Source organism: Eretmochelys imbricata, chromosome 17 (genome assembly GCF_965152235.1).
Source record: "Eretmochelys imbricata isolate rEreImb1 chromosome 17, rEreImb1.hap1, whole genome shotgun sequence".
In the NCBI taxonomy this organism is placed as follows: Eukaryota; Metazoa; Chordata; order Testudines; family Cheloniidae; genus Eretmochelys; species Eretmochelys imbricata.
Window position 1 is genome coordinate 8149427 of NC_135588.1, and position 72089 is coordinate 8221515.

Sequence of the window (72089 nt, forward strand, 5' to 3'; positions counted from 1 at the left end):
TAAACATTCTCACTCAAAATGCCTACATGTCAGGGAATATCAGAAATTTTTGAGCTCTTGCATATTGGCAGTAGCCACCAGATGAATGGTGCATTTCATGGTTGCTGGGTAGCCAGAGGTTGGGTTATGTATTTCATTCCTGGTCCTTCACTAAATTTGGGTTCATATTTGCCTGGACTATTGACCAAACCACGATTTGTCAGCCTTTAGTAACAGCTGTACAAAGGATGAGCTTATGTCTGTCCTCACAATTTACTAGGCCCAGGTGTTTCCTCACGATTTTGTTCATTTAAAGAAAGAAAAATAAAGAAAAACCTTCAGTTCTGACCTTTACAAAAAGAGAAATAAGAAAAATGTTGGCAATATATACAGGTGGGGAAATTGCACTTAATTACAGTAGTTTACATCCATTGGACAAAATTTACTTCTTTAATATAACTCTCTATGTATAGATGGAGATGGAAGGATCGGAGAGAAGTTTATCTATATTTACAGTTTAATTGGCTCAGTTCAACAGCACATGCGATTCCTTCTTCCAAACTCCACGTAACTGCTCCAAGTCTCATCAGTCCATTTGGTGAAGGAATATAACTTAAATAGTTTTGATCTTCGTCTTCCTCTTCTGTCAGTCATCAGTACATTTTGTTCTTATTTTCTCATGAGAGCCAATGCCCTCTCAAAGGCAAATACTTAAATCCTCAAGACATCTCTTGGAAATACTGCATGAAGGAAATGGAAAAGCACAGTCTCTGGGCGTAGGCACTTCGGTCCTGTCAAGTCACAGAAGGGTGGCAATTAGTCTTGAAGCGCCAGTCTTTTTCAGGTTAATGGGCTTCTCGCTATGGCACTAGACAAGCTGGCTGAGCTTCGCTATGGCAACACGCCTCGGACTTCGTTGGTTACCGGCGTGATGTTGTGGAAAATAAGTTCCTGTTGCTAGGTGCAGAATAAGTGAGGTGTGGAACATCACCAGGCTTGCAGGGGACACTGGGAGGGAACAAGCAGGATGCATGAGTTAGAGAGCGTACAGAAAAAAATGTTGCAATGTGCAGAGGTGGAGTCATGGGACCTGGATGATTTTATGACACTCGGGATTGAGCTTCCAGGACCATTCAGGTGTTCATAAACGTTCAGAGTGATACAGACAGTAATTCGTATGCTGCCTTTCCTTCCATAATATTACAGGAGCAGAACATTCTGTCCTGAACCAGGGCTCCAATGTGCCAAGCAGCCTCAGCGCCACGGATTTCTGCTAGTATTCTACACATCCCAGTAGGTCCGTTTATTGTGCTAAGATCCTCAAAAGTATTCAGGGACCTAACTCCCCTTGGAATGAATGAGAGTTAGTCCCCTAAAGGCTCTGGATCATCGAGATCAGTCCTGTTTATACTAATTCCCATTAGCCCCAATGAATTCAAAGGGAAATACTCCAAGGTTGCAGATTGGGCCAATAGCTCTTAAAAGATTTTTATGCAACCAGTACACTGGGTCCAATCCTGTCAGCTGACTTGGTAGTTAAGGACACTCATCGGGGCCTAATCCAACTCCCACTGAAGTCAATGGGTGTTGGATCATGCCCAAGGTCTCAAGAGTTGCAATGGGGAACACAGTGGGAAAACAGTGTTCACGCCAGATGTTGCAAAAAAAGGGCCTGTGTGTGCCCAGCCTATGGGAGAAATTGTTCCAAGATCAGTTCATTCGCCTTTTCAATGCTGCCAAGATCAGCCAAGCGTATGGAGATCTGCTGAGTAAATGCAGTCACACGAGTTAAAAGTTGCTGGGGGGGGGGGGGGAGCTCATGTTACATACAGGCCAGGAGTTATGACCCTCTGATGGCTTTTTCGTGACCTATGTAAAATGAGTTGAGGATCTCAATCCCAGATCCACACAAGTATTTAGGCTCCTAGCTTGCTGGGCCTCCGTGCCTACTAGGTAGGTGTCCACTTCACATCATCCACGCAACTGGTGCTGCCTTGCTAGCACTCAGCAGAAAATGGGTAGTGGGACTCACTTCTTGCACCTAGAGGTGGCCCCTCCAGATGAGAGTTGAGGCATATTGACTACTGGGGAGCATAGGAGATGCTTGCCTTGCAGCTGCTTCTGCTGTGTGATGGCTACACAGAGGACTCCAGTCTCACCAGCACTGACTAGAGAGAAGACACAGTGTACAACATGCCCCTCTGCATTTCTTTTCTCGTCTGCTCGGTTCATCCTCTCTCTTCCTGCCTCACCTCCCCAGCCCCACTCCTGACAAGGTGCATGTGGCATTTCAACAGAGGCTCCAAAGGAGGGAGAGAGGTGAGAGCATACACTGAGAACCACTTGAACAAGGGCAGGAGGGACAGAGATGAGCCCTTGGTGTCCCTCATTGGTCAATTATTTTCCACCTGAAGGTTCCATGATCCTTCACTCTCCACCCCCTCCCATCTCGCCTACTCAGTTCAATTTTCAGATTTTAGGTGGAGAATGAGAAAGCCTGGGGTGACCTTGGAGAGTGGTCAGTTTGGATGAGCTATTACCAGCAGGAGAGTGAGTTTGTGTGTGTATGGGGGTGGGTTTTTGGAGGGGGGTGAGGGAGTGAGAGAACCTGGATTTGTGCAGGAAATGGCCTAACTTGATTATCATGCACATTGTGTAAAGAGTTGTCACTTTGGATGGGCTATCACCAGCAGGAGAGTGAATTTGTGTGGGGGGGTGGAGGGTGAGAAAACCTGGATTTGTGCTGGAAATGGCCTAACCTGAAGATTACTTTAGATAAGCTATTACCAGCAGGACAGTGGGGTGGGAGGAGGTATTGTTTCATATTCTCTGTGTATATATAAAGTCTGCTGCAGTTTCCACGGTATGCATCTGATGAAGTGAGCTGTAGCTCACGAAAGCTCATGCTCAAATAAATTGGTTAGTCTCTAAGGTGCCACAAGTACTCCTTTTCTTCTTGTAGATTCAGTGAACAACAATAAACATCATAACTGGGAGATAAGGAGCCACCAGGAGGCCTCTATGACATGTCATTAGGGATGGGCCTCACAACTATCTGATGTTTGCTAATGCAATAAAATGGTGGCTCAGCCTTAAGTGTTGTCAAAGGAACTGGGAGTTATTTACCCCTTCCAAGTCTAAACAACCATCTGATAAGAGATCAGCAATGTGGTGATCAGCCGTGTGGTGCTGGTGAGCCCAGCCCAAAGGGGCGGCTTAACCACTTAAGGCAGCATTCTTCACTGTTGAGCCAGAGACACCGGCTGTGCTCCTCTTCCTGCTTCCCAGCAGGATGGGGATAGAGCACTGCGACTGGTCCATAGGGCAGGAGCGGGAGAGCAACCGTATAGGTCAGAGAGCAAAGCCTACCACCAAGCTACATAGATAAGCCCCATCCACTTTTGGTCTGCCGGAAGGATCCTGTGAAAGGCTAGGAGAGGGAAGATGAATCACGGATAGGCTTCGCATGAAATCTCTCCTTCGAAATGTCTCAAAATCTTATACATACAGGAATTTGCATTGGGCATTTCAGACTTTCCTGAGGAAGGAGCACCCTGGCCCCCCATTTTTATTGGTCTGTCAATCAATACAGATTTCCCATCCTGACCAAGTCTAAACAGTGGCATTTACCTATTTAGGAATGGGAGTGGAGACCATCTGAGGCACACCCTCTTCTCGCCCTCCTCCACACACACACTGAACTCCTTCCAGATACATTTCTTCTTTTGTACCCATTCTCTTCCTCCTGCAGCAGCCCATCCTCATAAGATATTATAATGCCCTTCTTCACCACACACCACCACCACAACAGTAGTTTCCAAGAAAATGGTAGGGTCCTCCTCCTACTTTGACCTATTTAAGCCACCGCTTGTATGTGCCACTCTCCACTATTAGCTGGGATGGTCAATCTGCTCAAGTGCATAAGGTTCCTCCGACTGACTGTTCTAGCAACAGGCCTCAACCCAAGGAGATGTACGTCTTGGAGATGAAGGGTCTGATTTTAATGCTCATCGCTGTATATGTGCAATGAGTAAGTGGCCGTGCTGTCTTATGCATTCAGCTGTGGCTGGATACAAAGCTATTTTAGCCCTGGGCCTTGTGCATTTAAGGTGAGTGTGTCTACCTGCACATGGCTTGGCACAGAACTTTACCATTGGAACCACGAGCATTATGCTTTCAACATCAGCACTCATGTCCTTCTGAACACTCAGAGCAAAACTCTAGTTAGCAACCAGTTTGAGGATGGGGGTCAAAGGATCCCTGTGAAATGACACGTATGAGATCAGGAAACAAAAACCTTTTTATTAAACAAAGCCTTCTGACTCTTTTTTTGTCCTCTCAAAATAGAGCATATATCAGTTAAATGATCAGCTGATGCCCTAGGGGCTGATCCAAAGCCCCCATCTAGGGAAAGGCTCCCACTGACTTCCCTGGGTTTTAAATAGTCCCTTAATGTCTTCTCTTCAGAATTCTACTCACCTCTTGCTAAAAGCAGTAGGTTGCAATGAAAAAAAAAATCAATGATATTTAAGATGAAAATTATTTCTTGCCTTTGCCCCTAAAGGTCAAATGGTGCTTGCAGAATGGATTATAGAAAAGCAGGCCCATCTATGCATACTTGGACCCGGACACTTAATAATGAGCTTTGGGACTGCTGAGGGTGAAATTTATTCCAATGCACAGACCCTTGCATCACTCAACTCCCACTCTAGCCCTACTCTTGTGGACTTAAAATGGGTCTTAAGTGGTTCACTTGCCTGGTGCCAGGCCTGTGCCCATGGAGAAATTTCATTCTATGCTCAGTACAATTTGCATGATCAGGTGCTATGGTTGAGTAACATGGTATTTGCTTATTATGCTCAGCGCTTGTTTGCATGGGATAAAACAAGAGTACATTAAAAAAATTCAAGTAAAATAGTGGGAGGGAGGGAGGGAAAAGAGTGGCTTGATTATCTTGGCCAGCCATGCTTCAAGGTAGCTGATCATTCTCTCCAACGAAGGGCATAAGCCGTCATTAGGCTCCATGACAGGCCTAGCGGGTAGCATCGTGCGCTATTTTGATTAAAAGAACATTTCCTGTATTCAGAGGGCTTGTTTCAACAGGCAAGCATCAAAGTCAACTAGGGGTAAGCCAGGATAATTAATCAAGAGAGAAGTTAGGGCTGAGCGCACACCAGATGGATTGATAAAGCCTTTCAAAGGAAATGGTATTCCCTAGGAGTGCTGATGCGCCTGATTGCCCGACTGATTGAGATTTGTGGGCACAGATAAATGTTTTCCCTGCACACTACAAAGAGTGGGAAACCTGACAGGAGTCGCAGGGGCAGTGGGATTTGGAATTACACTTTCACCTTCCATTTTGTGAGAGAAAGGTTCTGTGGCGGGTCCCACACCCGGGGCCAGATTGTCAGCTGGCATAAGTGTATCTCCCTTGACTTCAAAGGAATGCCGCCAAATCACACCCACTGGGGATCTGGCCCACTGACTCCAATGGAGTTGCATCAGTTTACACCAGCTGTGCGTCTGGGTCATTGTCTTGGGTCGGTCTTACACAACCCTGTTTCTTCTCATTTTTAATAGTGGCAGATCCTTCCCTCTGCCATCCTTGCAGGGAAACTTTAAGGGCATCAATGAAGATGAACCTGGGCAGCAATTCCAAACATTATTTGCTGTGCATTTGTTGCAAAGATTTTTCTCTTCCCACCGTCAGAGCTTAGCAAAAAGAAGTTTATCTGAATACAAGTTCAAGGTTGTCTCCTATTTATCTAGTAATCAATAAGGGCCACATATTTCCCACAGTCCCCAGAGCACTTTTTTTTTTTTTTTTTTTGAAAGGGGCTATTGTCTGATCTGGACACTAAAAAGGTAGGGCCTGATTCACCTTCACTGGTGTAAATCTGGTGTGATTCCAATAAAAGTTTGGGGACTAGGGACCAGATTCACAGCTGGTATAAATCAGCATAGCTCTATTGACTTCAATGGAGCTGTGACAGTTTTTACCAGCTGGGGATTTGGCCCAATAATTTCAATGCTGATACACACAAGATGAGGATCTGGCCCCAGATTCTGATCTCATTTCCACTCATGTACATTTAGTGTAACTCCAATGACTCTGACAGTTACACTACCTTGTCTCGCTTACAGTTTAGAGCCGGTCTCTCAATATGATCATTCATTGTCATTTTCAGTAAGCCTTGAATGACGACAAAACAGCAAAAAATCATTTTGATTCAAGGAAGTTAAATTGACTTTGATGGAGTTATGCCAGAGATGAACTTGTCCATTGACTTTGCTGCACTTATCAAAGGCTCTGCATACCACCTTCAAAAGACAAGCCTGGGAGCTTGAATTCATAACTTTGCTAGACACTAAAAATCATGGTCTTCATAAAGACACAGGATTTATGATTTATTACAACAATATGTAACCCACTAATCTCCCTCTTTATCCTATGACTACAGGGGTGTTAATGGGCCACTTCATCTTACATGGTCTTAGAATCTGTGTGTTAACTACTTATGCTAAACAATCTGTTCCATCTTATATTTAGCTGTGACACTCTGAGTATCTTTCCCAGACCTGAAGAAGAACTCTGTGTAGCTCTTTCACCACCAGAAGTTGGTCCAATAAAAAGGTATTACCCTCACCTACTGTCATAAATATAAAGGGAAGGGTAACCACCTTTCTGTCCACAGTGCTATAAAATCCGTCCTGGCCAGAGGCAAAACCCTTTCACCTGTAAAGGGTTAAGAAGATAGGATAACCTTGCTGGCACCTGACCAAAATGACCAATGAGGAGACAAGATACTTTCAAAGCTGGGGGGGGAGCGGGAACAAAGGGTCTGTCCGTCTGTGTGATGCTTTTGCTGGGAACAGATCAGGAATGCTCTTCAGAACTGCTGTAAAAAGTTAGTAAGCAATCTAACTAGAAATGCATTAGATTTCCTTTTGTTTAATGGCTGGTAAAATAGCTGTGCTGAATGGAATGTATATTCCTGTTTTGGGGTCTTTTTGTAACTTAAGGTTTTGCCTAGAGGGATTCTCTATGTTTTGAATCTGATTACCCTGTAAGGTATTTACCATTCTGATTTTACAGAGGTGATTCTTTTACTTTTTCTTTAATTAAAATTCTTCTTTTAAGATCCTGATTGCTTTTTCATTGTTCTTAAGATCCAAGGGTTTGGGTCTGTGTTCACCTATGCAAATTGGTGAGGATTTTTATCAAGCCTTCCCCAGGAAAGGGGGTGTAGGACTTGAGGGGATATTCTGGGGGGAAGACGTCTCCAAGTGGGCTCTTTCCCTGTTCTTTGTTTAACACGCTTGGTGGTGGCAGCATAGGATTCAAGGACAAGGCAAAGTCTGTACCTTGAGGAAGTTTTTAACCTAAGCTGGTAAGAATAAGCTTAGGGGGTCTTTCATGCAGATCCCCACATCTGTACCCTAGAGTTCAGAGTGGAGAAGGAACCTTGACACCTACCTTATGCTTTTTAAAACGAGTCATAATAAATCAACACAGCTTGGTGTTACATCTTCATGCTAGTCATTTTTGGGGCCAGGTTTTAAGAAGAAAATGAACTTGATTCACAATGGGTGACAGGTATTGGGCTGAGAGCTCTGGAGACTGGAGTGAAGTCCTCCATATATACACTGAATAGGCACAGCCCAAGCCATGCGAGGACAAGCTTTCCCCTAAACAGATCTGCCAACATGCCTTAACTCTGCTCTGGGATCACATATAGAGGTAGGTGAATAGCTCACTCTCCACAGCCCATTCACACTGGGCCCTCTCCTTTGAGTCTGCCATTAAGAATGCCAGTTACCAACATGGACACTTGTGCACTATGAACAATCCTGAGACCACCCATTAATTTCCACGCAAAACATTCAGCTGCTGTGGTTTATATTATGCACCGGTCATCCTGGTATTTAGGGCTGAATATCCAACACTATCCACAAACAGCAACACACAGGCCTTTGGATCAGCTTTTGTGAATTCTGATGTGGTCCCTGAATATCACTCTTAGAACAGTGGAACTGAGAAGCAGACACTGGGGTTTATTCACCACCAGATGTATTGGTTTAAACTCCCATTAGCAGTAGCAGGCGTACCAGGGAAGTACACCCTGAACCGTTCACACTGAAAGAATCCTATCCCACTTTCCCAGTATGCGCCATTACCTGTTTATTGGAAGACATATTGGTTAATGTACTGATGCTGCTGGTATCTGTGACCACCATGGCTGATGGAAACCGGGAAGTGTGGGAATACTGGGGAGGCTCCTGCTTGTGTGCATACACTATGAAAATGAAGAGGACAGACAGCAATCATATAAATGTCTACAGTCTTCATGCAGATGCAAAGCAGTCAAGCCAAAAGGTTTTCAACACATTTGTGGGGGCTTTTTTTGGAAAAACAAATAAGAAGGAGTGCTCTGCATCCTCCTTAGAGGTATGGAGAATCCACCTGATTTCTCTGCAGCAGCATGCGGAGAGATTAAAGATTAAAATGGCCTGGTTTGATCCAACAGCTGTAGACCCTCAAGCCACTTTCTCGGAGGCCATTCTGCTGGAGAACCAAATGTACAAGCCAGACAATGAGAAGGAGTGCTGGACAAGAGCATTGGAGGCAGTGCAGGAAAATATCCTAGATGAAGTCAGTGGGAGTTTTGTTTACCAGGCTGACCGGGAATTGGAATGCCTCATGATCATTAAGAAGCAAGCTCTTTGTCCCGCTGAAAAGTGTGAAGCAACTTCCCATCCTGTTCTCCTCAGACAGGAAAAAGGTAAAAATAATTCTTAACTCTGGTTGGTTGTTTTGAAGGGCTTGTCAAAAACTGTTCGATAGAAAATTGGTTTTTTTGCAAAAAAATGTTTGCTTTCTGAAGAAATTTTGGATTTTTTATCAAATAATGGAATTCCCCAAAACTGAAATATTTCAGTTATGAAATGCTGCTGCAGTGCCTCATGGGAATTGTAGTTCAGGTTCCTCATGCTTTAATTCTTCTCTAAGGCGGTCTCCCCAGACAAACTTCATATCCCATGGTGCACTACTACCATATAACTGCCATGAGGTACTACCTCCTCTCATCAAGATGAGACAATGATGCATCTTGGGAGATGTAGTCTAACCAGGGACCCTAGTGGAGAGAGGAATGGATGCATGAGGTTCCTGAACTACAACTCCCATGAGGCACCACAGTGGTATTTCACAATCTAACTATTTTAGTTTTTGGACAAAATATTTTGCAGAAAATCCAAATTTTCTGTGGAAAACATACATACACCCCACCTCCTTTTCTGACCAGCTTTGGTGTTTCGCAAGATACTCCATCTGCTGCTGCTGTCAAACCTCAGTTCGAGGACCTATGTTATGTTCACCAACCGGCTGGCCAAGAAGAATTGGAAGAGTCTTCCCCTCACAGTCTCTGCTACTCCTCAGTTGGCCAAAGGCTTATTCTTTAGTTAAATGAGGCCCCTGGCTGCCTGGAAAAACTAAAAGCCAGGTATAAAGGCCATGTATTCCATTTGGCAAAACACCTTGTTAGTCACAAGGACCAGGCCAGCCTGCTTACTGACTTTTTATCACCAAGGCAAGGATGTTTTAAAAGATTTGTTCTTAAGCCTGAGAACATGCTACAGGTAAACTACACCTGAAAATGCAATAAACATAACGGGAGCATACACTAGTTTATAATTAGACTGGGGTCTTGGAAAATAGTAAAATTGCAATTCACTTATATTATGCAATTAGGCATCTCAACCGCATTGTACATTTAAGCATCTTGCAGAACATGATTCCCCAATAATTTGGGGAAGGAAACCCTGGACACAAAAGATTTCTTACTCTAATCTAGGTCATAAAGTTGTTGTTTTTTTTAAATGATCATGAGAGTGTAAATGTATTGGACACAATCTGAAAATTTTTGTTCATAGAATATAATATGAGAAAAACTCAACTAAAAAAACATCAACAGACATAAAAACAAAGGCATCATTTGAAGAACATACAGGTAGTTCATCCTCCCCCACATACCTATGTTCTAACTTCCTCCCCGAAGTGCAAAGACCATAAGAAGTAAAAGGAAATGGTTGGGATTGTCAAGGAGACTAAGGGAGTTAGGCACCTAAATCTTATGGATTTTTACTGACTTTCTTTGAAAGCCCATGCCAATAAATACAGCCATATGGAAAAAGTTATCATCTGTCGCCTGCCCAAATGTCCACAGAGCTAAACCTGTTTATTTTTCAACACCTGCCTGGCCCCCTAACTCCAATAATCATGTTGAGTGTACCTTAAAAGGGTGGTCCTATCAATTGCAGTTAGAGAAGAACTCAAAATTTCCTTGGATAGCACACTACAGGCAAGCACAGGCGCTCTGGGGACACAAACAGAAGATCCTCAAACAAATTCTGCTCTGGTGTAAATCCAGAATAACTCCGCTGACATTATTCTGAATTTATGCCCGTGAACGAGAGCAGAATTTGGCTCCTGGATTTGCAGACTGGGGATGAGGAATAAGTTTATGCAGAGGGAAGGTGCACTCTGTATTCTAAAAGAGGAGCAAATACATGTACTATGGAAGGGTGAGACGGGAGGGGTGTAACAATGGGGAGTGGGCAGCATTAATTGCCCTGTGTTGGTTCCCTCTGATGAAAACTGAGTAATTTCCTCTTTGGGTTCTCACATAGTCCTGAAAGGTGAAGTTCTGGTGTTTTCATTCCCCTGTGCTCTCTGGGATTAAAAATTCTTCCATAGTGCAGCCTTTTTATCTGACTGTTTTAGGGCTGGAGAGTCTGAGATTCCCCCCTGAATCAATCTACTTTGGAAAGGGAATGTCCTAACACCTGCAGGAGAAGATGACCCCAGTCATGAGTTCGAACCAACGAACTGGAGGGATGGAGAGGGCAGGGAGGGGAGAAAGCAAAGTTAATTCAAAATGTATTTATGACAATTGGCAGTTATAATGCAGCTAAATCCTTCCCTTCAGGCCTCAACAAATACCTGACAAGATCCTTACTGTGTGAATTCTGCAGCTGCGTCACTGTGGCCATAAAAGGCTGCTGTGTCATATGGCTGGGCGACTGCTGCATGAGTGGCTGTTGATGAGGACTGTGTAGCTGCTGGGAAAACTGGACGGGTTGTAAAGCTGCCAGACTTCCGGCAACACTGTTGATAACAGGGACGCTCTGTGCCTGGGAAGTATTTAGACCTATGAAAACAGAAGAGAACGAAACAACATGTCAAGATTTCAGTGCAGGTGGAATCAGAAACAGAGACAGCTGCTGCAGTGGAATAAAAATTGAGACGAATGTTATCTTCATACATTGGAGATACCCACAAGGGTTGTGCTGTATGCTGTCTGCTTCTCTCTGCAGTACAGCAGGGTGCGCAGTAAACCCTAGTAAAGGAAAATCAAAGGGTTTTATCCCCCTCTCAAATACATCTGTTTTCACAGCTTTCAATGGAGTTCCTCATAGTTTATGCCTAGAGCAGCTGGTCAGATCAGGTCTTGAACACACTGGGTGAAATCCTGGACCCACTGAATTTAATGGCAAAACTCCCATTGTCTTCAACAGGGCCAGGATTTCACTCATGACACAGAGCCACTGCTTCCCTTCCCCTCTGAACTTGGTGGCGAAACACCATAGCATGCGGCAAGACCACAAAGTGCACCAGTGCTGGAATGAAGAACGTTACTGTACCCAACTGGAGCCACAGAGGAGGGGGGATTCAGAGCTGCAGAACGGCAGTTACTCACATACTGCTTCTAAACATACCAGCCAAGGGGATAAAAGCCCCACCAACAGGAGTGTACTGAAGCTAGAGAGCGGTGAGACACTTACTTTGCGCGATTGCCATGACGCCAGAGAGCGGTGTCATGATGAGGTTCTGGGACTGTTGTGGGTTGTGATGGGGCAAGCTGTGGATATTGGTCAGGGTACTTACAGGGGGCAGCCCACCTCCCGAAACAGAGATCTGTCAAGAAACCAAAAGGGACAACAGACGTCAGAGGTGCAATGGACAGGAGCTGGGTGACCAAACAGCTCCTAGACAAACAAAAGTGACTTTGGCTAGGGCCAGCCATACAGAAATGACTCCCTTCATGCATGATGAGGCCGTTTCACAGAAAAGACAAGCAAAATCATCTCATGGAAAGTGATCCAGTCAGTCGGGGGGACTCCACAGTTTACATCAGTTGGAAGCTCTCTGGGACAGGAACTCTCTTTTTGTTCTATGTTTGTACAGTGCCTAGCACGATGAGGTCCTGATCCATGACTGGGGCTCCCAGGTGCTACTGCAGCACAAATAGTTAAATAAACCACAACAGCAACAGAGAGAGGCATTTCAGGAAACCTGCTTCCACTGCTCCCATCAGTCTACCAGATCCTAAATTTTGGATCCTCAAGTCACACTGCAAAAACTCATCTTTTTGCCCAGGCCTTTTCTGAGTAAACAGCAATGTCGCCAATTCTTGAGAGTTCATTGCAATTTTCTTGGTATTTAGTGTTTTATTCTTAAAGCCTCAGATCCTGGAGTCATGTGATTATGGGAGAGTCAGAGGTTTCATTAAAAAAAAATAAAATAAAGCACAAAAAACCCAATAACTTTCTAGCTCTCTGGTTACAAAGGAAAGGTGAAAAATTTGAATAATAAAGGTTAAAAATACAGAAGGCAAAGAACAGACCCCACATGTATTATTTTTAAAAATTTCATGAATTTTTAAGCCAGTTTCATCATTTTAGGGGGCCAGACTCATGATTTTTGAACTGCTGCAGCTGGCAATACTGAAACAGGCTATATGGTGGAGGAATGCTAGTTAAGTGACTCTGGTTAGGTTTAGGATCCAATTCAGCAAGGGACTTAAGTAAATGCCCAACTTTAAGTGTGTGACTTGTCTCATGGACTTCAAGGGGACTGCTCATGTGCTCAAAGTTACGACACATGCTTATGTGAACGTCTTGCTGAATCAAGGTCTTGATGTTTTGGACAGCAACCCAACTGTTTATACATGGGTGCCTGAAATGAGGTTGTTTAGGCCTGGTCTGGAGGGGAGATATGTCCCACTTACAGCCATCACTATAACTGCACTATTGCAAACCCTGGTGCAGACAAGGCCAACTGCTTGACATCACAATAAGCTTTCCCAGTGCATATTGTGGCTTTCCTTGTCTGCAATGGTGAGGGTTTGCACCAGTGGCTGAAATTGGGGTCCCTGATGCAGGCAAGGATTCAGGTACCTAAACAAAACCAGTCTGATTATCAGAAGTGCTGAACATCCACAAATTCCACTGATGCTGATGGGAGTCGCAGGTGCTCATCCCTTTGAAAAATCAGTCCACTTTTATTTAGATACCTCAGTATGGATTTAGGAGACACTTCGGGGTCCCCGGTGTGAAATTTTTGGCCTCAGTTTACGAGTGTATCTTGCACATGTGAGCTTGAGATGGGCCTACCTTTAATTGAAACAAATATATCAGTGGATTTCAGAACATGAGAATGAGTCAGATTTTCTTATCCGATATTTTCCCTCTTCAAAAAGTTCCTCAAGGCCAGCTTACACCACAGCAGGCGTGCAAGTCAAACAATCAGTCACAAAACCATGGAAGTCTCTTGCAGTTTGGGCTAATTTTAAACTTGAGATTAGGACCAAAAACTTGAACCAAAAGAAACCGCTAGAGATCACGTGACCAAGAAAGTATTCAAACCACATCATTAAAACAACCTTCCACTGTCATAAAACAATGACAAGCCCAAACTCTTATAGGTTCAATAGCATGTGCCTCAAACAACAACATTATTTTAAGCTGCAATGACTTCCTTGGCTGTTGTTAATTTGATATGAGATATTAGAGAAACATGTTTACACACTGGAAACGACAGCCCACAGCATATTTGTGTTAAATAACTTGCAAGCACTAGCTAGCTCTGTGGAGGAGATCAGACATAAACTAGATAACAGCTCCATACGAATGGAGGACCATAAATGTTGTTGATGGTGCTGTACATCCTACACTCAAAGGGGCTGGTTGAGCACTGTGTCAAGCTGGGTAAAAGCTTTTACTGCTGTGCATGTTTCTGTGATGGTTAAAATTGGTTCCATTTCTGCTGTAACTTGTTCAATTTCAAACAAGCACCGGCGTGCTTTTTCCCATGCTGCCCCTCACACTTGGGAGGAGCTGCCTGTAAACATCTGCAAAACGACCTCATTGTCCTCCTCCAAATCCTTCCAGAAAGCTCTCCTTGGCTGTGATGGGCTACAGAAACCTTGTTAACAGTTAGGCAGCTAGAGTGCAGAGACCACTGGCTATCATCATGCTGACCAATCTCATCTAATTGTGCTTCCTCCATCTGTCTGTCTGTCTATGCACCTGCGGTCTCTTGCATAGGCGCTGACTCTGTGGGTGCTCCGGGGCTGGAGCACCCATGGGGAAAAATTGGTGCCCCTGCCCCACCCCAGCTCACCTCTGCCCCTGCCTTCTCCCCTGAGCACGCCACTGAGTCCTGCTTCTCCCCCAGGCTCCCAGCACTTGCGCCGCAAAACAGCCATTTCGCAGCAGCAAGTGTTGGGAGGGCGGGGGGAGAGGAGGGTGAACACGGCATGCTCGGGGAGGAGGCGGGGCTGGGATTTGGGGAGGGGTCCAATAGGGGCATGGAGGGGGCGGAGTTGGGGTGGGGACTTTGGGGAAGGAGTTGGAATGGGGACGGGGCAGGGCCGGGGGGGGAGGAGGGGGGCAAGCACCCACCAGCGCCGGAAAAAGTCGGCGCCTGTGGTTTCTTGTCTTATACGGAGACTGTAAACTCTTTGGGGGCAGGGACAGTCTTTATTCTGTTTGTACAGCGCCTATCACCACGTAGTTCCTCTCTGTGACTGGGGTTCCTAGCTGTTACTGCAATACAATAAAATAAATAAGGTGTTTGGGCTACTACTTCAGAATACTCTCCTGAGTTTTAAAAGGAAAGGCTCACAATGCCTTATCAGTCATTTTATCCATTGATTTTTAATGCCTGATGTGTCATCTATTCTTCTGGATTATTTTTTATTATTATTCGTGATCTGCTTAGAAATGCATCTCCCAAATTTTTGGGGCATGTGAAATCTGAACATAGGGGGTCATTTGAAAAATCCAGATCTCTCTTTGCAGTGAGAGTCAAACCTAACATTCGGATTCAAAGGCTTCACTGTAGGAAGTTGTTAGGAATCTGGATTCAAATTCTGTAGCTTGGGCCCACTGATATTTATTACCATTGCCCCATACCTTTTTTCAAGGCTCTCATTAGGGAAGTACTTGAAGCCAGTTCCCATTGTCCTAATCTATATTATGACCCGGACTCATTTATATTTCAAAAGCCTGCGTGTGGGCCACCATCTTGTCTCTCTCACCAACAGAAGCTAGTTCAATAAGAGAGATTACCTCACCCATCTTGTCTCTCGAATACCATGGGACCAAGACAACACTGCAGGTCACCATCTAATTAACACATTGGGGAGTTGAATGGGGACCTCCAGAGTTAAATGCATAAGCTGCTACAGCTTGAACTACAGAGCCTTGTTTACTGGGTCTGTAATTAGAGCTTGGCATTTTCAAAATGTTAAAAAATAAAATTGGGTCAGACCAAAGCCAGAGGTTTTTTTGAAATTTTTTGGGAAATTGAAGTTGAAAAACATTTTCATTTTGGGTCAATTGAAACATTTTGTTTAGCTATCCACCGTTCCGAACTGTTTTTGAATGTCTTAAAAAAAGAGAGATGATTCTGATATAAAAAAGGCCCTTTCAAACTGAAAAAAGGAAAAACATTTCAATTTTTTAAAGATTTTCAGACAATTAGGTGAAATCGACATGAATTGGCAAAATGTTTTGGTGTCACCAAATCTGTATTTTTTGCCCCCCCAACCCCCCGGAAAAAATGAAGAAAAAAATGAAAAAGAAAAAGCTTTGGCCAAAACTATTCCGCTCAGCTTGAGCGGTAACAGATTCCCATCCTCTGTGAACCAGGTGCGGAGGAGGACCAGTAACACACATCGAGCAGCAGGTTACGAGTGTAGGTGTTACCCGGGATGCGTCTGTGTGTGTGTGTCCGTGTGTGTGTGTTGGGGTCAGAAAGGGGAAGGGGCTTGCTTGTAAAGGAACTGCTTCCCTGGTGAAACTTAGAACTTTGGAGGGCTTAAGGAGAAAAAAAAATGAATGAGCATTTTATCAACACGAATGTCAGCGTCAGCAAAAAACAAACAGTGATCCACCCTCTGTGCTACTTTACAAGGCATTCAATCAATAAAATGAGAACGGTCCTGTGTCAGGTTTATTGGCTGGGTTCAGAACGTACACCACTACCTGGCGGGGAAAGCTCTGGTCCAAGCGCTGCCTTTGACTCATGGCAGCTGGGATTTATTTTACCCCGCCCCCCAGCCCTACAATGCTTCATTGTTTAACGTGGGCCTTGTGTGAAACTTTAAAAAAAAAAAGAAAAAAAAAAAGTCTTGTTTGTTTTGCCTGCTGGGCCCTCTTATCTTATCAGCTTTGGAGCTACAATAGGCCAGGTGTACTCACCATTTTACCATCAGGTGAGAGTAAATTGTGGCCCGGGTCCAACCCTGCTGGAGAAACCTGCTGTAGGACGGACTGGCTGGTGGTCACCATGGCGTTGTTGCCATGGTGACTGATTGTCGAAGAGGAAGTGACCTCATTGTTCCCCTGCTGGCTGTATCGGACTCCTGCAAAAAGAAGGCCAAGTGCAGTGTATTAACAACCCCCATCAGCCAGACAGTCATAAATAGGGTTGCCAACTGTTTAATTGCACAAACCGAAAAACCCTTGCCCCGCCCCTTCTTGGAGGCCCTGCCCCTTCTCGGAGGCCCCCCCCACTCATTTCATCCCTCCTCCCTCCATCGCTCTCTCTCCCCCACTCTCACTCACTTTCACTGGGCTGGGCTGGAGCTGAGGGGGTTCGGAGTGTGGGAGGGGGGCTCCAGGCTGAGCCTGGGGCAGGGGGTTGGGATGCACAAGGGCTGTGGGGTACAGGCTCTGGGAGGGAGTTTGAGTGCAGGAGGAAGCTGAGGGAGGGGGTTGGGGTGCAGGAGGGAGTGCAGTCTCCAAGCAGGTGGTGCTTACCCCGGGTGACTCCCGGGAAAGACCAGCATGTCAGCACCTAGGCCCAGGGACAGCCAGGTGGCTCTGCGTGCTGCCCCTGCCTGCAGGCACCGCCCCTGCAGCTCTCATTGGCCGCGGTTCCCAGCCAATGGGAGCTGCAGAGTCGGCACTCAGGGCGGGAGCAGCGTGCAGAGCCCCCGTGGACATCCCTGCATCTAGGAGCCAGAGGGATATGCTGGTCGCTTCTGGGAACCATGCGGAGCCAGGGCAGGTAGGGAGCCTGCCTTAGCCTCTCTGCACTGCTGACCAAACTTTTAGCAACCTATTAAAATCTCCCAGATTGGTTTCAGTAGCCACCGGGAGATTGATTCCGATTCTGGGAGACTCCCAGCCAATCCGGGAGGGTTGGCAACTCTAGTCATAAAGCATTTTCATTATATACGACAGGTTAAAACAGCAGCAAACAACAAGTCAGCATGAGATGGTGACATTTCTGGGGAGAAAAAAGGGCATTTTTCATGGCTTTTATTTAAAATAAACAATAACAATAATAATAAAAGACACCAGGGATAAAACTCTTCTGATACCGCATAGACAGAGACATCTGTACATCCGTTACCAAGGCAGCCACGATAGTTCATGATCTTGTTGCTCTGTGCCTTTGTTACTAGTCTTACATGTGTGCTTGCAAAAACACCAGGCCTCATTACTGGTGTTGTTTTCTTACAAGGAACACACGAGATGGGCTCAAGCGGGACCTCGATTCCTAACACTCCAAAAACTCATGAGATAGAGCTCTTCAGAGCCAGAGATTTGCTTTGGGCCTGTTTTTAATCTTCTGCGCTGATTGAGAACAGTAGAACTCCTATCCATGCACCACAAGAGATGGGAAAAATTGTATATGAACCCACAATGTTTGGGCAGGTGGAAAGTTGGGGGTAAGTTTTGGGTTTGCTTCATCTCTCTAATCACTGACGACAAAAGCAGTGAGAACAAGACATTGGGCAAGGGGCTTGAAATCTTTTGCGCCTTAGCTCTGCTCAGTTGTGTCTTCTGTATCGCTTAGAATCCGGGTCTCAGAGTGGTTTTGATTTGTTTTGCACTTATTTTCTCAAACCTGGTTTGATTCAATTTAATTTGCTTTACATTTGCTTTTAAATCTCTCGTTTTGATGGCACAGATGTAGGAATTCTGAAGTAAAGGCAGGAGTGTTCGGGCTGCTCAATCACATGCAGTTATCCCTAATGCTCTTCCTTCTAGCAAAGAGTTATTTCATGACCATGTTAAAAAGAGTCCAAGCAAATCGGTGATGCACGGAATCCAGTGCTAGGTGCTTTGCTAGCCAGAATTGGGGAATGTTTCTCCCCTCTCTTCCAGAATTCAGGTTAGGGCAAAGTTTCCAAGGTGCCCTCAGCCAGGTCTCAATAATTGCACCTGCAATTTGGTTTTCATGATTATTTACTTGTGTAAATCAGACAGTTGGATGTCTTGCCACCCACAATTTGTGCATGCAAGTGCGATTCCTATGTGCAAATGCAGCATTTTGCATGCAAAAAAGCCAGCAACCAAAACGCAGAAGGCAACTGTAAACCACGTTGGTTTAAAATATGTTGCCCTTGTTGCATTGGGATTTGCTTTTACACCACCTGTTCTTTTAGACAGGTTACCCACTACTCTGCAGTCACGCCATCTATTGCATTGGACCAGTGACAGGCAGAACGAGAGTGCTCAGAATATGCACAGCACTGTTTAAGCCTGTCTAATTGCACTTTATGCAACATGTATTCGTTGCTGGGCTGAGAGGCGTTTCAGGGCTGTAAAACCCTTGATGGAGAGCTTTTGTGCAAGAGCCACCTTTCCACAGATGTTTACAACCCCCCCCCCCCGAAACAGTAAAAGCTAGAAAGCCAACAAGAGAGAAAGTACACAATGCGTGCTGACAAGCTGGCATGCATCCAGGAGTCAAAGGCCCAGCGTTTATTTTACTGTCAGTCAAAGTTCTGTCCCAAAATGGGTTGTAAAGACTAAGCGGAGAAGGCCAAAGCTAGTCAAGGACTTGCAGGAAAGCACATGGAAAAACAATGTCACCTCTGATCTAGTCCCAGCTGCTGTTATTTAACTGCAGACTTGACAGCAGGCGTGGGGACTCACACAGGAAGAACACCAGCACTCACTTCCCAGATTCCCCTGAACCCAGTACTTATGTCACTAGAAATGTTTTTAATTTTAGTCCTGGTGCAAGATGCCAGACTGGCGCCCTGGTGACTCAAGGCCTCTATTTAACTGCACAATGGAGACTAGCCGAGCAAGATTCACCACCTTGTTCCACCTGTGACCGCCCCTCTCCTTGTGGCTGGGCCATCTCTCAGGGCAAGAGGGCATTTCATGTCAATTCAGTTCTTGGCCTTGCTATCTTGGACCCTGATCCTGAGGTGAGATCTGTGCAGATGTACCCCAGCAACATCCAAGAGCACCACTGGCTTCAATGGGGTCTGCGTGGGTGCAAGGGTCCACCCACTGGGAAGCCAGTTGCAGCGTACCCTTCACCCTGGTATCTGGGCCTCTCTGCTGAGACAACCCAACGTGCCAAAGAGAATTACTTGTGATGATGTTTCTAATGACATGGACACTCTCCCCACTGTAATAGGAAAGGAACCCCTCCCCTCAACTAGGCTACAACTGAAAACAAGGTAACGTACTCAGGAACTTGTAAGTGTTTATGACAACATTTAAAAAATGGGGGACAATCAGGGCCAAAAATTAACTTCAGTGTTCCTGGTAAATATCAGGGTTAATACTGGGGAACAGGAGGACAGAAAAAAGCATCAAATAAGAGAAAAATAAGAGTATTGAAAGTCAAAGCAGTTGAATGTATAGTTTACATATATTAACAGTATGTACACATATGTACCATGCACGCATGTGTATGTATTTCCCACCACATTGCTTTACTTTACAAGACGGCCTTGCATTTACGCTTTGACTAACTTATTATGACCACATTACCTAATGTTACGTACTGGATTTTCTTACCATAATCAGTATTTTCATGTACTTAAATGGTCTAAAATTTGGGTGGAAACCAGTAAAAACCAAGAGTCTACGCTGCGATCATGACTGCAGCTTGAGTTGACATCCCTGAGCTAGCTAGCCTGGGCCCCTGAGCAGCAAAGCCACAGCAACGCATGCTTCAGCATGGGCTAGCCAGCGAGTAATTCCCCAGGGTTCTGGACGGGCCATGCTTAAGCCTGTGCGGTTATGGCTTCACGGCTCCAGTACCCAAGCTAGCAACGTTAAAAGTAGCTCAGGTACAAGTCAGGTCCCATGACTGCAGCATAGACATACCCACAGTTATAGCTATAGATACAGCTGCACACTCCTGTCATGTACTGGTTTGGACTGTGAGGTGAGTGAATCTGTGTCCCATGAGATGACTATTCCCCCTCCTCCGGCCTTCAGCTCCTGATTCTCTCAGCTATCAAAAAGTTTTCCTAGCAGCCAAGTGCAGTCTGGTTCTGACTTCCTTTTCAGGCCTTTATGAATCACGTTTCCCCTCCTGACTCAGTCTTGAGACACTTATGAGTAACAGATCGTGTCAGGGAAATAAAAGAATGACAGCTCCAAAGGGAAGAGGACATCTCAGCCCATCAAAGTCTACATGCACCAACGATCCAGTCTGGAATTAGCACAATGCTTCAGTATAAATATATTTAATTTGGCTAAAAAATCCCCTGCATTGATAACCATAGGACCTGTAGTGTGTCATTGGAAGGCATCTACAGCTGATCACAAATAATTAACTGAGGAAACCCACTGGAAACAAAAGCTGCTTTTACGAGGCCACCTTGGCAAATGCAGCATAAAAGCCATTTATTATAAACAGTCAAGCGCTACATATAACAAGCAGGTTTAATACACTTTCTGGGGAGATTGAACTGACTGGTTATGATAGGTACAGGACTGGCAGCCCTGGAGCTTGATTGCCTCTGTCTATTCACAGAACAGATACAGCATGGGCAGCAGAGATGCAATTGCCTCGCCATTGTGCCTCTGCCCTGACGGAGAGGGACACCACCTCAAAAGGGTCTGAAAAGGGTTCAGTCTCCAGGGCCCATTCCATCCTTAACCTCTATGCTGAGACCCCAGTAAGAATGCTAGTTAGCCCCAGCGGAGATGCAGAGTCCTGTCCAGTAAGAAACTGGAGTGAGACCACCAACTCACTCACACAGGCCACCGCAAAGCTTTGAGATGTGACGAATATTGACAACGTAGCGTCTGTCATTGCCGAGAATCCAACAGGGTTTTACAAACATCTTTGAAAGGCTCCAAGTTAAAGCTAGGTGAAATTTTTCAGCCAAACATTTCCCGCCCCCCACCAATAACATAAAATAAAATAAAATAAAATCCAGATTCAGGGCAGCTGCAATATTTTGCAAATTCATGTCAAATTCACCAAAATCATCTCCGTTGATAATAACCTCCCCCCCCCAAATCCCAAGACATTGAAACATTTTATTTCGACATTTTCAAGATGAACCATTTTGATTTTGCAATTTGAAAAGACTTTTTGTTTGGTAATGCACTTCAATTTCATTTTAAAAATGCTTTAAAAAGCTCAAAAAAACAAACGAAACATTTTGTTTTTTGGTCGAACGAAATGTATCATTTGCTCTGTAACTTTTTTTTTTTTTTTAAGTGTTTTGTTTCACTGAAAATTTCAACAACAAAAAAAATTCATGTTTGGTTAACATTAAATATTTTGCCCTCAATTTTTCAGAATGGCCAGCCAACCAAAAAACAAACAAACAACATCAGTTATTTGTACAGCTCTACTGCAAGCCTCATTACCATCCTGTCCCCCCACTAACCTACCTACCTACCTTCCTTTCTTAATGACCTGCACCACAAGGGCTGTGATTGGGAGCTATGGACGAATTGTAGAAGAGCTGATTGCAGCTTTGACATGACATGTCCCAGCATTGTATGATGGCTACACAACATCGCAAATCCTGAATTTCACAGATATTGAAGTGACAAGGAGCTGTGAAAATATCAGGCTCTTCATGTGAGAAGGACCCAAGGAAATCACAACTGTCCTAAGCATTTAGGGCAACTTAGTGGCAGCCCCGTATAAACGAGAAAAATAAGATTCCCTACAGTCCACGTGGAAGGCAACTAAAACGTTCAACTTGGAGATGCATCAGGTGGCTTATGTGCAGCTCTGCACTAGTTGAGCTGCCTGGGGCTACAAACCTAGCTTGGAAACCTAGTGGATTTCTTTGAGAGCCTTCTGATAGGCCTGTTTCTGGACAGAACCGAGCAGTACAGAGGTAGCAAAAATGAAAGATAATGGGGTGGTTGGAGAGGACAAAGGAACTTATACAAATGTCACAAGAAATTTGAAAAAGTTTGGGCGAAGTTTCACTTTGGTCATTATTTCAGCCAAGGGGAGAAAGGCCCAAGGGTCATAATGTGGGTTAGTTCAACCACAAGTTGGTGGGCTTGATGCAGAAATCAGTGGGTAAAAGTTTAAGAACTAAATGATCATTAATGGTTCCTTCTGGCCTTAAAACCCTATCAATCAATGGTGGTGAAAGAAAAATGAATGATGGTGGATTAGAATGATCTGACATGACATTTTTCCTCCTTTAAAAATTAGCATAGAAACGTAGAGTTGGAAGTCAACTCTAGAGGTCATCTAGTTCCATCACCACCCACTGAGGAAGCACCGAACTGACACATATGCACCCACCCACCACCGAAATGCAACCACCTCTGGAGAGAATCTGTATGATTCTTCACACACTGCCCAACAAACGAGTCCAGAATGAACATGAAAAGGCCTCTCTCAATCTTTTTCTTTAGATTTTCAGCTGGTTAAACATGTTGAACAGTTAGGAATCCTCCTGTGATGACTTTGGCTCCTGGTTTTTCCCCAGCAACTCTCCCATTCCTGATAATGGAAGAATGTTCTTTGGCAGGTAGACATTTGCCAGTCTGAGTGACTGTCCCAGCCACGAACAGGGTAAACATTACTCAACTAAATCACTGTCACACACATTCTTGTCCTGTATTCCTAACCACATGCAAAGTGTGTTCCAACTGCTGTTGGGTCAGAAAATCTGACAAATTATTTAAACAATGGGAGGGGAGATAAAACCAAGAAGGGGGGAAAGTGATATTTTAAAAAAAAAAAATCTATAAGTGATAGACAGCTCCTGTTTTCTTTAGTAGGAAGCAAAAATACGATTTGGTTCCTTATGGAAAAGCCCTATCTAACTTATTACGGAACAAACCAATAATGTTTTATAGAAATGTAATAGGATTCTATAGAAATTACTCTAAAAACCGGTAGTATTTTATAGAGAAGGAGTGTCTTTCTAGAGGTTTAAGCAATACTATAAAATTCTGCACTAGGGATATTATACTCTGTTAAATCCTAGACAGTTGTTTCAATCTCTATTAAATATAGTAGGGTTTTTCCACAAGGACTGATTCTGTTACAAACACAAAAATCACAATATTTCCAACCCTGGGTCTCAAAAATCATGAGTTAGCCCCTTCCTGCTCCCCCCGGCCAATAATGTGATTGGCTTAAACATTATATTCTTTTAAAATGATGCATTTGGGGTTCTTTTTATTTGCCTTCTGGTTTTTGAGCCTTTAGAATTTATATTTTCAAGCTTTCTTCTGCCCCTGTGAGAGTAAGAAATTTTGTTTTAAGTAAAAAACAAAAAAACTGAGATTTTCACATAATCACATGAGTCCAGGTGCTGGGGCTTTAAGAAAAAACACCAAATATTGCAAGACATGATAAAATAATGAGAGCTGGCAACACTGCATCCACGGGTGGTAAGAAAGATGGCAGTCTTGACATTCGTGCTAAGTGGAATTTTTTAGATAGGTTCAAGGGAGAAAGAGATTGTACAGCTTGGTCAATTTCAGAGAAACAGCAGCTTTAGCTGTGTGGGAAGTATCTACATGGTGAGGAAGCGAATAATTGCTAACATTGCACTAGGGTCATGTCTACACGACGAGTTAGGATGTGATTCCCTTGCTCGTATATATACACATACTTGTGGTAGCTCGCTGAGAGCGAGCATGAGTATAAACATCAGGATAGCTGCAGGAGCACTGGCTGGGGAGCAGAAGCCTGCCTGAGCATGTAAAAATCCACCTGAAACTGGTGGGTATGTACTTGGGACAGCTCAGCCATGCCTCCGCTGCCACTACCCAGAATGGCTACACTATTTATACTCAAACTAGCTTGCTGAGAGCTAGTACGCACATGTGATAAGGACAATCATACCCTTAGCTTTTAGGTGGGTCCTACACCACTGAAATAAAGCGTATTGTGCAGCCAGGTGGTCTAAGCATGGGACTAACTCAGTTCTTCTCTTGGCTCTGACATTAAGCCACTCAATTATTCTGCCTTGAATTTCCCCTTCCACTCAATGGGGGTCATTACTATCAGCGATACAGCACTAATGCCAGGCAGATACTTTCACTTACGTGGGTGGATTAAATATGTAATGTCCGTAAAACACTGAAAAATGTAGGGATGATTATTAACTTATTAATTATTATTATTATTATTAACAGTGTCCCCTAAATATCTTGATTGGCTTTTAGCACCCAAGAGCACTCAGTGGTTTTAGAGCAGAACACACCGTTCTTAGCTATGTTCGTATAAGAAGCCTAGTAGAAGATGCCATATTTTAGGCTTTGCCCAGGCAGCCTCCATGCTCATAAGGTGCCTCCCACACCCATTCACCCGCTCACTCTTTTCTCCTCACATGCTTATTGAAGGGTTTTCACAATGCCCCACAAGAAGCGAGTTTGTAACATAGTTTGTACAAACAGGAAACACAAATCTATGCTCAGTACTCCCCACCCAAGGGTTGCCCAGTGCATCCGGATTAAATGTTTTCTGAGTGGCTATGGAGTCTGAGATCCCTTAAAGGGGCCTGATTTTCAGAGCGTGGGTGCTCAGCACTTCCTGAAAAATCAAGGCCTTTAAGTGTCTCGGATTGGGCACCCAAAAATGGAGACATCCACAGTCATTAATCCCCTTTTTGAAAAATTCTCCTTCTAGCCTGTAAACGATTTGAAACAGGGACTGCCCACTGTCCTATACTGAGCCCTTTGCAGGTGTTCAAAGGACACATGATACATTAGAATCCTAGAAACATAGGGCTGGAAGGGACCTTAATAGGTCATCTAATCTATCCCTCATGCTCTGGTAGAATTAAGTATGCCTAGACCAGTGGTTCTCAAACTTTTGTACTGGTAACCCTTTTACACAGCAAGCCTCTGAGTGTGACCCCCCCTTATAAATTAAAAACACCTTTTTTTATATTTAACACTATGATAAATGATTGAGGTGAAGTGGGGTTTGAGGGTGGTGGCTGACAGCTCACAACCCCCCATGTAATAATCTTGAGACCTCCTGAGGGATCACAACACCCAGTTTGACAACCCTGGCCTAGACCATCCCTGGCATATATTTCTCTAACCTGTCCTTGTGTTTGGTATGGTGCTGATTGCCAGTGATCTTTTGGAAATCCTGTGATCTTTGCCATCAGCTAGAAAAATCATAAGCTATCTTGCAAACACAGCAGCTGTTTTCTGCCCCAGAATATAATGCTTTCCTCTTGCAAAGACTTGGGACAGAGAAGGCCCTCAGAGATCTTCCTAATGTAGTCAGAGTTCATGGTTTACGGAAAGGTCGGACATCTTTTGTAAAGTTGGATCCATTGTTCCCTCTCCCCCCCTTGTAGTTCCACAGCTTGAAGTAGCTCCAGTGTAAAGAGATTTTATTTCTCCCCCGTCTTCCCTGCCCACCACCCCACTGCAGCCTGCGCTGATAGGAACCTGCATAAGAAGCACTGTCAATGGGCTTGTGCTTTTTGTAGTGCTATCACCCTAATATAAAAGTCTGTTTATTGGACCTGGCTATTGTTTGGCCACCAACTTGTAGAGCCTGGGAAATGTTTCATTGGCTTTTCCATGTTTTCGAGGGCAACTAGCCCAGCATCAGCTCCAGCCCAGCCATGAAAACTTCAGCTCCTGATGGCCTTTAACCCAGGGTTTTGTTAGACTAAGGCCGGGGCTTAAGAAGCAGATTCCTCCAGCACTAGGTTTGACTCAGGATAAACAGCCAATTAAATGACCTACGAGGAGGAGCCCAGCATAGGCAAGAAGCTTTCCACTGCTGAAGATTTAAGTAAAGGCGGCCATCAGATGCTGTTTACGAGACACAGGTGGGGGCAAGGATTTGGGGGATGCTGGAGTCCACACCCAGGGTCATAGGACTGAGTTGAACCCTGTGGTGGGGAATTTTCCTGTCTCCGTTTTGCTTAGGTGATTCATTTTACTCAGCACTCATGTCACTTAGAACCCTGGAGCTTCATGGGCCTTGGGGAGTTTAGGGGTGGAACCTGGGTTTGCAATGGAAGTTGGTGAGTTTCATTTGGCTTGAGATTCACTTGGCTTGAGATGGTGAGTTTCACTTGGCTTGTGAATATTCCACCTGGCTCCAGCAGTGCGTTTCAGGTCCCAGGAGGAGAGCAGTTATTCTTACTGATCAGAGGAAGAGAGCTATAATCACACAGATTACTGTCAGTGATGATCAGATGATTATTACTCTCTGGTTGATCCTGTGCTTTCCTGTCCCAGGTGAAGAAGAAATAAAAGTATCTGCCGCCAGCACAAGGGGTAAATCTTGCTTCCCTTCCCAACCTCTTGCAGGCATTGGAGACCTTGTAGGCAGCAGAACTGGGGTGGTTCTGATGTGCAATGGAGCTAGCAGGAGGGAGTCTGTATCTTATGTGCAACGTGGAGCTGTGCACTGTGGACTTTCTTCCCATCCTGGCAATCAGAGGGGCTAAGGGCTGAAGGGCAGAGCTTCTGGATCAGTACCTGTGTGGACTTGCCAGCCAAGCCAGTCCCCTACAGGGAGGCCTGCAGCAATAAGAACCCTACAACACCCTTAAGGCGGCAGTAAGGTCCCTCGCATATGGCTCACTTGCTCAGGGCCAGGATTTAGCCCTACAAGCTGTAAAACTCTGCTCGTGTCTCGGAAGCAAGGAAGCCCCGGTCTGTCTCTCCTTCCTGGAGCCAGGGCCTTGAAATAGCAACAGGATAACACCCACAGAGATAAGTTCCTCAGGCATCACAGGAATCCCACTCTCTGTGGCCCACCTCAACTCCCTTTAAAGAAAGCCCAGGAGCAGAGAAAGGCAGCCCACCTCTGCTCTCCTGGCCTGAGTCCCTTTGTTACATTTCACGTACACCAGGCCTGAAGGCAGCCCTCCCGTGTGCCACGCAGAGTACACACCACACAGTCGCCTTCTGCGTGACCTCTCAGGTACACAGGCCGCTATTTTAAATAGAATGGAGGCTTCAGCCCTCATGCATACTGATATAGCCACAAGCACTGCCATGTACATTAGATCTGCACCAAGAGCCTCATTCAGTCCCACTGACGTACGTCCGCTTGCATGGGAGTTGGATCACGCATTAAGGTACTGATCTTGCAAGATACAGTGCAGCAATAGGGGAGAGGAAGCCTGAATAAATATCAGTGAGAGCTGGGCTTCTGGTCTGAATAGTGCAGAGAGTGAATAGGTACAGGCTTTATGAGAGTACCTCCTTAAATCAGTCAGACCGTGTTTTTCAGATACTGGTTCATTGCTCTTCCTTGGTTTCACTATAGGAACCCTTATCTAATATAGAACCACTTGATCAAAGCCCCCACCCAGCTGCTGGATTAATTTTGATCATTATCAGCTCACTTTAAAAGGTCTGATCGGTCTCCCTCCAACACCCCCCCATGCCCCATCACAGTAGTTGCATGGTACCAGAATCCTCTTGCAGGTTAGTCTGTGAAGGGCTCCCCTCAAGCCCAGCACTCACTCCCTCTTGTGGTCCCATCTGACCCTGAGGTTTGTGGCTTTGGGGATACAGTGCTAGATTTGTTTATTTGAGCCAGGTTTCTGCTGTGTGTGTGTGTGTGTATCTGGGAGGGGATTTATTGGTAGTGGTGCAGAATGAATTTCTGTGGGGCTTGTGACCGGTAATAGCCAGAGACTGTTTGAAAGATTTTTTAATATGCAGCCCACTGTTATGTGGGGTGAGAAAAAAATTACTGAATAGGGATCAGAAAAATGTATCCCGCTCAAAATAGGATTTTGCAGTTGGAGGAAAGAGCACAAAAAGAGTAAGTGCAACCCCTAATTGTTTTGGGGAGCAGGAATGCTGGTTCTCTTACAATTTAGGAACCAGATGGATATTATTTGCTTGAAAATTTAGAGTACTTGATGTCTTTTTAGTCTCCTGGGCTGGGGAATTAATATATGGCCAGTTTCAGTTGTGGGTGAATTTTTTATGGACTGCTTATAACGCCCTGAAAACAAAGGTTGACAATGCAAATGCTGACACCACTAGAAGGCACTTTTGTTTGAAGCTTCACTGGCTTCATAACAAAAACACCCCATGAACTACAAGCGGTGTCTGGACCCCAAACCTAACATCCGATTTGATCGGCCCTCAATGGACAAACTAATACGATCTGTGCTGTTTCTGTGGTGGAGCTACCTTGATCATCGTGGACAAAACAGTTTACAAACATTTCAAATAGTGAAGTAGCTACCGAAACAGGACCAGCTAAATGAAAAGGATTGGTTTGCTTTTCAAATGGTTGTATCTTAGCTAGTGGCCCTGCTTTCAGTTGCACTTTGGGCTAGAGGGCAAAAGGGGAAAAAGCCTTCCTCCCTTTCAGATTTCCAGCTCAAAAGTGAATTGAGTGAAACATTATTTGCTTTTTGGGCTGCCACTCAAATTGTCTTGAAAGCGTTAATTTCGCTAAGTTATAGGGTGCATAGTTTATATCCATTATAAACCTGTTTATGGGGACAAGACCCTCCCATTCTGCTGGTGTCATAAAGTTCTAATTACCCCCAATAAAACCAGAAAGGCTCTAACAGCACACTGTACTGACCTAACAGGACAATGAACAGAACAGTAAAATATTGCAATTGCTGGGCAATGCCAGTTGTATACCTCTAGCATTAAAATCTAGAATCGGAACCAATGGAAGTAACCCTAGGCTAAAAAGAACAACCCTGTAAGATACTCATATAAACTGAAGTGATCAGAACCAACTTTGTACTGATAGGCCTTTAGAGAACAAGTACGAACCACGTTTTGCATCCAGATACTGTGATCCTCACTTGTATCAAAAGGAATTCAAGGGTATGCTACAAATATATTTTTATCGCGATGCCTCTCAGTTTGACACATTAGAGGATACAGGGCTAGCTCCTGAGCTAGTGTAGCCGCACTGGATTTTAATGGCATATGTCTAGTTACACCACCTAATGATCTGGCCTTGACAATACTCCCTGCTGTTTGGAGATGGATGGTTTTCTCTGTAGCTTGCTTAAGCTGGCTGACTTGAACTGCAAATACACCTCCCTGGCCTAGATGACTGGCTCACCAGGCACCAAACCATGCCCACATTAGTTATGTGTACGAGATTCAAGCAGGAAGAGCTGACAAGGAATAGGTTATTGCTCACTCTTTACTTGTTCACTCAGTCCTGACCCTGGGTCCAGGGGAGGAGGTTTCAGTAAGATTGCAGTGCCATTCTTACAGAGCCTGATCCTAAGCCAGCCAATGAAAAAGACTCCCATGGATGTCAGGAAGCTTTGGAGCAGACCCACTGTTAACAGGAACTTGTCAGCTGTAGCTCACGAAAGCTTATGCTCAAATAAATTTGTTAGTCTCTAAGGTGCCACAAGTTCCCCTTATGATAGTAGTTGTGTCCAAGGCACAGCATGACTATTTTCAGGGCCTCTCTCTCCTTACACTCTGGTTTAATCACTGGCTCTGTGTGATCTGATGACTCTCACTGCAAGTGGGATAAGAGATCAACTGTAGAGTTAACACTGAGCTGGATAACAGAGGCTCTGTTCTCCCAAAGAACCAATATTTGCTCCTGTTTCAGGTGGTATTTCAGGCTGTAGCACAGATGCTGGGGGGCTAATGTTTATGAGTGTTCGCTCCATGACCCTACATTGGCTTCCATGCTCTGCACCCACGCAGACTATTCTCTGTTCCTGACTGTATGAACTAGCTCTGCACAGGCCCCAGGCTGTATTTGGGACATACTGTGTGTGCCTATTCTGGCTGCTTCCAGGTGCCAGCCTGAATGGGACCCAGTGACACACAGTTGCCTCATTTGTGAGTAGACACACCCACAAAACCAACTCTTGCCTGGCTTCTTTGTATGCAAACCCTAGAGTCTGACTAGGTTATCATGTGGAAATTGACAGCAGAATGCTTTGAGCTTTATGCTGGTTAATCTCGTCAATATTCTGATTGTTTTCAGGACTCCTGAAGATAAAAATGGTATAAACCCAGCGTCTGTGGGAAGGGCACAAGATAAAACAGCCTGACCTTCAAATCAAACAGACAATGGAGAACACTGATAAATGCGCTATAGGAAGGGACAAGTTCAGGAATTAGAAAAAGCCCCTTATGACAGGTTTCAGAGTAACAGCCATGTTAGTCTGTATCCGCAAAAAGAAATGGAGTACTTGTGGCACCTTAGAGACTAACAAATTTATTTGAGCAGAAGCTTTCGTGAGCTACAGCTCACTTCATCGGATGCATTCACTTCCACTAAATGCATCCGATGAAGTGAGCTGTAGCTCACGAAAGCTCATGCTCAAATAAATTGGTTAGTCTCTAAGGTGCCACAAGTTCCCCTTATGATAGTAGTTGTGCCACTTAAATAGGCTGTAAAATATCCATCTCTGAATAATTAAAAACTAGGGTTAAGGATTAGATGAATGGATACCCCCAGAGGATTTCACGTATGTATTTATTTTGATTTGTTTTTAAATAAAGGCCCTCTAGGCACTAACCATGGTACTCACACTCCCTTCATTGAAGAATACACATTCTCTCTTTTTAACCAAAGATGTTAAACATAGGAACGATTTTGCCACTGCCCCATACATTCAAATCCCATTATTTCCAGGCCATAGAAGTCATTTGGAGAGGGAGGCTGGAGGAGGGGGGGATAGGAAGTGGGTGCTGCTGCAGTCAGGCATGCCATTAAGCTGTTAAGGCATTTAGTGCTCCAGACAGCCGCACACATGGTGCAAGGACAGTTCAAATCTCAGCATGGACAACCAGAGTTGAGGTCGGTGAAACAGCTGGTAGGGGAAGCTGCCAGCCAATTGCATCTTGCTGCTTTCTTGCAGGCATTACTCCGCCCTGATTAAAAATGCTTGGGGAAGAAGTCACTAACCAGCAATCTGAGGGCTCCTTACAACCTACGGGTAGGAGTTAGCAATGAGATCTGAACTGGAGCCCTGAATCTGAGCACCCTGCATATTTCTGGAGGGGGCGGGAGGGGAAAGATACTGTTTGATTGGAGCCCCTGGATCTGAACCTGACCCTGGGATTATGCAATGTTGGATCAACAGTGGAAAGGGACCCTTCATCAGGATCCAATTCTGAAGTGTTCCAAGATGGCAGAATCTCCTAAAATTAGGGAGTTGAGAGATTTCTGCCATTCGGGGCCAAAAAAAAATTAAAAAAATTAATAAATGAAAAAAATCACATGAAAGCAACTCAGGAGGGTTTTATACTGTTGTATCCAAGCTGGAACTCTGACCTCAATTCAGCCTCAAACCCTAACCCTAATCTAAATCCACACAGGTCTGCCTCTAGGACCAGCATGTCTGGACGGTGCTGTGCCCTCCTTAAAAGCCCCCCACCCAATCAGTTACCAGCGCTAGTCAAGGGGAAAGCCTCAGAAACATGGATCTGGATGCTTCAATAGACCCTCTTCTCACACCCCAAAGATCCCTCTATAGACGAAAATATTCTCCTTATTACCAAAGGCCCTTTCCCCACTCCAACCCCCTCCTCACTCTCCAAAAGCAGTGTTAAAATCCTACTCCCTATGCCAGGCACCCCACCATCCCCATCTCGAGATCATATACTGGATCTCTCTGCTCTTCTAGGCTGCTCTGTTCTTGGGAGTAGGTATGAAAATATGGCAAGAATCCTGCTCTCTGAAGAAACCGGCTTGCCCTTTGCAGACAGCAGTGCCCTTCAGCATAGCCAGAAAGCTGCCAGTCACACATGCGCCCGAGATCCAAGGCCAGCCTTACTCATATCCTGTGCCAATTTCCTCCTCCTTTGAGGAATCCAATCAATATAAGCACCAGTCTCCAGCAAATTCAATCAGTTCCCACAGCCAACCCCTTCTGACCTTTCCAAAGGGGCCTTTCTCCAATTGAGTAACTAGATCAGGGAGGCAGCCATCACTCCTGGCCTGCTCAAAAGAAGCCTCAGAATAGGCTGTCACTGGGGCCTATATCCCGGGACAGCTCCTGCTGGCTGAGTCTAGTGCTAGGAAAATAAAGGCCTAAGCTTAACGGCCTTCCAGCCTCAAGATAAATGAACATGGTTACAGCAATTGCAGTCCCCCTAATAGAAGAAGACAAAGGATGTCATGGAGCGACCCAATACGCAGTGGAAGGATGAGGACACATCAAAGGCAACAAAGCTTGTTCAAAGCCCCAACTTAATTGTCAATTAAGCATGCATCAGGGGGACAATGCCATGACAACGCAGGGCTGCATGCTGGTGTATTATTGTAAAGCCAGGAGGAGAACACTGAAAACAGCTGATTTTGCTGACAATGTCCTTGTAGGGCACCTTGTAAGCAATCAGCCTATGACAGAAGGGCAAACTTCTTCCCTGCCACCCCTATTGTGGGGGACATTCCAGGGTTAGGGTCACATTTTGGTCATCATGTACTTGCTGTATGTGGAATGGATGCATGGCCGCTGGATGACTAGCAATCCTAAAGCTTTCCTTACTGATGGCAAATAGACTCCCCCCACATAAGCCTGCTTTTATAATGACATTACCATAATACCTTCAGCACCCATTCAGAAGTGCCTTACATTTATGTTCTGAAATATATCCCACAGGCCACGCTGTGCTAAACCAGCATAAATCCAAATGGACTCCTTTTGCTTCGGTGGAGTCACCCTGGATTTACACTGGTGTAAATAAGAGTAGGCCTTGGTTGCAGTATGGCTTATGTGGTTGCAGAGTCTTTGGGAGGATCTCAATGTCCTAATTCGTGTGTGTTACTATTTGATGCTTGTAATGCAGCCAGAGCTCCAGGTGGGGGTGCAATGGTAAATGCAAAGTGAGAAATATATACTGTAAAATAATTATTTACCCCTCACCGTAATGCAGGCAAGAAAAAGACATATTTCCAAGGGGGATCATGGGACTAAATTCTCCGATGTCTGAAAACCACGCTAAGATCTTGGATGGACTGCACAGAAAAAAATATCCGCTTGTTCATTACCCTAGGTGCCTGCTCTGAATGAGGGCAGATCGTTAAGTGATAGGTACCAAAGAGATACATCAGGGAGCTGCGTTATTGAGCATTTAACAGGAGGGGCCCAAACAGGCCCTGTGATTTCCTAGTCCAAACATCCCACCTTAGCCCCTCTGTGAGATTTGCCTTCTGTCTTCCCCCAGCCCTCTCTGACTTTTTGTTCCCTTGCTGACTCTCTCAAGTCCAGATGATTAATTGCAGCATCCCAGCAGAGATGCGCAAATGTGGCATTAAAACCAGTCGCTCACTCATGTTAATACTGATGCCCAAAGTGATCACCTGCTGTCTGACTGAAGCGACTGACCTGATAACAACACGTTAATTTGTAGCATAGGTTAAAGTTCCACGGGTAACCCACTTCCATGTCCGTGGACTCCTGGGAACACATCACAGGCGGCTCAGCACAAAAAGTGGACATTCCACATAGTTAACCAGCATCAATTCATGCAAGCACGAGGCCTAGGGTCCCTGCAAACAGTGATGCAGAGAACAGGCCTAGGGTCCCTGCAAAGAGTGATGCAGAGAACAGGAATAGAAAACAAGGCTGCGTGTTCTGGAAAGAAAATAAAGAAAACCCATACAGTGGATGGAGGGAGCCCATGAATCCAGCTTCTCCTCTTTCCCCACCAAGCCCATGGAAGTCCCTCCAGCTGAGCAACCACTCATCTGGAGGGTTGTGGCTGGGCTCAGGAAAAGCAGAAAATCCCACATGATGCTGCTCTGAGTAGCATGGAAGGGAGAGACCATCCAAGACTGCCACCCTTATCAGTACTACAAGCATGTGCCAAATCTTACCTCCCCCTGTCGCCAGGAGTTAAGTAGCTTTGTCTGCAGGTCAGCAATGGGGCTCCAGTGGATGGGGGTGGGTGTGTGGGAAAATATGCCCCATTTGTTCATTCCCTTGCTAGAGAGACAGTTCTTATTCAAAAGTGAAGTTATCCGAGTTAGACTGTAAGCTCCGTAAGGTCAGGGACCATGTCTCACGAATGGGTATAACAAGTAACCTGGACAGAAAGCATTGTTCTTTTCTCTTTGCCCCAGTGCTTAATTTGTACTAAAAGAGATGCCAGGGCTCAAGCAATTCAATGCTGGGGCTCAAGCGTTATTTTTACATTCATAACTGATGTGGCAAGCCCAGAGGTGCCAGGGCTATGCACTGCCAAGCCTAGAAGTGCCGGGGCTCAAGCCCTAGCAAGCCCTGGCACAAAGTAAGCACTTCTTTGCCCTCATCCTCCTCTTGTCTTCCCTTAGACTGGCAGCTCTTCTGGCAGGGATTGTCTTTGTTAGTCTTTGTAAAGCAACAGGTATATTTGTGATGCTATACAATAAATAACACAGCACTCAGTACCTAAGGAGGGATTTCCAAGACACTGACAGCTCTTATCCCCTGCCCCATGGATTTTAGGTAGGAGGGATTGCTCTGATTGTCTCTTTATAGCAAAAGAGGAGGATGCTGTATTGTTCAGTGAACCATCAGAAAGACCCAACAGTGAGAGCCGCTGACCCCTCACTGACCCCCACGCGACCCTAGCGCTTGTCAGAAAGCTGCCCTCTTTTGTTTGCCTCTTGAGCTTGCTGACTTTGGTGTGTAGATTACAGGTACAAGGACAATGGGGATTGTTTTCCCAACAATGCCTCTTGCCCCACACCACTCACTCAAGTTAGGGACTTCTCTGATTAGCCTCCACTCTCTTCTAGCCTAGTTCTTTTCTGAGTCCCCTCCCTCCCTCCCTGCTCCACAGTGATGCTGTCTCTGGTTTAAATCTATTTAGAATTTTCTGTCCATTTGCTTTCGGTCCTTCCCCATTGTTGCAAATCTCAGATGAATTAAAGAACAAGAACATGGAAACGAATCCAACTGTGAAAGGGGAAAGAATGGAGCGAGACCTTTATCCCAGACAAATCACCTGGACAGAGAGAAGTTCTGTCTCCTCAGTGAGTTTAACTGAGATGTGTGGGACAGAGGAATAGGGCACATGCAGACATCTACACTGACCTTTCATGGTGGAATCAGTTCTCAGTTCCCAGTTCCTCAAGCCAGCCTGGCTCAGACCAAAAGACCATAAAACACTGCTGTTTTTTCTGGCTGGTGCGGGGAGGAGGAAGACAATTCTGTGCCTTGCAAGTAAGTTGTCACCCAGACACCAGAGTGAAGACCAAACCATCCCTTCCTTCCACAGCTCCTCACCCAAGTCTTCAGCATGCCAGCGGATTGTGCAAGCTCAGCAGAGGCTACCCTATAGGGAATAGCTGAACAGCCATGCACCTGGTAACACCCTGCCCTCTCGAGCGAAACAAAGCGCACCACACATTAAATTCCAGGCGCAGCTTTCATAGGATGGGCTATTCTGAAAGGCAGTGAGGTGGGCCTATGCCAACTAGCTGCCACCACAGGCAGTCCCCTGCATTATTCCAACACAGCCCAGCACAGTGCTCTGCCCTGCTGTCAAAGGGCCAAACTGCGCCAGCAAGTTGGCAAGCCTGCCAAGAGAGCAGATCTGGACTTAAAAATCTCTTCCCATGCGCCTCCGTCTGGGGTGCGGCTGGTTGACAGAACAGCAGCCACACACACCACGGTTTGTACCCACAGTATCTGCATCACCATATTCTGCATTTTCTCCTATGTGCTCCCTGTGCCTTCCAGCCCGTAAACTCACGAGGACATGTGCGAGGAGAAGCGTTTGTGAACGCCAGCTGAGGAAAAACAGGGCACAGAGTAGTGAAGTGACTTGCCCAAGGTCACAAAGGGAGACCAAGGGGAAGAACCCAGGTTTCCCAGACTCCCAGCCCAGGGATCTTCACCACAAGACCATCGTCTCCTCCTGACAAGGACAGAGACAGGCACCCTTTTGGGGGTGAAGCGTCGATACCCCGAGGTGGAGTGATATGCTAGTGAGGCAGAGGAGGTCTTCTGGAGCCTCGATCTGCAATCATGGTGGCCTGGGTGTCAAAAAAGCACAGCCAACCCCTCTGCTGGCCATGGGAAAGGAGTCAACGGCTCTTCACTGGATGGGGTTGGGAGATGACTGCTGGGTTTGGGGGAGGGCAGGATGCAGGGGGAAAAGAGCAGGGCCTCTGTGCATTGCAACCCCGTCTCATGATCTGTTATGCTGAGGTGGCTGAACAGACGTTGAGTGGCTTATCCTGCTGTTTTCTGAGTATCTGATCAATCCACTCTTTCAAACCCCACTCAGATCCCATCCTTGAGTGTTCTCTCGTGGGGGTTTGTAGACATGTGCGGTGACAGGGGGTTTAGACTCTCATGGATTAGCTCAACCCTCCTGCATGGGCCTGAAGCAAATGCAAAATCTCAGTGCAAAAAGTTCAAGTCAAATTGGCCAAGTTTCACCTAGTTCCAATGCACTATTGTAACTTGCTCTTCAGCTCAGTGGAGACCTGGAGGCTCCACTCAACGCGGGTTTGTGAATCTTAGCAATACTTTCAGTGAGTCAAAACTTGGATTTATAAGTAAAGCCCGAAAGCAGGGGAGTTTCGCATGGCATGGGGGTTCTGCAGCGGAAGTTTGGACAGTGCTCATTTCAGAAAGAGTGACTTAGCAGCAGTCTGAAGGAGAATTACAGGGGACACTTCACGTAACAGGGAGACAAATTTTGCTCCCAACTACGCTCATGCAACCCCACTGATTTCACATTACAGGTCAGAGGAATGATTCTTAGGGTCACATTCAGGCATGAAATAAATGGGATGCAAGTTACATATTGGGCCGAAGGGGTAGAAAGCATGTAAACTTGCTCCAGTTCGTGTTCAGTGGGTGTGCAAAATGAGTGACTTACACCAATTTGCTATTGCATGGGGACTACGTTCTACCCTGCCATAAATGTTGCATCTGCTTACACTTCCCAGTGTGGAGGACAGGGCTGTGTTTTGAAAGTGGAACTACATGGCTGCTTTATCTTTCACCCTTCTTATTACTACTACTATTTATTTGCATTGTGGTAGCACCCTACGAGCATCATGGTGCTAGGCGCTGTACAAACACAGAACAAAAAGATGGGCCCTGCCCCAAAGAGCTTACAATCAAATCCTTCTTAGTTGCTTTTCCTGCCGCATCCTTTCTTCCTCCAGTAAACTCACTTGCACACCCAGTGAATGCCGAAAGCAGTGAAAGCCACACACTTCTTTTCTGGTTCTGGCTAGTGTAAGGAATCGAATCAATGTCATAAAACCAGCAAAAATCAAAAGAGGCTCCACCTTGTTGAAATCCAACTCGCAATCAATACATAACATCAGTAATCATCATCTACTGCTCTTCTCCAACACCTTCACGTTTGTCTTACGGTAGCACTCAGAGGGGCCAGCTAAGATCAGAGTCCCATTGTATCAGGTGTTTTAAATACACATGTTAAGAGAGACAGTCCCTGTCTCAAGGAGTTTAAATAGACCAGACAGATTAAAGCCTTAAACTCTACCCCAGGTCCAGGTTTGGAAAAGCAAAGTACCACACCCCTGCATTGTACAAACAGGGAACTGATGCACAGAGGGACAAAGGGACTTGACCAGGTCACAAAGAGAATCTGTCACAGAACCAAGAATGGAAGCCATGCCTCCCGAGACCCAGTCTGGTGCCTTCGCAACAAGCTCATCCTTCCTCTTCACAGACAATATTGCATCAAGCCACATAACCACCACCCTGTCACTTAGGGAATCTAGCCCTATTTTACAGACAAGGGAAACAGACTAAAATAACTCCAGCTCACAGAGACAACAGAGCTAGATCTCCAGATTCCTGCTTCCCACAAGATCACACTTCCCTCCCCACATACGCTAAGAAGCGGTTTGAAAAACCGATTCCTACTCCCCTTTGCACACAGTTCGGTTCTCACTTACCTGCCATTTTGCTGGGGGGCGAAGAGCTGGGCTGGGTGTGATGGGGTGAGTTGTGGGACAGCAGGAGGTTCATGCTGTGTGGCTGGCTCGTGCTGTAGGCATCCATGGCCAGCTTCTGGCGGAAAGCCTCCTCTTTCCGTCGGTTTGCGAACCAGTTGTAGACGCGAACCTCCGTCACCAAGTTGGATCCCAGCCCATGCGCTTTGGAGGGGGACACTCCTCGCTGGAGACATTCCGCCCTAGGTGGGGAATGAAGAGAACACTTTGGAATGGGTCACTTGCTGCTATGAAGTCCATAATGATACATCGCATTTCCATGGCCCTTTACTGGTTCAAAGCACTATACGGACAATAGCGAGTGCATCCCTGTGACATCTCTGCACAGTAGGTGATGAAGCAAAACCCCTATTTTACAGGTGGGGAAACCGAGGCAGAATGGGGAAGGGTGACTTGCCCAAGGCCAGACGGTGAAACAGCAGCACACCAGCTAGATCACACTCTTTCGCAAGGCATTTTATGTAGGTGTTTATAAGATCACCTGTCCATGGAGAGTACTTATCTGGTCCATCACCTCTTGGTATTTATCCTCACTAAACCCCGGTGAAATGGGATTACGGCACTGCCCTATTTTACAGATGGGGAACTGAGGCACAGAGAGACGACGTGACCTGCCCGAGGTCACCCAGGAATTCTGGGTGGGGGAAGAACAGGGAATTGAACCCCTGTAACCCAAATCCCAATCTAAGGCACTGGTTGACCCTTCCTCTCCTTGCCCTTGCTTGCACCTTGCAGCTGCAGTTCCAATCCTGGCCAAGATCTATTAGTCCAAAGCAGCATATAAAAAAGTTAATAAAAGTAATTCTCAGCATTTGAGAACCCCAAGGAGTGGTTTGATTTTGTGCTGGGTGTAAAAATGGGCAAAGGGTTGGGCTGGTGGGGGGCGTGGTTCTGATTTTTCCACCCCTCCCTAAACAAGGCTAAACTTGGCATTCGGGATGGGCACAAACCCAAACCCTGTGTGTGGATACCACTGAACTTGGAAAGAGCTGGGATTCGGATCCAAACTCTGTGGCCTGTACAGGGCCCTGATCCAGCAGAGGCCATAAGCGCCTAGTTCAATGGCAAACACTTGAATAGTCCCCTTGATTGCAGTGGTGTTGCTCATGTTAATGTTATGTACATGTTTGGCTGCTCTTCTGGATCAGAGCTTCAATCAACAGAAATACACGTGTATGCACAGAAGCCTTGGGGAATGTCTGAGCCAAACCTTGAACTCAGGCCCATCGCATCTTCTTTTGGGGAAGGAAAGAATTTATGCTCAGGCCAGGTCTACACTAGAAATGTACCTCGGTATAAAGACGTCACTCACGGGGGGTGAAATCCCCTCCCACCCCGACTGACTCAGTTATACCGACCAAACCCCTGGTGTAGACAACGCTACGTTGCTGGGAAGGCTTTTCCCATCCATACAGCTACCACCTCTCGTGGAGGTGAATTAACTATGCTGACAGGCGTCTTCACTGAAGAATCGTGCAGAAGGGAAGGGATGAAACATATTTTCCAGGATTCCATTGTCATTTATCCGTGGAGCCAGAGTCCTATTAAGTATAGCAGATTCCCTCTCTCCAACAGCACCAACTAGAAGCCTAGGACCATAGGCATTTGGGGCTTCCTTGGTTTGGTTGTTTTTTTAAACAAAGGCTTTCCAGCTAATTGAGAGACAATGGAGCTGAGGGGAGAGTAATATTCTCTTGAGCCAACTCAGTGCCATTTTACCTGTTACATTCCTCCACTAAGGCTTCCCTTTCCTCCTTGCTAGGGTTCTTTTGCCGGTCGTAGGCTTGGTACAAGATTTGCTGCGAGGCAGGCCCCCATTTGAATCGATTCCGTCGCATCTTCTTGCTGGGGGTTTCAGAGCAGGTGTCCTCGAGCTGGCCCGTGCCCTGGTTCTGCTGATTGAACTCTGGAAAGAGAAACAGCAGCTGATCCTGACTGCTTTTGTCTGTCATATTTCCAGAACCCTGGACTGTCTGGTTGAATTCTGAAAGAGAAAGGAGCAGATTTGATCTGGCCTGTAGCCACTGCCACTCAGAAAATAACCTGCATTCATATTCATATTGTCACATTGTTTCCTTGTGCTCCCCCATCTGCCTCCCTGTATCCACTTGCTGTCTGTTTTATACTGAAATTTTAAGCTCTTTCAGGCAGGGACTATCTTTTTGTTTGTACAGCACCTACCACCAGGGGGCCCTGGTCAGTGGATGGGGCTCTTGGCCACCACCACAATACAAATAAATAATAAATAAAAATAACAGTAGATTTTAAGATAAGGAGGAACCATCTAGTCCGGCCTCCTGCATAAAACGGGCCAGAGACTATCACCCAGTGATTGCTGCATTGACGCCAATTTCTTTGCTTTGTTTGTTAGCAAAGTCACATGAACAATTTTGAGACCCAGCACAGTACACACCAGCCAAACATACCCCACTGCCATCAACTGAAAGGTCAATAAAGTTATCCTTGAATGTGTGAGACTGGGGCTGGCTAATCACTTCAGTCTGTGCCATTGATCTCTTCTGCTAAAGAGCCTTAGCAGGACTGCAGTTTGAAACAATAGGCAATTTACTTGCAGGCAGCAATCTGGATACCAGCAGGATCAGAGAGGGAACCCACTTCTCCCTGCCTTTCCCAAACCCACCCACTCCCAAGCAATGAAAAACATGAAATACAGACTTGTGAACAGCCCTTGCACAAAACCATGTACTAAGACCAAGGCTGGCCCTTTAGGGCAACCCCGACACCTTTTAATGGACCCTCTCTTGGGTGAGCTGTTTGCATCTTTGATGCTTTTTAGACTGGTTTACGTTACCCTTCCAACGGGCTTCCCCAGAGTTCCAGTCTCCACACCCCATCCCGCACTCAGCAGCACCAGTGCCAATCCAGAATAGCTACCGGCTTCAGTGGGTTTGCTCTGGATTGACACGAATGTAGCTGAGCACTAAACGTAACCCCTAATTTCAATGTTTTATATAGAGCCATCAGTGCACTTTACAGATTATTACCCTGGTGGGAAGGGGGAGATAGGGAATGGCTTGTGGTTAGGACACGTTCAAGGAAGGCTGGCAATTGGGCTAGTCACTCCCCTTATCTGTGCCTCAGTTTCTTCTCTCAGCAGGGTGCTGTGAATCTGTTCAGTAATGTTTCAGAGGGGCTCAGTTGCATAAAAAATAAATAGCCAACTTCTCAAAATGGAGCAGATATCAACTCGAGAGAAAGGTGCCAAGGGCAATCTTGGATAAGTCACTCAGTTTCTCTGTGCCTCAGTTCCCCCAGCGCCCACCATTTGTCTGTCTTGAGGGTGAGCTCTCCAGGGCAGGGACTGTCTCTTACTAGGTGTAAGGGTTCTTCCATTGTTGTAGTAAATCCACCCCTCCGAGAAGCAGTAGCTAGGTGGATGGAAGAATTCTTCAGTCTACCCAGCAGTGTCTACACTGAAGCATAGCTCAGTTTAATTACATCGCACAGCATGTGACATTTTTCACTGCTCGGAGCAATGTAGTTAGGCCGACCTAACATTGTGTAGACCAGCCCCACATCAAGGCCTCAAGATGCTACAAGTATGCAGTAATAATCAAGTAGCCATGGGCTAATCTGAAAGGGTCAGTTGTTCCATTCAAAGTTCAGAGAACACATCCAAGGATTTGGAAGATTCTCTGTGCAAATCTCTTAAGTTTGCAAAGCCAGGCTGGAAATCTTATGAGACCAGGTTCTCTCCCCTCTGCACCAAGCTGGGACCTGGAAGTGCAGAGTCCCAAGACAATGACCAACGACTGCGGGTGGGAAGTTCAGAATTTTTGGCAGTTCAGAGAAGGTTCCATAGGGCACAGGTTCCAGCTTTCCCGAATATGTGGCTTTTCTCTGAGCTTCACCTCTCCATCTTGCGACTGCAGCTAATCTGCGAAATGCCTTCCCATGCCTATGCCAAGACACAGCCGCAGATGCATGTTCTAAAATTATTATGGATATGTATGAGCCTCACTGAGCTGTGTGGCAGCTCCCTTAATGAGAAGTCATATGCAGGCCATACATATTCATGGCCTGGCTTTCTGTGCCTGCCGTGTACTTGTTCGGGGGTGGGGGATTCTGTGAACTTAGACTAATACATTATGAGTTAGGCAGTCAGACTTCAAAGATCCCCCCCGAATTCTGCCTCTCTTTGTTCCTAAAGAACTCCCCTCCTTTGATACAGCTCCATTTCAAATTAATGGGAAACACACACACACTCCTACAGCAATAAGGAAGCTTAAATCAACCCATGTATGCAGCGGGATCGCCATTTCCAAAACCGAACACCTTGGGCAATGCAGCTCAGCAGAGGCATGAGGAGAACGGGTGACCTTCCATGCCTGCCTGCCACAGAGCTGGGGCCTGTCAGCGCAGCAGTAAAGGGAGATTGATGGCCGGTTTTATTATTCTCGGTTTTGCAGGGAAATTCTCCCTCTTTTTATAATAGCTTTTCCCTTGGGACAACAACAAGAGAAGCAGAAAACAGAGGCCAAGGTTGGAGCAGGAGGTTGGTATTTTTTCCCTCTAGGTGGATTTTCAAAGCAATGACATTCAGTTTGAAAGACTTTCTGGACTCCGTATCTTCCTGAAATAGACCGATACTCCATCCCGTTGGGAGGACAAGTGCTGAACTACTTGTTAAGACATAGTTTAGGGCTCAACCCCGGCAAACCTTGACTCACGTGGATAGCCCCAGTTGGATTCAATGAGATGAATTGCAGAAGTAAGGACTAATTACATGAGTAAAGTCGAGGTCTGTGGGGCCATTCAACTCGATGGCACAAGTGAGATTGGGCCCTTGTAGATTTGGATTGTTAAAGAAGGCCACAGGAACAACCTGAAACCTTTCTGCATTCTTCATTGCCTAAGAATCACTGCAGGAAACATGGAAATGCAGCACCCAGGAATTTTAGGGATTTTTGTTTTAAAAGGGGCCATACTCCTTTAAAAGGAATGATGGAGGAAACACTATTGTCCTTCCATATACAGCTACAAACTTGGCCTTAGATCATTAAAGCAAAGAATTTTAAAATTCTAATTAACTTTCCACCACTTGGGCTGGCTGCTTGCTTCATTTAGTTTGTACTTCATTTCGTTTGGACAGGGACATCAGACTAGTCAAGAACGAGGTCACCGAGTCCCTTGCCCTGTCCACGCAGAAAAGTTCTCTTTCTTAATTTCAGCCCATCACCCCAAGCTACCCCCAAAATCATCTCCCTCCTTCAAACATGTGCAAATTCATGTGCCCCAACTTACTGATCACTTAAAAGTTTTGCGTATTTACTTCAAGGATCTGTTCCCATTCGCACTGAATTCAATGACAAATCCCACCAATGGGATCAGGATCAGACTTCATCAGTCGATCCTGCTTCTATTTTTTGTTCCTGGCCTCTCACAGATGCTGTAGCAAATGCTTTACTAAGATCCAAATATGTCATGTTCACTGAGCTCCCATCACCTGCTGACTAATTCTATCACGAAGTAACCAGTTTCTCTGGAAAGGCCTAGTCTTTGTGGGTGAAATTCATCAGTTTCAGCACCATTTAAAGTCCCACAAACCCTAAGCTTAAGGTGTGCTCAATTGCACTTCTGCATGAGCGTGAGTCTCACCATATAAACCTACACTCATTATTGCTCTTTGTTCCATTATCCAAGATATTAAACTTTCTGATTTTCATGCATTAGCACAAGGCTGTAACCAACCAGTGGTTTGTAAAACACTGCAGAGGCATGTTTATATTCAGGCAAAAAAACCCAGCTGATTTCAATGATTTTTTTTAAATTGACAACTATATTTCTATCAATATATTAAAACTACAATTTTTGTCCAAGGCATTTGTCATTGCCACTTTAAGAATCCAGGGGAAGATTCCTAACAGCCTGGCAAACATGATAAGTACTGGAGTACTGGAAAATATTGCTAGAGAAAATAAGCTAGAGTACTGGAAAATATTGCCCCAAAAAGATTTCCTCAAGTAGTCACATCTCTGAAAAAACAGATTTTTTTCTGCTGTGTTCACATCCCCCTTTTTAAGGGTTCATTTCCCACAAATACTGCTGCAAATAAGTTCACTGATTGGAACATCCAGGGCAACAGCAAGTTTTAAGCAAGCGTTATAAAAATATTCCGAGGCCCTAATTCAGAAAGATACTTATGCATGTGCCTAACGAAGCAGATGACTAACCCCACTGAAGCGGCTGGGACCCTTCACGGTATTTGAGTTAGGCTCAGCTGGGGCCAAAGAGCACAAGTATTCTCCCCCAGAAATTTGATTCTAAGAGTCACACCCTTGCAATCCGGGAACAGAAATAATATCAGATGACTTATGTGTCCAATCAAATCAGCTTGAGTTTAGAATCCTCCCAACAAACTGTTCAGAAACAAGCCACAGACCAAGGATTATTTGAAGAAAATATTTCCCACATATTTGTGAAAAATGAATAAATGTGAGAAGCTGCAGACAGAGAGGCAAAAGTCATCTAAATCAGGTGTTCCTTATGAATGATTTGTCTGGTTCTAATTGTAACACATACATGGGGCAATTCAAAGTGATTTTAATGGGGGCTACATGGAAGTTGAACGTTGCTACTCAGTGGGCTTCACTGTATTTCTTATGGGCTTTTTCAAAAAACATGTACTTAAGACGCATCTCTTTTTTTTTTTAATTTTATGCAGTAAAATTTCAAACAAAGCACCAAAAATGCAGTATAATCCTTTGAGTAATGGCACTACCAAGGAGCTGTGGTGATCACATGGACAGCTAAATCAGGACGTTATGCATGCTTCAAGGCATGAAATGTCTCAGTAAGACAATAAGCTATGATTTGAGCATGAAAAAAAGGGGGGGATAATTCATTTTCTACCTGCTTCATTTCATTGATGGACTGAGAACATCTGATACAGAAACCACCGAGAGACTCAAGCCCCGATTCAACAAAGCATTTTCATCACTTGGTTAATTTTAAGCATGTAAATCCATGCCTATGCAGCAAATCACTACGCACATGCTTGACTTGAACCATGTGGCCCTGTTAAATCAGGGGTTTAAAGCCAAACGTGTGCTTGACTGGACCGAGGTATCAATAGAAACACGAAGCCCCACTATACGGTAACTTTTCAGAGCAGATCTGCACGGTAACGAGCCGCGGCGCCCAGGCCGGAAGGAACAAGGCCATCGAGAGCAGACTACTTACGTCTGAGAATCTCCCTCTGCTTCCGGACGTACCAGGTGTAGAGGGCTGCCCGCTTCTGCGTTTTCATAGGTGTCCCCTTGTTGAGGTGCTGGGAGAGGTGAGACTGATTCAGGCCTGTGACGTCCACCACCTCCCTCTGGGGGATGTTGTGCTGCTGCATGTAACCTTTGATCATTTTCGCCGCCCGCCAGGGGTCCTCACTACAGGGGAAACAAACAGTGAGTTTGGTCTGGGAGAGGGGGTGCCCAGGGTGAGCTTATTCCAATGACAAAAACCTCAGGCTGATGGCTAAGAATCTATTACCAGTAGGATGGCAGCATTAGGCCTTTTGAATGCACGAGGGAAGCCAGAATCCATTACAGGTGGGCATCCCAAACCCCACGACAGGATTTCCTTGCAATTGCCCAAGTTGGGCAGTTTCACTGATGATGGGTCGGCCTCCTTAAAAATCACTCTATCCATGAGCCCTGCACAAGGACAGATCCCACCCTGCTGCCCTGGAAGACCCTTCACTCCAAAGGGGGCAGGATCAGTCCCTTAATCTCAATCTGACCCTCTAGTATTTGATCCACAAATTTACGCCTTCCGGTCACATCCCGCTTCCAGCAGGAATAACCTCAGCTGGATGAAAAGTAAATTTGATAATGTTGTCCAGTGGTTAAAGCAAGGGACAGAGTCGGAGCTCTAGGTTCCATTCCCAGCTTCACATCTCTGTCTAGCCACCTAATCTCGGTCTGTGGCTCAGTTTACTCATAGGTAAAATAGAAATAAAACTTGCTTGCTTCACAGGGGTGTTGCAAGGCTTAATGAAGCATTTTGAGATCCATCATCCTTGAACAAAAGGTCCAACAGAAGCATTAAGTCTGAGTAGTAGTAATGGTAATAATAATCCCTCTCCTTGATATCTATGAACAACGAGGAGCTCCAGGTTCCATAATGGGAGTTCCCTCCATAAACACAGCGGATAGCGAAGACTTCTAATTTTGTGAAAATTGGACATTTTTCTTTTTACCTAGCCTCTGTTCTATGCCCTTTCACACGGCATTAATGAGTGATCCCCAAAAGAACTGAAGATCATTGGGAGTGTGACAGCACAGAACACTGCCTTTGTTGAGACCCAGACCTTTGCAGCTTTAAGGTGCGTTACAAATTACATCCAACAATAGCTTTAAAATGGTAAGTATTTTCGCCCTTCATTACTAGCGAGACTCACACCTTACTCCTAAGCCCTCCTATGATCCTGCTGCCTTCTCCAAAACCTGAGTAAAGAGATAGCTCAGCAGATGCTTCACAACTCTGGGCTCTAGCAGGCCAAGACAGGGCAGAGCTTGTGAAAGTTTGTTTCAAGTCAGAGCAGACATTTGGACTTGGGTCTGAAAAGCCCAATTCTGAGGACCTTCAGGGCATGTAGCAAAGCTCACGTTTCCCCCCAGGCTTTTAAAACCAGGATGAGAGAAATTATAAGCCTGGAGAACTGTAGGAGGGAGAAGGTGATTTGAGCTTCTGAGTTCCATCCGTGGAAGGTTATATTGGATTGTAGTGCTGCACTGTAGTTATGGTTGAATATGAAGACCCCAAATTCTCCAGTGGATTCGGGCACATGCGTAACCTTATACACTCTCAATAGTTCCCTTGCAGTCAACCGGGGTACTCAGTGTGTAAGCAGTGTTGCCAGCTGTTACGGATTTTATCACAAACATTTCTTGTTTTCTTCCCTTAAATTCTCAGCTCCTGGAGTAAGTGGTTATGTGAGAATCTCAGCTTTCATTTACAAAAGTTATATATTTCAGCCATGGTAGCAGCAGAAAGCCCGAAAACATGAGCCCAATACACCGTTAATTTAAAAACCAGAAGACAAATTTATTATTTTTTAAAATCTGATTATTTTTGAGCCACGTCTCATGATTTTAATGCTTGGGCTTTGCAAGGCTGCATGTGTATCGGTATTTGCAAGATCAGGACCTGATTTTAATGTATTTTTAAATTATTTCCAGGGCACCTCCAGTGTCTGGCCAATCATTCTTTTTTGGGGTGCATATCATTCTAAATAAATACATTACATGGTAAATACTGTTAAATCTGCTAAGGGCAGTTATTGTAAAGACAGGTTAATACCCAAAAATACATTTCAATTATTTAAGATGATTGGATTTTTATAGACAAGGACGGTGAATTAAAAGGAAGTGGTTTATGCTGAAAAACCATTTTTGATCATGAACTTGGTTACAGTTGTGCACTAAAATAATGAGATATTCTAATATTTTACTTGGAATAACCATCCAACTGCATTTTTAAATTTATTTGTTATTTTGGATCCTTCAACTTGTCAAGGAAAAAAAAATCCCATAGATTTCTTACCTTTTGTCCTGAAAGCAGCTTAAAAACAAAGCTACTGGTAAACAATGTGAAAGTGAGTTCGGAAAAATTTTGTTATAATAGTGCACTTTTCCCTCATTTCCCCTCTAAAACAATAACTATTTTATTTAACAATAACGCCCAATCCTGCTTTCTCAAAGTACTGAAAATTCCCAGTGGTTGTTCTGTGTTTGTACAGCACCTAGCACAATGGGGTCTTGGCTCATAACTGGGGCTCCTAGATGCTATTGTAATAAAAATAACAAAATAATAAATAATTAAATCAAATAATAATAATAATAGGAGTTTGGGGTGTATTGATTATGGAATGCAGGATCCAACACAGTATAGCAGACTCAAAATTTGACACCCTACCCCTTAATTTTGCTCCAGCCATTAATGAAGTTCCTCAAATTATTTTGGTGACTTTTTCAAAAGGAGTATGTCAGTGACTTTTTCCCTACATATTCATTCATTCATATGACATCGTGGTATGTATGATACATACTTACACATTCTTAATATTGCACCAGTGCTTAGGAGTCCCTGTCTAGGCGCTGTCCAAACAGAGAGCAAAAAGGTGGGCCCCGTCCCCAAGAGATACGCTGCCATAAACTAGCGCTTAAGGACAGCCCTCCTCAATACCAAACGTGTGCGCACATATGATGGAGGAAAACATTGGTTTCTAAGGGTTTGTTACAAACAGCGTCAAAATTAAATTATATGATTGTAAATGATGTTCAAAGTCTATTTAAACAGAACTGGACGGAGACAATCCACACATCAGTGAAATATCGAAAGACTCATGTATAGAAATACAGAAAGACCCAGAACATATATAAGGTGGCTTGAGAGTGGCGTCTCATTGACCAGCAACTGTAATTATCGTAATTGTGAGTTTTCAGAACTTACTGACTTTGCTCTACATCGGGGGTCCTTTTTCTTTCTGAGTCCTCCCCCCCTCCCCCCCCGCCAACATGCTATAAAAACTTCATGACCCCCTGATGCCACAACAACTGTTTTTCTGTATATCCAGTAGATTAAAAGCCAGAGCCAGCATCAGGGGGTAGCAAGCAGGGCAATTGCCTGTGGCCCCATGCCACAGGGAGCCCCACAAAGCTAAGTGCTCAGGCTTCAGCTTCAGCTTCAGCCCCAGCTAGTGGGGCTCAGGGACCCAGGCTTACATGGCAGGGCTTGAACTTTCTGCCCTGGGTTCCATTAAGTCTAATGCCACCCCTGCTTGGCAGACCCCCTGAAACCTGCTCATGGCCCCCCCAGGGAGCCCCAGACCTCCGGTTGAAAACTGCTGCTCTATATTCATGCCATGTCCTCAAACCTGTAAAAACCTGAGCAGGGAAGCACTGTTCAATTGAACTATTCCCATAAGTTGAGTTATTCATGTGCTTACAGGGTCAATCCTGCAAACACTTAACTGTAGCAAACACCGTTACATTAGGGTTGTGACAGACTTCCAGGTCCAGACCATCTGGGGAAATCTTCATTCATGGTGCAGAAAACCGAGCTGCCCCATTCCCCCAACATAAAAATTGTAGAGTCAAATCTGATTTGTATTATCTGCAAGTGGAGCCAATGAAATCAGTGGGAAAGACAATCAGGACCAGGACTGCCTCCCATCCTCCTCCTACAGAGGTATTTGTCCTGCGCTTATTGTCCCTAATTTGGGTGACATCCTCACATTTCTTATATTTCATCAACAGAGATGACACATTCCCCCCAAATCTCTTACAGGAATACATACTTGAATTAAAGATGATAATAACTGGCTTGCCCCAGCTGTGTCTACATCACGTTCCATTTATAGTGTAGCAAGCGAGTAGACTGGCGGAAATATTCACCTAAGCAGTAAGCTTTAAGCCAGTACTAGAGACTTTTTTCAGAAAGTGAGTTTGGAACTTTACCACCACCACAGACCGGATTTTAAGGGTTACACTAATCCAGCCAGTGAACAGAAACAATGCTACATGACCTGCCTCCAGTCAGCACTAGCCAAAATATCTCAAATGTTGAACACCCTAAATGAAATGCTTGCAAAACAAACAAACGAGCAAGCAAACAAACAAAAAACACCCTACCAACCAAGGATCATTTGTGGAAAGTGTTCAGTGAAGAATTTGGAATGGTGAATACATCGGGGGAGGGGGGGAATCTCTTATGAAGAGAAAGAAATCTATTCAGTCAATTATTCCCTACAGATTATTGTGCAGTTCTACCTGGCTCTGTGCTGTCATCGCAACTACCCCTAGCTATGGGAAGACTGAATCCCGAAGGGTTCCTATTATCAAAGTTCAGATAGTGCTGGCTCTCCCCAATTTATTCCTTTGTTATGGGTCACCTCTCTCCCTGTATGATCAAGGTGATCCAGCAGCAGTCTGTCTTGGTTGCAAATCCACATTAATCTAGCCAGGTCTTTCCCACTCTGCACGGGGATTACAGGTACACAGAGATCCAGAAAAACTGTAAACTACTCTGGTCACAGCCTCTATTCTTGATGTGGCTGGCCCTTGCTGGAAATTGAACATCTGGCTCACAAGACTTGCCCTTCCTTGCTTCTGTGTTCCTCTAGAGGAATCATTTTATCGCACATATTTATTTAAAGATTCTTAAAGAGCTCATCATTTTAAGAGCTGGGTTCTATTTACCAAAGGGGAAGAGCATTCAAGATTATACAGAGAATTACCTATAAAAGCCACGGCTACTGTAAGAGGCAAGAAAGCTTCATTGCTTTCCTGTTACCTGGGAAGATGACAAAGAGAGCAGGAGGTGACTCATATATACACTCTTATATTACACTTTTCATCCTTCCATCTAAACTGCTTTATAAAAGGAGGGCAGTATCACTATTCCCATCTTACAAAAGGGGAAACAAACACAGGGCGGGGAAGTGATTTGCCCATGGTCACACAAAAGGCCAGAGCCAGGAATAGGAACCCAGATCTCCTGAGTCCCAGTCCAGTGCTCTACCCACTAGACAGACCACACTGCTTCCAATCTATATACGGATTTTCTTTGGCTGTCATTGGCTTATCTCAGATGAATGATTTTATAAAATTACTGAACAATAAAGTTACTAAAATAGAGTAACTCAGCATTTCTAAGAGAAACTGGTTAACTTCATACTAAATTAAGCTAGATTTTCGGAGCCCGATCTTCAGCTGGTGTGAACGGAACATCTTGACCCCCCACCATGAATCTGGACCTTAACTCCCTCCACATGCGTAGCATTCCATGGTTTTCTCAAAGCAGATAATGGGCCTGATCCTGCGTTCCTTGTCCATCCAACTCCTCCTATTGACGTCACTGGAAGTTCATCCCTAAGTAAAAATAACTAACAATAATTTGTCTGTGAATGTATGACCCAAACCAGGGATTTTCTAAAACCATGACTAGTCTTCTGAGCGGAGGTTGCCTGTTCATAGCTAAGTTGCATTATTGAGGTCACATGAAGCTTCTTTCCAAGGATTCCCTCCCTCTCTCACCCCCGCTCCCCCACTCCAGCCTTGAAAAGAGGTAAATAAATCTCTTGACAACATCCTCAGAGAAATATGCCAAGAATTTATACTCTTGGATTATAAACCAGGCTCTCTGCATAGACCGTCTATCTAATCTGTATCTCTTGGTACACACGCAAAGGCTTAAAAGCTCCTAAGGTGTGTGATGTTCAGTCAACCCTTACCCTTTTATTTTAAACAGACTTCTTTATACTACATCGAAAGGCTGCCTCTACACCAGCAGATATTTCGCCAGCCATTTCTCACCTCACCTTCCAGTTATAGGTGGATTTTTGCGCACCTCAGCAGCAGAGTGCACAGAGCAAATTCCTATTGTTTGCATGTAGCAGTCACATGTCCCTCTTAGCCAGAGTCATTCAACAGTCATCATTATTAATTATTATTATTAATTATTATTATTTACTGAGGATAGCCCCAGCCATGTGCTGTGCACCATCCCAACTCTCAAGGACAATCTCTGCTCCACAGAGCTCACAATCACAAGTGGACAAGTAGGCCAAAGACAAGGGAAGTCAAACAGCAAAAGGCAATTTAGATATGGGTAAGCCAAAGTCACTGTAAGCAGCATGGAAGAAGTGGGTCTTTAAGAGGATTTACATTTGGATAGAATAGGAGCCTGGTAGATGTGGCTGCACTATCCAGAAGGAGCCACACAGAAGAAGGCACAGTGGGGATTGTGCCAGAAACTATTATTTTCTGACCAGAGGTGGCAGGGTGACTACTACAATGCCTTAGGCAAAACCCAATCGAAGTCAATGGAATCACAGCAGAGATGGATTTAGTTCAGCATAACTGAAATGGTTACTTATTCTTATACCCCAGCTCCCTCTCCCAGTACGTATGAGCAGCCATACTGGGTCAGACCAATGTAGCCCAGTGTCCTTCCAGCAGTGGCTGGTGCCAGATGCTTCAAAGGGAATGAAAAGAAGAGGGCAATCTATCGAGTGATCCATCTCCTGTCTTCCAGTCCCAGCTTCTGGCAGTCAGAGGCTTAGGGACACATAGAGCATGGGGCTGCATCCATGACCATCTTGGCGAATAGTTATTGATAGACCTGTCCTCCATGAACTCAGCTAGTTCAGTTTTGAACCCAGTTATACTTTTGGCCTTCACAACATCCCTTGGGAATGAGTTTCACAGGTGGTGCACTGTGTGAAGTACTTCCTTTTGTTCGCTTTAAACCTCCTGCCTATTCATTTCATTGGGTGACTCCTGGTTCTTGTGCTATGTGAAGGGGTGAACAACACTCTTCTGTATTCGTTTTCTCCACACTGCTCATGATTTTATAGACCTCTCTCATGTCCGTCCCCCCCGTTGTCTCTTTTCCAAGCTGAACGGCCCAGTCTTTTTAATGTCGCCTCACATGGAAGCTGTTCCACACCCAGAATCATTTTTGTTGCCCTTCTCTGTACTTTTCCCAATTTCTAATCTATCTTTTTTGAGTTGGGGGAACCAGAAGTGCACTCAGTATTCAAGGTGTGGAGTACCATGGATTTACATAGTGGCATTACATTTACTGTCTTATTTATCTCTTTCCTGATGGTTCCTAACGTTCTGTTCGCTTTTTGACTGCTGCTGCACATCGAGCAGATGTTTTCAGAGAACTATCCACACTGACTCCAAGATCTCTTTCTTGAGTGGTAACAGCTAATTTAGACCCCGTCATTTTGTATGTATAGTTAGGATTATGGTTTTCCAGTGTGCATTACTTTGCATTTATCAACATTGGGCAACAAACTGGCAGATGAAATTCAATCACCCAGTTTTGTGAGATCCCTTCATAACTTTTTGCAGTTTGCTTTGGACTTATCTTCAGTAATTTCATATCTTCAAAAAATTTGCCACCTAACTGTTTAATTTTTTCTCCAGATCATTTATGAATATGTTGAACAGCACTGGTCTCAGTACAGATACCTGCTACTTATCTCTATCCACTGTGAAAACTAACCATTTACTCCTACCCTTTGTTTTCTGTCTTTTAACCAGTTACTGATCCATCCCTCTTTACTTTGCTTCAAAGCATTTGCTGAGGAACTTTGCCAAAGGCTTTCTGGAAGTCCAAGTACGCTGTATCCACTGAAACACCCTTGTCCACATATTTCTTGACATCCTCAAAGAATTCTAATAGATTGGGGAGGCATGGTTTCCCTTTACAAAAAGCCATGTCACTCTTCCCTAACATATCCTGTTCATCTAAATGTCTGATAATTCTCTTCTTTACTACGGTTGAATCAATATGCTTAGTACTGAAGTTACGCTTGCCAGCCTGTAATTGCCAGGATCACCTTTCTTAAAAATTGGCATTACATTAGTTATCCACCAGCCATCTGGTACAGAGGCTGATTTAATTGACAGGTTACAGAACACTGTTAGTAGGTCTGCAATTTCATATCAGAATTCCTTCAGCACTCTTGGGTCAATACCACTTGGTCCCAGTGACTTACTACTGTTCAATTTAAAAATTTGTTCCAAAACCTCCTCTATTGACACCTCAAAACTGGGACTGTTCCTCAGATTTGTCATAATGGCTCATTTGTGGGAATCTCCCTCACATCCTCTGCAGTGAAGAACAAATCAAAGAATTCATTTAGCTTCTCTTCAGCAGACAGTTCTTCCTTTGAGTGCTTCTGTAGCCCTGCAATCATCCCGTGGTCCCACTGGTTGTTTGGCGGGCTTCCTGCTCATGAGGTACTTAAATATTTATTGTTAATTATTATTAGAGGTATGTATGTTGTTTCAGCCTCCATGATGGTGTTTTTAAAAAGTTTCCATGCATTTTACTCTTGTGACTGTTCCTTTTAAGTTCCATTTAACCAGCCTCCTCATTTGCATGTAGTTCCCCTTTTTGAAATTAAATGCCATTGGAATGGGTTGCTTTGGTATTTCCCCCCCTACATGGATGTTAAATTCAATTACATTATGGTCGTTGTTACAGAGTGGTTCAGCTATATTCACTTCTTGGAGCAGAACCTGTGAACCACTTAGGACTAAATCAAAAATTGCCTCTCCCCTTTTGGGTTCCAGGTATATGTGCTTCAAGAAGCAGTCATTAATGGTGTCTGGAAACTTAATCTCTGCATCCCATCCTGAGGTGACATGTTCCTAGTCACTATTGGGAGAGTTGAAATCCCCCATTAATATTGGAGGTTTTGTTTTTATAGCCCCTCTAATCTCCCTGAGCATTTCACAGTCACCATGAGGGTGAGGTGGTTGGCAGTGTACTTCTACTGCTTCCTCCTCTTATTATTCAAGCGTTTCTAGCCAGAGAGATTCTGTGGTACCATGTGATTCATTTGAAGATTTTTACTATATTTGATTCTAGGCTTTCTTTCACATATAGTGCCACTCCCACCCCAAAGCAACCTACTCAGTCATTCCAATATAATTTGTACTCTGGTATTACCATGTCCCATTGGTTATCGTCATTCTACCAAGTTTCTGTGATGCTAATTATATCAATATCCCCATTTAGACTTCTTGCATTTATATACAAACACTTACAAACTGTGTCAATATTTAGTTATCTGCCTTTATGTGATGTAATTGATTGGGGCTCTTTTTTGTTTGACTGTTTCCCTTCATTTCCCACCTGTACTTTATCAACTTCTATCCTCTCCTCTTTACTGGGTTATAAAATCTCCCCTTTAATAAGTCCCCAATTAAGGGATGCGTTTGTCCTAACCATGTGCTCCTCCACATCTGTTGGCTTTCCCCCAGCCCTTAGTTTAGAAACTCCTCTACAACCTTTTGAATTTTACATGCTAGCAATCTAGGTCCTATATAGGCTCCTCCTTTCCCAACAGGTTCCCCAGTTCCTAATAAACTTAAATCCCTCCTCCCAACGCCATAATCTCATCCGCACATCAAGACCCTGCAATTCTGCCTGTCTAACTGGCCCTGCATGCGGAACTGGAAGCATTTCGGAGAATGCCACCATGGAGGTCCTGGATTTTAATCTGTTACCAAATCATAAGTTTGGCCTCCAGGACCTCTCTGCTATCTTTCCCTATGTCACTGGTACCTACATGACCAAGACCACAAAGGCTCTGCTTAAAGCAAACTGGGAGTTCTTTGCAAAAGAACTTCCTCAGGGAAGTGTGCCTGATCTTAAGAACAGCCATACTGGGTCAGACCAAAGTCCCTCTAGCCCAGTAACCTGTCTTCTGACAGTGACCAATGCCAAGTGCTCCAGAGGGAATGAACAGAACAGGTAATCAAGTGATCCATCCCCTGTCATCCATTCCCAGCTTCTGGCAAACAGAGGCTAGGGACACCATCCCTGCCCATCCTGGCTAATAGCCATTGATTGACCTATCCTCCATGAATTTATGTAGTTCTTTTTTGAACCCTGTTATAATCTTGGCCTTCACAACATCCTCTAGCAAGGAGTTCCACAGGTTGACTATGCATTATGTGAAAAAATACTTCATTTTGTTTGTTTTAAACCTGCTGCCTATTAATTTCATTTGGTAGCCTCTAGTTCTTGTGTTCTGAGAAGGAATAAATAACACTTCCTTATATACTTTCTGCACACCAGTCATAATTTTATAGACCTCAATCATATCTTCTCCCTTAGTCATCTCTTTTCCAAGCTGAAAAGTCCCAGTCTTATTAATCTCTCCTCATATGACAGCCGTTCCATACCCCTAATCATTTTTGTTGCCCTTTTCTGAAACCTTTTCCAATTCCAATATCTCTTTTTTGAAATGGGGCGACCACATCTGTATGCAGTAGTCAAGATGTGGGCCTATCATGGATTTATATAGAGGCAATATGGTATTTTCTGTCTTATTCTCGATCCCTCTCTTAACGATTCCCAACATTCTGTTCGCTTTTTGGCTGCTGCTGCACAGTGATGGATCTTGTTTGCACTGGAGGCAAGCTTTGAACTGAAGGGGCAAAATTCTGGCCAGAGTTATTGTCCAAGCAAACCTACCAGCTTTAGGGGTGTTACACAGGTGTCACTGGGGAAAGGGGGCAGAATTCAGACCTTCACCTACTTCAGAAGAGGGCACACCATAAGAGACAGGTGTAATGAACAGCTGAGAGGAGTGTGGGGTGGACTGTCACACACCTGGCCTCTCCAGCCAGAGTGCTGAGAGAATCCCAGGGACCAAAGGGCAGGAGAGCACACCAAGGCAAATGAAGATAGGGAATGCAAATCTCCTGGAAAACACCCTGAACACTACAGAAAAATGTTCTGTTCTGATCAATGCATCTTCACCAGTGTCTAAGCGGAGTCATTTTTAAGGGACTATTAAACTAATCGGCCTTCTTCTCCCCCCCCCCCCCCCACACCCCCGTTGTCTCAGATGTACAGATTGTAAAGTGTCTGCAGATGACATACAAGCCCTGTGCAGAGCACAATAGGGGCCCAGACCGAGGCCCCACAAAGGACCACAAAACAACAAGGGGGTGCAGATACACCAACACAGAGCATTATAGTCCATTATAGATAGAGGGTGTGGAGAGAGCTGAGGGTGTTTCCCGAGGGGTGCAAAGGAGCTTTGTAGGTGAATCCCTGTCTGATAGATTGACTGAATGCTGCTGGAGTTATGCTGTATGGTTATTCAGGGTTAGGGCTCCTGGAGGCTCTGTATTATTTAAATCAAGGTAACTAGACGTGCAATCGGTAGGTTTTGGGGACTACAGCGGGGTGCATTAGAAATACCCGATTTAGACACAAACAGGAGGGAGCCTCCGTGCATTTCCCCCCCGCCTCTCCCCCCTTAGGCGGAGGGGCAGGGGATTTCGCTGCCTTACGGGAGTGCATGTCCCGCTCTGGGACCGCAGCGCTCCCCGGTCCCCGACAGCCTCAGTCCCGGCGGGCTTCTGCTGAGGATACCCAGCTGTATGGGGGGGTTCCGCCCCCACCCGCAGGCAGGACCCCCGCCCCAGGTCCCCCATGGCCTTGATGTCCTCCCCGCCCCCATAGTCAGAGGGCAGCGCCCCACTCTCGGCCCCTGGGCGCCCCGCTGGCCCCAGGCTCGCCAGGGACCGGGTGCCCGCACCGCGGCCAGGCTGGGGCAGCGACACCGCCTGCAGGGCTGGGGGGGGGAGGGGGTTAAATCAGCTCGATTCCCCCCCCCCAGCGAGTCCCCACCCGGCCCTTCCCCTCTCACCCCTTCCTTCGCCTGGCAGCGGCCGGAGCTGGGCTCAGGGACCGGGCCCTCCCCGGCCGGGCTCGCTCCTTTCCTGGGCACCCTTTGAGGCGAGCCCGGCGCTGGAGGAGCCGCCCGGCAGCTCCGGGGCGTGTTTATTTATATAAGAGAAGGCCAAAAATAAAACCCAAAACAAAAACCAAAACCCCAAACACCCGCGCCTGGGGTTTTCCTCTGCCCCCCCCCCCCAGGTTTACAGCTTCGCCAATGAATAACCCGCCTCTCCCCGCAGCCTCAGCGCAGCCCCGTGTGTATCTTTCGGTTGATGATTTATAGACATAAATTAATACCCCCCCCAGCTCCAGGTGCGGCCGGTTGGGGTTGCCCCGGAGCGCGCGGAGGGAAGGGGGCAGCCCGCGGGCGGCTCTCGGGTTGCTCCGGGCGATAGGGTGCAGGTAACGCCCGGGACGGGCCCTCCCAAAGCGGCTTTAATCCCCTCGCCAGCTCTCAGGGCAACAAGCGCCAGCGCGGCCCCAGAAGTGGGGAGCCGCCGCTGGGTCCAACTCTCCCCGCCCCGCGGAGAGAGAAGGGCCCCGGCTCGCTCGCTGCTTCCCTCCCAGAGCAGCCCCGCTTTGCACAGAAATCCCCTGCTCCAGTTAGCAAGCCGCTTCGAAACCACACCAGCCCCTAAAACCCACTCCGAGCCGCCAATGCGTCCTGCCACCCGTGCCCAGTGATTCGTTCGTTACACGGGTCGGTCTGGCTGTTTCCGCTGGTTTTTAGCAAGGGCTAAATTATGCTAAACTAATTAGGCATCAGAATAAAAAGAGTAAAAAAGTTACCAGCGGCCTGAAAAGTATTTTCTCTGCTCGCTTCTACGCTAAGACACTGCAGCCTTCGGCTAGAGACTTTCCTGGTGTGTTCAAGTCCCTGGGGTTAGTAAAGGGCCGGGGCTGGGGTTAGTTGATATTTTGCTAAAGAAAAAGAAACAATGAACGACGTGGATAATTAGTAACTAACTAACTAACTAACTACCTTGTCAGGGCAACAGAGCTCGGGGAAGCGTCGCAGCGTTTGATCAGCATCCCCCGGCTCCAGGCAAGGAATCGGCTCTCAACGCGAAAAGTTACTCCAAAGTTTTATTCCTTGTTAGCCAGCGTCCCAGCGGGGCTCGCTCGGAAGTGCGCGGATCTGCTCAGAGTCCGTTTTTATTTTCTATTTAACTCCATCCTCAAATTTCCCAACCCCACCGCGAATCCACTGGGAAGGAAAAGAATCCCAGGATCCTCACCTTACTGGTTAGCTGCACGGTATGGGGCTGCTCGTGTGTGGTTTCAAAGCGAGGTGTGAAATAGGAGCGGGAGCGAGTTTTTAAGAGACTCTTTCAAATCCAATTTTTAAAACACAAGCAAGCCCATCGCCACTTCCTCGGGTCGATTTTCCTTCCTTTTTAAAGTTTAGTTTGAGGCGCCCAGCAACCGCGGATGGGCGCAGACAGCCGCTCGGACAAAGTGGAGTTCAAAGGAGCAGAATTTCGTGGAATTCAGCGTTAAAAACAAAAACAAAAAAAGCCCCACTCCGATTTACTGATTTACACGTGCCCTCTCTGGGCCCGAGCCCTGGGCTCAGCACGCCAGGAGCGCGGGGCGGGGAGGGCAGAAAGTGACCTGGCAGGCGCGGGGTCTCCTGCTGCATTTACACGCGGTTAGAAATCGATTCTCTAGTTACCTGCGTGGGGGGGGAACCATGAAGGGCAGGTTCCCAGGGGCTGGAGTGACCTGGGTTTAAGAGTCCGGGGAGGGGGCAGAAATGCAAGGGGACTACATCCCACCTGGGCCTCTGGCAGCAGGCATATGGGGTGGGGGGAAGAAGAGGGAGCCCCGTTTGTACCTGATCATCCGATCCACCTCCGCTCTTTGCTCTACGGCCTCCTCCGTGTTGAGCGCCTGCAACTCCCGGAGGATCTGCGGGGTGTCGAAGTCGTCCCCGTCCTCGGAGCCCTCGTCCCCGGACAGCTTGCCCTTGCTGTGGCCGTTGGTGAGGGTGTGGAAGACGGGCTTGCTGTCCGCCTCCGTCCCGCTGCCTGGGGACAGGGGCAGGTTTTCCAGCTTCACCCCGAAGCTGGTGGTGGGCACCATGTCGTCCAGGGCTTGGATCAACGCCTCCTTGCTGGCTCCGGAGCTGAGAAGAGCGCTCAGAAGTTCCTGCTGCAGAGAGCTGAGCTTGGACACCATTTTACCAGGAGGGGAGAGAGAGAGAGAAGGGGGGGGGTAGGGTAGGGGTGGGGTGGGGGGAGGGAAGGTAAGTTAAAAAACACCCCAAAGTCTTGGATTCCCCCCGTGAGCCCCAGACACCTGCTCCTCCTCCGTGCCCTGGTGAATCTCCTTTGAGAGGGCTCTGCAGACCTCTACCTTGCCATGATCTCCTCCATTAGGCAATATAAGATATGCAAATCAGTGGGAAGGGAGAGTCATTCCTGCAGGATGCAAATGGAAAGGGGGCTAGTGGGTAAAAGGTTTGGGGGGGGGGGGAGAAAAGAAGAGCTGCTGCTCTGGGCCTGGGTTTGACGGAGTTCGTTGTGTTTATAGGGGTGGCTGAAACCTTTTGATTGGTTCTGTTTTTATCAGCCAAACTTTAGCTGAACTTTGGACTTGTTGGGCAAGGAGGCAGCCAGCCCCAAGTGCACCAGCTCCAGGCTTCTGCAGCAGCGCTGCGGCTTGGGAGGCCAGGAGGAGGAATTAGGTAAATTCGATCAAAACAGCTCAAAGCTCTTTAAAACAACCCAAAGCCCCAGCCTCTCAACTGAGCTCTTTACCTGCCCCAGGAAAGGTGAGATGGGAGAGTGGTGGCGTGGTGCGGGGTGGCAGGTCAGATTGTGAAAGAAACCCAGATGAAAGGGAGTCTGCAAAATATACCCATTAAAATCAAGGGGGAAGATTGCATTTGGCTTTTCGGTTTCATTGGTATTTTCATGTGGATTTGGTGTCTGAGGGAGGGTCGGAGCTTGTTAACAGAAACAACATCGAAGCGTTTGCATTAAAAAGAAAAAGCGCAAGCAGACCAAACCCACTGTCTCCTTCTGCAGAGCAGGACTTTCCCTTCTCACGTCCTTTCATGGGGATATTGGAAGAGGAATCAAATGTAGGGGTTAGAAATAAGAACTTTAAAAACCCAGAGGAAGAGAAAAAACCAAAGGGAGTGGTTTATATTCGTGTATATTAGGTCTTCACCTGCGCAGATTTTAGTCACTGGGATTATTACGAGTGTCGTTGCTGAAGCCGAGAGGGGAGGAAAAAAACACAGGATGAGTCCAGTGGTAGCCGTCTGTCTGTCTAGCCATCGGATGTTTGTCTGAGGTTGCGTGTGTCTAAAACAAAGAAATCGGTTTGTATATAAAAAAGGGGCATTTGGTAAAATATCTGGGGAGCATTCCTTTGGGGGTTTGTATCTGCAAAAGAATTTTGAAACAGACCGACATTTTAAAAGCACGGTTGATATGAAAATAAAACAATGAACGCAAACTAGTGTTTAAATTGTGCGTTTGTTTTTTTAAAAAAGATCGAATTAATTTAGACATTTAAAAAAAACCGCTGTATTTATTTTAATCCGTGGGGTTTTTTTCTGTTTTTGTTTTTGTTTTTTATTTTGCATTTCAACGCAGGAAATATTTTGCACTCAGAAATGCTGGTAAAGAAAATGCTTTTTTCCCCCCCGGCATTAACCAACTGCTATTTTAAAAACAAAAATCAACGCTTCGAGCTATGATTTTAAATGTATTGATCTTGAAACGAATTAAGATTTCTTGTTTCACGACAGTTCGTGGCGGGGGTGGAAAACTCAGTTTAGTTTCCCGTCCCAGGTAAAGAGATTTTCATTTCCCTTTTCTCCCTCGGTCCCTCCAGGGATTTGTAAAATGTACTCGGTTCGGGTTATTTTTTAAAACGATCTCGGGAAAGGATTAAATCATACGAAATAGGAAACAATCGAAAGAGGGAATGGAAAAGTGACTCAAACTGGGAATTCGGTTTATTCTGGACTCCCGGAAGCAAAGGAGCTCTTAAAAAAAAATGTTCGAGCCTGGGTGGGGAGGGAAAAAAGCTAGAGAATCCACTGAAGTTTTAAATCCACAAAGACAATTTGGTTTGTGTTGCCTGCAGTCCAGTTTACCCGTCCTCCTTCAGCCCAAATACAACTGCACTGGGCGCAGCTGTCGCCTTCGTTCAGCAGGTAGGAGAAAGGCGCGCCGGGGAGGGGGGATTTAAATCTTTTCTTTCCAGTGGCAGAGGATTTGGGAGAAAACACTGGGCTTAAGGTACGTTAGTAGGAACCCAACGAATCCAGCTGGTCCTCGCCGCGTGTTCTAAGTGGAAACAGCAGCGTTCACACAGATCATTGGGCTGTGAACTCCTGAAGCAAGGGAGTAGTTAGCCGAGCAACAAGCAAGTTCAAAAGGTTTGTTAAAACACCCCCCACCCCCTCCAGGAGATCTAGTCTCCCCCAGTGGGGTCTAGCGAGGCCTCCTGGCCCAAGTTGCACGTTCCCTGGATTTCTTCTGGGATTGCACAGTTATGAAATACGCAGCTGGGCAGAGGCGATCCTGGCGACATTTCATGAATAAAACACGCCTGCCCTTTTCCCACCTGCCCGAGATCCGTTTATACCTAACATGGCAACGTGTTCCCGTCTCTATTTCACCATCTCTGGGCCCTCCTGAAGCCTGGTCTGCTCCCTACCTAGTTTGCTGATGAATTGAAAGGCTCGGATTCTAGGCTGCATAATTACACACCGATCCCTTTCCCTTAGCTATCGATTAGACTCGGCGCTGGTTTTCAAATGGTTGGTCGCCCTGTATTATTTTAAGTTTTGTGGCATGATCTACGTATACAATACCGGAGCGAGCCAATGGGCCGAATGCCTCAGAGCTTACGCCAACCAAAGGAGTCTTAAAATGATAAACAACCCCGCGCTATTTGCCCTGGTGAAATAGGATCTCAATAAACAAGTTTTGAAACGGATCGCCAATTGTTTGACTCTTTATTCTTCCTTGTTTTCCAGTGGGTAGCTACTCAAAAACAGGAAGCAGGGTGTGCTTTGGACTGGGGGATCCCAGCACTACAGAGGCAAACCACTTCACTGGAAAACACAAAAAAACACAAAGCAAAAACAAAAAAACCCAAACCACTCGCCTTAAAACTACATCCCTTACTCAGGGGCTGCAGCTCCTCGGGCATTATCTGAGCATCTGCCCCCCCCCCCCGCGTAAAACCAATTTCTGCTACAACTTCTGCTGCTCTTTGCATCCAGTGCCTTTTAGCCTGGCTTTCCCAGTGCTTTTTCCAAATGGGGATTGGTTTCGTTTCACTGGCAATCCCGCCCTCATTTCTTAATGCTAATGTTCTCTTCCCACTGCTGCACCAGGGCCAGAGAAGTCCAAGTCCAAGAAAATCTCAACTCCTTGGTGGGATTGTAATTAGACTGTAAAAGATCCATCCACAATACCATCCCTCCCTTCTGCTGGCCCGGTGAGCTGTTCTCTGGAGTTTGTGCTCCTCAGGAATTTCCACCCCACACGATCCTAACCCTGGGACCCTGTTACAGAAGTACTTGGGGGATTGGGGTAGAGATATGTCAGTTTCAAATGAAATCATCTCCCTCCATGGTGAAGTGGCCAGATCTATTTCCCTTCCTTTTCCCTCTCCGTGTAGAAACCAGGAGCAGGGTTAGAAAATACAAAATCCAGGCTATTCCCTAATTAAGTAGCACTAGGACATTGGAAATAGACCCAGGTTTTACAAGCCAAGTCTCAAAGCCGGCTCCACCATCAGATTTTATGCTTCAAAACCTCTCTTAGAGGACAGAAAGTGGATGTGGATACCAAGTGACACCCCAACGCAGGGACCCTGTGTACTATGGAGATGGGAGGAATGCCTCTAGCTAAAGAACACTAAAGCACTGGCCCTTTAAGGCCAGAATTTTCAGAAGGGCTCAGTCACAACTGAGGCCAGATTTTCATAAGAACTCAGCTCCCATTCAGACATCAGAATAAGAGAGTAGATTTTCACTAGTGCTTAGCACAATGGGGGCAAAACCTGGGCTGTTAAATGTCACAACAGGAGGTGCTGGGGGGTTGAGCACTTTGGAAAATCTGGCCCCGGATGTGAGTACTAAGCCTTTCTGAAAATTTTAGCCCTAAATCGCTTGGGTGAGGGGAAATGCTTCAGCTTTGGTAACAGATCAATTACTCAAGAGATGCTCCAGTGCTATGTACCGGCACACTCTTTCACCCACAAACAAGACAAAAAACAAAACAACCCCCCTCCAAAAAAGGCAACCCCCACCCCACCTTGCCCCCCCCCCCAAAAAAAATCAAAGCAAACAAAAAAAGAAAAATCAAGGTCATTTTAAACAACACCCACGCACACAAATCAATAGAGGGATGCACACACCCCAATCAGACTGAAGAGAGGCCATGGTCTACAGCACAGCAGGGCAAATTTTGCGGCATGAAGCTCTGACCAAGGTTTTCAATCAGAACATGAAAAGATTTTTAGGTTCCTCAATTTTGATTCCCTGCCCCCGCTGCCTTGAGACACCTTAAAAGAGAGGTCTGATTTTCAGAGGAGTGGGGGTTCAGAATTCTCCCAATAAACACAAGAACAGAGGTCAGATTTTTAAAAGGTATTTAGGCGCTTAAAGATGCAGACAGGAACCTCATGGGGATTTTCAAGAGCATCTAGATTCCTCTTTGACTTGTCAAATCAACTTTAAAAAAACAAAACAAAAAACAAAACAAAAACAGATTACTAGTTTGGTTGACAAAGGTAATAGTGTGGATGTAACACACAGCCTTCTGCAAGGTATTGGATTTGGTACCACACAATATTCTGATTAAAAAAACTAGAATACAAAAATTACACATTAAATAGCTAACTGAGGGGTCTCAAAAATGTAATTGTAAATAGGGAATCATCACGGGGCGGGTGCTTTTTCAATGGGGTCTCATCAGGATTGGTTCTTGGCCCTATACTGTTTAACATTTTTAATCAAGGACCTGAAAGAAAACAAAACATCATTAGTGATAAAGTTTCCAGATGACACAAAGTCGGGGAGTAGTAAATAAAGAAGAGGCCAGGTCACTGAAACAGCAATTTGGATCATTTGGTAAGCTGGGTGCAAACAAGCAATATACATGTTAATATGGCTACCAGAAATTTCTTTAAAAAAAAAAATCACATCTATGAACAAAGAACATAGGACACACTTACAGGACAGGGGACTCTATCCTGGGAGCAGTTAACTCAGACTTGCGGGACATGGCAGGCAGGCAGGCAGACAATCAGCTGAACATGAACTCCCATTGCAACAGTGGCCTTATCTATTAATCTATTTAACTACACTGATTTTGAAATTGATTTAATTAAGTCAATTTCATTTCTGTGTGCAGACCAACCCATATGCTCAGGAGAGTAGGGCTGCAGGATCATGTCCTACATACAGAAATGGGCTTCAGGAGTGAAAGGACCATGTAACTTAAAATTTACTTCTTATGGGCCCAGTCTCTATAGAGATCTCTCCCTCCCTTATTCATTTGACAGACCTGCTCATGAACATTTCACTTGTAAATCCCCATTGCTCTTTGCAGGCAGAGAGACCAATAGAGGAGGGGAGAGAATTTAGGAGCGAATCAAGGGACTTAAGAATGTGTATTAGTAGAAAAGCGTATGATCAGAGTGTTAGAGGAAAGCGCATTGTCTGAGAAGCGTCTGCTGTGCTGTAAAGAAAGGCTAAGTGATAAGAGTATCTAAAAGAAAAAACAAAAACACCCTCAATTATCTTAGGCCTGCACCAAGTATGACACCTCTGGAAAGCCAGAAGAAGTGGCAACATGAATGTGCCAAACCCTCATGAAAAGGGTTTTTCATTGGCTGAGGGTTGCATTCAACTGTTTCTCATTTGTGCAGAACAGGAATAGCACCTGCAACATTGCAGCCTATGCTATTTGCTATGGCTATTAAATGCTCCACTGTGGCCTTTAAGGGGGCATGAAAAAGCAGTTAACGCAGACCTGGGTAAATGCAGAAAAATTTCCCATTGATATTCCGCTGAACCTTGGAGAGAATGGGCTTTGGCCACATTCATGTTCACTTCCCATGAACATTCCTAGCATGAACTCAGAAAGCAAGTTTTTAGGGCACGTGCGCAGGCAATGGCAGAAGGAATCACGTGGATCAGAGATCTGCAGTGAAGCTGCAAGAGGACAATTTTGCCTGTTAGATTTTAATTATCATTATATATATTGCCATAGAGCCTAGAAGCCCCCTCATGGACCAGGTCCCCATTGTGCAAGGTGCTGTACAAACACATGACCTTGCCCCCCAAAATTTGCAATAGAAATAAATGTTTATTCTATCGAATGAGAAAATGTAGATGTGTTTTCATGCCCCAGTGAACATTCACGGTGGCATGTCATCTACTGAATGGAAGAGATCTCTTCACTGCTGTTCTTTAGAGTGAACTGAGCTGTAGCTGTCTTAGTACATCCCCTGCCATACACATGATCTTTAGGGAGGCATGTGTTTAATAATGTGCAAAAGATGCACAGCTTGGAGGCTTGCCTTCTGGATGATTTCTCTTCGATTTGCTCATCACTTTGTGAGATGCTTCACTGATGCTCGTGACTCTTTTAGGTAAGAGCAACAGCAGTATCAAGGATGTACGTTTGCCACAAAACAGCCCAGAATTAACACTTCTTCAGCGACGGACCCACAGCTTTGACTATAATGCTGCCATCTTCCCACAACCAGTCCACTCGAGAAAACAGCTGTGGAAAGAAGAGCTCTTCCATTCAGAACAGGCAAGAGGTTAGGCAGTGCGGGTGAGCCTCCTGATTATTGAAAGGACAACTCATGAGTTCAAATAAAAATGAGGACACACAAGAGAGGATTGTGATCTCTGCAAAGCCAGGCTGTAGCATTATCTATGCTTGTAGGGCTCCTACGATCACATGTGAGTATTGGCCTGTGGATCCACATAGTCAACAACCCATTTGCCATGCTCGTTACTCATCCTCCCTGAATCCACAAACATGCTTTTGACCACGGCTATGGATTGTGCCAATGGCGAGTATTACTCTGCAGGCGTCAAACACGTTACAGTATATACACATTAAAACATTTGGACTAAGCCAACCTTACCAACTATACGACTCACCCAGGGAGGGGTCTTGTTTACTGATGTGTTTTTGGTGGGCAAGTAAACCAAGCCTCAAGTTTTCTCAGTACCATGGAATACCATCTCTACTCCAGACCAACCACCATCACCAAAGCCATTGCAGTTGATGGAAAGACTCCCACTGAGTTCATTGGGTTTTGGATAAGACCCTTCGAGCCTGATCCTGAGAGGTGCTCATCACCCTGCTGGATCAGGCCTTGAAATGCCTCTGAAAACTCATTTCTGCCAGGATATCTAACACAGTGGAGTTAGAAACATTTTCTCTCTCAGATCTTTATTGTTTCTACTTGGAGGCAGTGGGTCTAGTGGATAAGGCACTGGCCTGGGACAGAGGAGACTTGTTCCCCACACTCCCAGCTCTGCCAGTGGCCTGCTGGGTGACCTGGGGCAAGTCACATTACCGCTCTGTACCTCAACTTCCATTCCTGTAAAATGGAGATAATAATACTGGCCTCCTTGGTCAAGTACTTTGAGCTCTACTGTTCAAAGACAATGTAAGAGCTAGGTTTAAACACTGAATAGATCCAGCAAGATATGCACATATCCAGTCAATTAACCTAAGTAACGATGCGATCATGCAGCTCTATCCCTCCCCCCATCCTCTCTACTCTGATGTGTCCTCATACTTAAAGTCTAAATTGTAAACTTTCTTGGGGCAGGGACAGTGTCTGATTACACATCTTCTGTGCTGCACCTACTACATTTCTAGGCACTATGAAATAATAGTCATCATGGTAAAAGGTGGGCAAATAAGTCTGCTGTATGAGTTGGTAAGTTGTCCAGGACATTTTCTGCATGGCTGGACTTATCCCATTGGTGTCTTATTGGAAGGATTCTGTAAACCTGGACAAAGCAAAAATGAGAGCTTTCTTGTAAGTGTTCCATTTGTACTGGGGAACAGAACGCAGGTCTGATGCTGCTTGGACTCAGTAAGTATTATAAAATGCCTAGAGAGGAGCATTGTTTTAAAGAAGCAGCCATTTGAAAGAAAGAACTGGTGAGCTTCGACTTGGCCTTTGGACAGGTTTCATGGCATTGCATTACAATAATGTTCTGTCACAGTCAGTAACCTGGACCTTGGCCTGTTTCCACACATTTTGAGCCATCCAACTAATTAAATGGATATTGTTTTCTGGTCCATCTCTCATACCCTAATGCTATTTTCCCCCCTCTCTGCCCCTCGCTTAGCCGTGGTGTCAGGAGTGATATTGCAATTGGCCTTTTCCCATCGTTGTCCTGCACACCTCATTAATTCTTTTCGGCAGAAGATCATGGTCATTATGTTTCGGAAAAGCTGATGGGCTCTTCAGAGGGCTGAGGAATGCAGTTTCCCAGAAGTGCCAGCCTCAGAAATTCTCTCCCGAAGGAGGCAAGAGGAGCGTGGCTATTTTAGCAGTGCTGCAGGAAGGGAAGTTAGAGACAGTACTTGTGAAACACCAGCCATCTTTTGCACTAGGGACTTTAAATGAGGACACTGTTACTGGAAATGGAATACAGAGGTCTTCATTTCTAAGGCACTGGTTCAAATCCAGCTCCAGTAACTGAAAGCTGTCCTCTTCCCATGGCTATTTAGCAACTTATATTAAGTCCACTAGGAACTCAAGTTCACAAGTGCCCATGTCCCCCACAATACACAACATGATACGCACTAGTTGGGCCCCTCGTAGATAGGCTCAGTACAGAAACTGGAACGAATGGCTGGAAGACACCTCCTAGAGGCCATCCTGCCAGGACAGCAGGCAGCTTGCCCTGCTGCTGCCAGGCTATGCCTGTCCCGTGGGTAGAGAATTTCAGTCTTCAGGGCCAGCACCTCTCACTGGCACTCCTAAATCCCAATTTAAATTTCAAGCATGCGTTGCAGTTGGCTTGTCAGAGTTCATGCCATTGTGCTTGGCTACTTCCAGTGGCTTGAGCACAAACAGCAGGCTTGTCTGCACGGGGAAATTTCCCCGTATAGCTATAGTGGAATAATGATAGTCCTACCACTACATGGATACTGGTGACGTAAAGGCCCTGGGGACACTCTATTCCAGAATAAAATCACTTTTATTCCAGAATAAATTATTCCACCATAACAATACTCAGAAATTTCCCCATGCAGACAAGCCCTTAGGTCCCAGTTGGGCAGGCCTCACCACTTCTGGCAGACCCATCAAAGAACTGCATGGAGATCCCCATCCAACCCTGCCAGCCAGGCAGGATAGTGACTTCATGGAGGAGACAATATAGACAATATAACTGGGGCTCATCAGCCCCCTGTTAAGAGATGACCATGAACACAAAGAAACCCGCAGGAGAAAAAGGTCTTTCAAAGGGCCCCCCCCACCCCTTTATGAAGAGTTTTGTTGAGTGCCCTCCATAGGTGCACAGGGCATTCTGCACCCTTCAGGCTTGGGCCTCTCAGAACCTCTGTCCAGGGCATCGCAAATGTTGATATCAGAGAAACAAGGAATCCACACTCGTTACCTCTTTCATGGAGCCCCCCTTCCCCACCCTGAACCTATACCATTTCCTTTTAAGAGGTGCGTTCTAATCACTCCTGACTTACCTGGGCTTATCACTGCTAGCGGCCACCCCATCTCATAGCTCATGAACTTTGATGGTCATATGCTGAATCTCCATTACCAGTGGAAGAAGCCTTAGGGAATCTGACCACAGCATTTACTTAAGCAGAGAAGCAATTCCCTCCCACCCAGTAGAAGCAGCCCAGTGCTCATGCTCTTCTTGGTAACTTCTGAGTTTTTGGGGCCCATACAGGAGAACCTTGACTGTATGAACATCAATCTTACAAATGACCAGTGATGCAAACCATTTTTCCCTGATGGGTGTGGGGAGAAAAAGAAAAATCACATAAAAGAAGTGATGTCAATGAGGACTAGACTTCCCTTCCCATTCCAATACCTTCTATGCAGCAGAAGTCAGTTTGCGGTGGTTTGAAGGACAAGGGAAAAGCGATGCAGTACATCACACTGCAACTTCTGGACCACTTGGAGGGGATCAATTTTATGAACTTTCAGTTTTATGAACCCCTCAGTCCCATATATTGATTTCCATGTGGGCAAGATAAGCAAAGCAAGGTTATAAAAAACAACCCCCCAAACAGCTAAATGGTCTTGAGCCAGTCAATGCTTTCTGAGTCAGCAGCGTTCAGCTTGAGACGACCTCCGGGGAGCCCAACGTGGATACCGCAACCATCCAGCATGCGTGGCACACCCTCCACAGCACTACAGGTGCATAGTGGGCTGTCCTGGATGCCCCAGGCACGGTCGGTCTTGGCACAGCAAACAATGCCACAGGTGGACCTGTTAAGCTGGCTTCAGAGGTGGAATGGGACCCCATCATACAGCTTGGTGATGATGTAGGAGTTCCTGGTTGTGGCTCTCTCCTGTTCTGTCTGAACTGCAGATATCATCAGCTGGATGGAGAAGGTGCAGCCATCTCCAGATAAGATTTCTGCTATGCAGTCATTGGCAGGGATCCCTCAACGCTGCCAAGTGTGGCATTTACTATACCTTAACGATCAGTTTGTTGGCTGCATCCAGACACCAGATGTTAGGTGGAGGAATATTGGCTAGGACTGGTATCCAGAGAAGTTTTGTTGGCTTCAGTGTGCCTGTGATAATTCTCATGGTATGATTAAGCGGTGCGTTTACTAGTCTAGCATGGGCAGAGTTTAACCACACAGGGGCACAATATTCGCCAACTGAGAAGCAGAGAGCGAGCCCTGAACTACAGTGTTTGCACATTGGGTACAATGAGGCTACATTCTTGTCGTATACACTGTGATTACCCCTTGGGAGGAAACCAAAGCTGGGACCAGTGAAACAAATCTATTGGATCATGGTTACTGTGGCCCTAGACCAAGGGTGCTGGAACACTATAGTGGGGGTGCTGAGAGTCATTGAGCCAAACTGTAAATTCTGTATTTGATGGAAACCACGTCAAGCCAGGGGGTGCAGCAGCACCTTGAGCAGCCCTAGACAAGAACAAGGAGCTGCTATAAATGTTGGTCCTTCCCTTAAGGTGCTACTGTTGAATAGTGAGGGCCTCCCAGCCACAACCGCTCTATAACTGAAAATCCCCAGTTAATAAGATAGGGGTTCTACTGCAATCAGTTTAGATGTGGTCCCTCCAGATCACAACTGAAATCAGATTGGCAAGGGGGTAGCACGGGGAACCTTGCACTTAAGATAAGTATCACTTGAGTAAGTCTGGCACTGTTTTGGGTTGGTGAGGATGACCACACTCACTGAGCACACAGAAGGAGGCACTGTGGAGATAGAGGATGCTGGGACCCACTGAGGTGTGGTTCTGTACTTACCCTCCCAGAGCACACTGGGATTTCATTCCTTTCCTGCGGCACTGGTTAGGTCATGATGAGTCATTTCAGAGGCTGGAATGAACTTCCTGGCTTTTGAAACACAGGGTTAGGCAGTAGCTGACTCAAAGCTGCTCCCCCATGAGGCTGGGGATGCCATTTCTGCCAGGGTAAACCTTACCTTGGACTCAACAACAGAGCCCTTAGGAGCCCACACCAACCCCGTTCCAGTCACCCAGCTCCAGGGGGGGATGTTTTGAGTGGAGATGCTTGCGAATTTTTTACAGGGGTCTATTTTTGAAATGTCATTAAACACCTCAGCGCATGCCAATGTGTCACACTCTGACCATTCGGCCAGTGGGCGAGAGATTTCTCCACAAACAAGGCCATTAAAGCCCAGTGAGTCGTCCCGCCCACCCCGTGCAGATTTTTGCATTCTCTCTTTCCCCACCTCAGCTGCATGGAGTGCCGTCATGTTTTGAAGCCCTCTCCCATCTCCACCTTTATTAAATATGACCCGTGTTTGATCCCAGCGCTCAGGCGAAGGGAAGCTGTGGTTTGAGAAAGGATCAGACATGAAAGGGATCGCTGACCATTTTGCTCTAGGCTCAGTCAACAGGTAGTGGAGGGAGTGGTGTACATATGCATTAGGGAAGTTCTAATCCTAATATTTACAGTCACAAGTGTGGCAAATGTAGAGGTGTTAGAGGTGGTGACAACCTAGGGGGACTATGAAATAAATAGCACTTTTATGGATCAAGGAGCAGCAGCAGCTGTTGGAATTTTGCTTTTTGGGGGAGGGGAGGTAAATGGACACACTGCCCTTGCTTGGGGGTGAAAATTTTAATTCTGAAAAGGTACTCGACTCCCTCAACCATCCCTGAAGTTAATGGAAGTCGAGGGCACTCTCCCCTTTCAGCATCCTGCTCTTTCTGGCA

At 45.6% G+C, this 72089-nt stretch overlaps 1 protein-coding gene across 2 annotated transcripts; it reads right to left on the reverse strand.

Annotated features, from left to right (window-relative positions):
- Positions 1 to 966: 966 nt before the first annotated feature.
- Positions 967 to 59836, reverse strand: HNF1B (HNF1 homeobox B). 2 transcript variants are annotated; one of them, XM_077836543.1, is made up of 9 exons: positions 59493 to 59836; positions 45617 to 45816; positions 40133 to 40319; positions 38357 to 38595; positions 16528 to 16691; positions 11824 to 11956; positions 10998 to 11189; positions 8158 to 8276; positions 967 to 987 (listed from the first exon to the last, which is right to left on the reverse strand). In XM_077836543.1, the coding sequence occupies exons 1-9, from the start codon at positions 59834 to 59836 to the stop codon at positions 967 to 969; spliced, it is 1599 nt and encodes a 532-aa protein (XP_077692669.1). The 2 variants fall into 2 exon arrangements, with proteins under 2 accessions (XP_077692669.1, XP_077692668.1); XM_077836542.1 differs by having other exon boundaries at positions 40133 to 40397.
- Positions 59837 to 72089: the final 12253 nt, after the last annotated feature.

Coding starts and splice junctions, on each gene's coding strand:
- HNF1B (XM_077836542.1), bottom strand. CDS start 59,836: ATGGTGTCCAAGCTCAGCTCTCTGCAGCAGGAACTTCTGAGCGCTCTT. Junction 45,817..59,492: donor GAGGTGGATCGGATGATCAG/GTACAAACGGGG, acceptor TTTCCCCTGTAG/TGAGGACCCCTGGCGGGCGG. Junction 40,398..45,616: donor GCAGAGGGAGATTCTCAGAC/GTAAGTAGTCTG, acceptor TTTCTCTTTCAG/AATTCAACCAGACAGTCCAG.